Here is a 60,948-nt window from a genome sequence, read left to right as displayed (position 1 = left end):
GCTATAGGAAGGGTGTCATTAAGCTGGAAGGAGTGTAGAAGAGATTCACAAGGATAGTGTCAGGGCTTGAGTTATAAGGAGTTGTAAGGAGAGACTTTCTATGCTGTAAGACTCGATGCCTTTATAATTGGATTGGTTGGGACTGTTTTGCTTGGAGCGTAGCAGGCTGTGGGGTGACCTTGTCGAGGTTTGTAAAATCATGAGGGGCATAGATAAGGTGAATGGTCACAGCCCTTTACCCAGGGTAGGGGAGTCTAAAACTGGAAGGCATACGCAGGTTTCAAGTGAGAGGGGAAAGATTTAAAAGGGACCTGAGAGGAATGGGGATGTGGAACAAGCTGCCGGGGGGAGTTGTGGAGGCAGCTACACTAACAAAAGGTGATAAAACAACAAGATTCTGGAGGAACTCAGCAGTCCAGGCAGCATCTGTGGAGAAAAGCAGGCCGTCAATGTTTCAGGTCAGGGCTGAAGATAGGAAAAGGGGAAACCCAATATATAGGAGGGAAAAGCAGAGCAGTGATGGGTGGACAAAAGAGAGGAGGTGGGGTGGGCACAGGGTGGTGATAGGTAGATGCAGGTAAGAGATAGTGATAGGAAGATGTAAGGGAGGAGGGGAGAGCAGATCCACCAGGGGATGGGTCACAGGTATGGAGGCAGATGCCCCGTGAGGGGAGGAGACGAGGTGTCCCCATCATGACGGCTTCACTGCCGTCCACTTCTTTCTTGACCAGAGACAGAACCAGTCCCCTTCCACTAACACTCTCCACCGCCTGGCTGAGCTTGTCCTCACTCTAAACAACTTCTCTTTCAATTCCTCTCACTTTCGGCAGACCAAAGGTGTAGCCATGGGCATTCACATGGACTATGCCTGCCTCTTCATTGGCTATGCTGAAAAGTCTCTGTTTCAAGCCTACTCCGGCCCCATTCCTCAACTCTTTCTCCGCTATATCGACGACTGCATTGCTGCAACCGCTTGTACCTGTGCAGAACTCGATGGTTTCATAAATGTTGCCACTGGTTTTCACCCAGCTCTCCAATTCACTTGGACTACCTCTGATACCCCCTCTCTTGATCTCTCCTTCTCCATCTCAGGAGATTCTTTATCCACTGACATCTTCTACAAAGCCACTGACGCCCACAGCTGCCTGGCCCGCTGAGTTCCTCCAGCGTCTTGTGTCCTTTGTTTCTCAAGGTTCAAAAGACATTTAGACAGGTACATGGACAGGAAAGGATTAGAGATATATGGGCCAAACTCAGGGACTAGCAGGGATAGACACCTTGGTCAGCATGGATGAGTGAGGCCAATGAGCCTGTTTCTGTGCTCTTGACTCTCTGCTCATTGATCCAGAGGGCAAAGTCTTGACCTTAACCCATATAAACTCTTCCCACTTAGCATGAACTATATTCAGTGCATGCACGTTGTACTTACTGAACAGAGGTTAGAAATATTGTAGTTCAACAATTATGATTAGAGCTTTGGTTATCACATTGACAAAGAGTAAATGTTAAAATTAATCGTACATGACTAATTAACAGTCATATCAGTAAAGAATGAGACAATTATTCCTATTACCAGATTTGACAGATTGCAATAAGCAGTACTGATTGGAATAGAGTACCAACATTCCGACTAAAATAATCATCCAAGAGACCTCTGGATGGCTGCACATTCTGGTATTCCTTTATAAATTTTTAAACAATAAACAATGGGTTCAATGCCTCAGTAAATCTATTCTGCAACAAAAACAGAGCAGAGGTATGACACGGCCCAAGAGTGACACAGACATTGTAGGAAGGTGAGAGTAGGATGGTTTGTGGAGAGGGCAGTTGTAGGGAGGAGATATCCCAAGAGGGCTTTTCTTTGGCTCAAGCTGTTGACTATTCAGTCACTGGGCTGGGTCAAGTGGGACCCAGGGCTGAAGATCCACCTTTTCCTGTCAAATTGGAAACAATTGGAAAGAGCCTGTTTGGGAATCATTAGAAAAAAACATCCATTGCTGTTGGAAGAAGAGGAAGTAATTCCCCAGCACCATTTTCTATTTCACACAGAGAGCCATCACCCACCCCAAATTCTGACAGGCACAATTGGTGCATCTGGTAGAGCTGCTGCCTTACTGCTCTAGCAACAAGGGTTTGATCCTGACCTCCACCGTTGTCTGTGTTTGGTTTGCATTTTCTCCTTGGGTCTGCGTGGGTTTCCCCTGGGTATCCGGTTTCCTCCCACAACTCAAAGATGTGCAGGTTGCTAGGTTATTGGCCCTAGTATGTAAGCCTGTGGTAGAGTCTGAGGGGAGTTGACAAGAATACGGGAAGAATAAAATGGAATTGGTGTAGGATTAGGTGGGTGGGTGCTTGATGGTCAATGTGGTCTTAGTAGACTGAAGGATTTATTTCCATGCTGTATAACTATGACTTTAAAACTTTAGAGTCTGCCTGGGTGATATAGGTACCTTCCGTCATTTTGTAAATGTGGTGACTTCCTAGATCCTAACTCACTGCTGACTTCTCTACTCCTGTTAGATTGGGTCTGTGCACTGTGAGTGACAAGGAATATGAGCCTTACGAAGGGGCTTAAAGTCATTTACATTACATCTACATCATTAGTTGGTCTCCAGTTTTCACATGTAGTCCCTCCACTGCTTAATATGCTGACGTTTTATTAATTTAAGGAGCATGAAATCATCTTGGCTTAGTTATTCACACACAGCATGTGGATCTCATTAGCCATGCCAGCATGTATTGCCCATCCTTAACTTCCTCTAAGAGATTAAGGAGAGGTTGGACAAACTTGGATTGCTTTCTTTGGTGTGTTGGAGGCTGAGGGGAGACCTGATGGAAGTATATAACATTATGAGCGGCATAGATAGGGTAGACAGGCGGGGTCGTTTCTCCAGGGTAGAAATGTCAACAACTAGAGGACATAGCTTTAAGCTGAGAGGGAGAAAAGTTAAAGGAGATGTATGGCGTAAGTGGTGGGTGCCTGGATCACACTGACAGGAGCAGTGGTAGAAGCAGACACAATAGTGGTATTTAAGAGGCACTTCGACAGGCACATGAATAGGCAGGGAACAGAGGGATATGGATCCTGTGCAGGCAGATTGGTTCAGTTTAAATTGGCATCATGGTCAGCACAGACATTGTGGGCTGGAGGGCCTATTCCTGTGCTGTACTGTTTTATCTAGAAGATAGAATCAACCACATTGGTGGATTTGGAGTCACATATAGGCCAGACCACACAACAAGTGTCTAACGTCCCTGAATCACACTCGTAAACTAGGTGGGTTTTTGCAACAACCCAGTACTTTCATGGCTACCATTTCTTTAATTCCAGATTGAGTTACTTTTATTTAAATTACCCTATTGTCACTGAGGGATTTGAGCTGCCTTTTCACAATCAATGGTCCAGATCTCCAGCTATGGTTAGTCCAGTAAGTTAGTCATTATGTTCCAGTGGTGAAAACTATTAAAGCACATCTGGGTCAAGAAACAAAACACTGGAGGAACTCAATGAGTCAGGCAGAATCTGCGGAGGGAAATGGACAGTCAACGTTTCACGTCGAGACCCTTCATCTGGACTGAGAGATAGAGGGGAGATAGCCAGTATAAAGAGGTGGAAGGGAAGGGATGCCGCAAGAACCGGCAGGTGAAGAGGTGCATCCAGGTGAGGAGGGGCAGATGGAGGAGGGAAGAGTGGAATTGACGGCAGAGGCTGGGAGGTGATAGGTGGAGGCTACAAAGGGCTGCAGATAGTGGAATCTGATAGGACAGGAAGGCGGAGCATGGAACCAAATAAGGGAGGTGGGGAGGGCAGATGGGAACAGTGGGGGACGGGACCCAGTGGGAGAAAGGTCTTAGGAGCACAGAACACCCAAGTCTGATGGTTACGTGTGACAATGTCTCTTCCTTAAAGTTTTTTCTGAAGGGGTTGTCCCCAGTAGCTTGTTCTCCCAGTTGTGTCGTTCTTAACTGTTTTTGGAAGGGCCTTTCCCCATCAGACTTTTCTTTGTATTGTTCTCTGGTTTGAACAAGATAATGTAGCACTTGGGAACAAAGATGCAGAAAAGCAAGCCAAAGCTGGATGACAAAATTGCAAAGGTCTCAACAGCGACGGTGTACTTACCAGGTGAGCTGACGTAGGCTGGAATGAATGTCAGCCAAACAGCACAGAAGATAAGCATGCTAAAGGTTATGAGTTTAGCCTCATTGAAGTTACCTGGTAGTTTTCTAGCTAGAAAAGCCAGAACGAAACACAAGCCAGACAAAACACCAATGTACCCTAATGCACAATAGAAAGCTATTGGAGATCCCACATCACACTCCAGGATAACCTTTGCGTTATGATGTCTCATGTTTTTTGCTGGGAATGGTGGAGCCATTGCAAGCCACGTGACACAGATCAGAACTTGGATGAGAGTACACGCACAAACAATGGATCTTTGTTGGGCAGCCCCGAACCATTTCATTGTGCTCTTCTGAGGAACAGTTGCCTTAAATGCCTTCAGCACAACGATCGTTTTCACCAGAATGCAGGACACGCAGAGGACAAACGCAATGCCGAACAGCGTGTGCCGCAGTACACATGACCAGACGGACGGCTTGCCAATGAAGGTGAGAGAGCACAGAAAACAGAGTAGCAAGGAAAACAACAACAGGAAGCTTAGTTCAGAGTTATTGCCTTTAACGATGGGTGTGTCCTTGCAATACAGGAAGACAGACAGCATAACGAGAGTGATGAATGTTCCAAATAATGCCACAATCATCAGTATAATTCCCATAGTATCTTCAAAGGAAAGAAACTCGATTTCTTTGAGTACACACTGTTTTCTGTCCTCACTCGACCAATATTCCAAGGGGCATTTCACACATTCGACTGAATCTAGGGGAATTCAATCATTTGTTAATAATCAACTACATTTGATTTACCTTACAAATCATAGCTTTCAGCATATAAAATTTTGAACAGTAATATTAAATCTGCCTCCACCATCCTTTCAGCCAATGCATTCTAGATCATAAGAACTTTTCATTTACGCTCTGCACTCTGGACATTTCCAGTCCAGATGAAGGGTCTTGAACTGAAATGTCGACTGTCCATTTTCCTCCACAGATGCTGCCTGACCCGCTGAGTTCCTTGAGCACCTTTGCGCATTGCTCCACGTTCCAGCATCCGCAGTCTCTTGGGTCTTCAGTTACACTTTGCTATCTTTACCAGTTAACTTAATTCTATTATGATCCTCCTGTTCGGAGAAGCAATTGTTCCACTTAAATCCTTTCCTATTACCATATCATTTGGATCACATGCACTATTAAGCTATCAGACTTGAATACTTTCCAAAGAACTTTCTATGAAATGCTATTTACTAACCTGTTGCATTGCTGATTTCACCTTCAGCGCATGAGATGCAGTCAAAGCAACAAATGGGTTGTCCATCTTGCACAGCCTTTCTAGTGCCAGGTGGGCAGCTTTCACTGCAGATGGACTGTGGCACCTTCATAGCATGAGGAAGAAAAGATATTAATAAAATCATGGAGACATACAGCACAGAAACAGACCCTTTGGCCCCCAAAGAAACTGTAGAGAGTTGTGGACACAGCTCAGCACATTACAGAAACCAGCCTCCCCTCCATGGACTCTTGTCTACGCTTCTCACTGTGTCAGTAAAGCAGCCAACATAAACAAAGACTCCATCCACCCCGGACATTCTCTCTTCTCCCCCCTCCCATCGGGCAGAAGATACAAGACCCTGAAACCACATACCACCAGACTCAAGGACAGCTTCTATCCTGCTGTTATGAGACTATTGAATGGTCTCCTAGTACGATAAGATGGACTCTTGACTTCACAATCTACCTCATTATGGCCTTGCACCTTATTGTCTGCCTGCATTGCATTTTGTCTGTAACTGTAACACTTTAATCTGCATTCTGTTATTGTTTTCCTTTGCACGTACTAATGTAGTGAAATGATCTGTATGGATGGCAGGCAAAATAAAGTTTTTCACTGTACCTCGGTAGATGTGACAATAATAAACCAATGTAATGATTTAAGTCTGTGTTGAGCATCACCATCCATTTCAATTGATCCTATATTAATTCCCATTTTTTATTCTTCCCACATTCTCATGAAGTCCCCCAGATCCTACCACTCACCTACACACTAGGAGTAATTTACAGCAGCCAATTAACCTTCTGACCTGCACGCCTTTGGGATGTGGGAGGAAAAAGGAGCACCCGGTGGAAACCAAAGCAGTCATGGGAATAACGTGCAAACTCCACGCAGACAGCACCCAAGGTCATGGTTGAACCTGGGATACTCGTCCTGTGCGGCAGCAGCTGCACTGGCTATGCCATTATGCTGCCCTAATGTATTGCAATGGAAACTTTAAGGTGGAAATATGTTTGGGCAACTTTCTTGCGTAAATACGACGCAGGATTCCGTTTGACCTACTGTCTTGCTGGCAACAAACATGGATCCAATCCCACAAGTCCCATTCCCCCTTATGTCCCTGTATCCCTGCAATTTATTCTCTCTCACACATACCCAATGCACTTACCCACATTAAGCAGAATTTTTCAGTAACTAATTAATCTACCAGCTAGTCTTTGGGATGTGGGAGGGAACTGGAGCACCCAGTGGGAATCCACGTGGTCACAGAAAGAATGTGTAAGCTCCACACTTGAGGTCAGGATCAATGATCAATGCTGGAGCCATGAGACAGCAGTGCTAACTGCTGTACTACTGTGTTGCTGGTATTTACCCTAACGCTCATGGGGGCTGATGTCTTTGGAGTTTCTGAGCTCTATTTAAATGTCAGTTTTAAGCGTCCTCTTCATGGGCAACTTGCTGGCTGGAAGGATGGCAAGTACAAAGAATGTTGCAGCTATATAGGACCCTGGTCAGATTCCACTTGGAGTACTGTGCTCAGTTCTGGCTAGCTCACTACAGAAAGGATGTGGAAGCCATAGAAAGGGTGCAGAGGAGATTTACAAGGATGCTGCCTGGTTTGGAGAGCATGCCTTATGAGAACAGGTTGAGTGAACTTGGCCTTTTCTCCTTGGAGTGATGAAGGGTGAGGGGGTGACCTGATAGAGGTGTATAAGATGATGAGAGGTATTGATCGTGTGGATAGTCAGAGGCTTTTCCTCAGGGCTGAAATGGTGGCCACAGAGGACATAAGTTTAAGGTGCTGGGGAGTAGGTACAGAGGAGATGTCAGGGGTAAGTTTTTTACTCAGAGAGTGGTGAGTGTGTGGAATGGGCTGCCGGCAATGGTGGTGGAGTTGGTTACCATAGGTCTTTTAAGAGACTTCTGGATAGGTACATGGAGCTTAGAAAAATAGAGGGCTATGGGTAAGCCTAGTAATTTCTAAGGTAGGGACATGTTCGGCACAGATTTATGGACCAAAGGGCCTGAATTGTGCTGTAGGTTTTCTATGTTTCTATGTTTCTAAGTGGTGGTCATTTTTAAGTAAGATGTGAAATGAGGAAGGCTCTTGTTCTCTGGAGGTGCGGTGAAAGCAGAGTGAAGAGAAACTTTCAAAAGGGAGTTGGAAAAGTGACAGTGAGTACATTAGAGGACTTTGGGTGTGGAACTAAATGGGCCTTCAAAGAGCCAGCACAGGCATATTGGGCTGAATGGTTTCCTTTTGTGCTGTAATATTCTCTGCAGAACCTTACTGTCCTGGGCACACTGCCTCTAATCACCACCAGTATCTCCACACTTGTACATCAGATCTGGATGCAGAAAGCATGCCATATAAGACCAAAACATCCTGGGTTCCAGCAGCATGGCCTGAGCAGATGGAAGGCTCCCATTGGTGGCCTGAGCAGAGGGAAGGCTCCCATTGGTGTCCTGAGTAGAGGGAAGGCTCCCATTGGTGGCTTGAGCAGAGGGAAGGCTCCCGTTGGTGGCCTGAGAAAAGGGGAAGGCTCCCATTGGTGGTCTGAGCAGAGGGAAGGCTCCCATTGGTGCACTGAAGCCCTGCCCCAAAACATCCCTGACAGCTGATAAATTCACACCCTCTCCTTTGCCAGCTGTACCAACTGCAAGGGGTTTCAACAGTTTTGTTTTAAATATCTTTCAGAGACAAGTAAAAATGACTGAACTGAAGTAAAGATATTAAAAACAAAAACTTTTAAAAAGTCAATAAAATAAGCTCAAAGCATAAAAATTAACAACATTTAAAAGGAACTTATCTTTGTCTTTCTTAGTACCAGCAGTCCCACAATTTCTATTGAACTCAGTAGGGTCTCAGATCTAAAAGAGGTTTCCTGAGCATACTTGCTGGCAAATCTCGGCAACGTGGAAGGAATCTCAGTGGATTCCATGTGGAGTGAGCCAACAGATTTGGAAACACAAGAGACTGCTGCTGCTGGAATCTGGAGCAAAAAACGAACTGCTGGAGGAACTCAGTGGGTCAGGAAGCATCTGTGGGGGAATAAAGACAGTTGATGTCTTGGGTCGAGACCCTTCATCTGAACTCTTTTGAAAAAAGGCCGACAAGTGTTCACTTTTCCAAAGATGCTGCCTGACCTGTTGAGTTCCTTCAGCAGGTCATTTTTTTGCACCAGATTTGGAATACCAGATATGTCTGCAGGGATAGGACCCCTGCGTTGAGGCAATTCATGGAAATAAGTCCAGGATCTCCGGGTGCTCCGGTTTCCTCCCACATTCCAAAGACGTACGGGTTAGGAAGTTGTGGGCATGCTATGTTGGCGCCGGAAGCGTGGCGACACTTGTGGGCTGCTCCCAGGACACTCTATGCAAAAGATGCATTTCACTGTGTGTTTCGATATACATGTGACTAATAAAATAATCTTATCTTATCTTATGTTTACGCCAGTTGTTCTGAACCTTCAGCATTTAATAACAAGATCCAGGCTATGATGTCTACTACATGACCAAGTTCAAGGTCAAGTTTATTGTCATGAGCATACATACCCAGGTATAAGTGCCAAGAAAATTAGCTTTTTACAGCAGCAACATAGCACTTTAGGAATAACTCACTTACATTATGCCAAATGGTCCAAAATTTTAAAATTGTATAGCTGACCCCCGCTATTCAAATAGTGACAGTTTTAATAGATTTAAGCAGAGGCTTACTGTGCTTTGGTTCCCATGCCACAGAATAATATCTTCATTTATCATAAACTCTTTTCCTGGTTCTGCAGATGCATCAAAATAACCAACTGTTACATGTTCAACCAAACCCTTGTCATTCAACTGCCAGTTTATAAGGTCATATGATGCAGGGGGGTCCCCATTCTGATCAAAATATACGTTTTCTCCAAGGCGGTTTGTAAATCTTATGTCCTTCAAGTGATGGAAGAGCTGGGGAAGACAATCAGAAAACAAGAGTTGATTTTTTTAAGATATTCTTTTCTGAGATATTTGACAACACAACAGTTAAGATGCTAACTGCCAATCTATATTCACACAGTGCATTAACACAGAACATCTCAATGTGCTTCACAGGAGCAAAATTTGATACTGAGGGAGGATTTTAGGACAGATGGATAAATGTTTGGTCAAACAACTAGGAAAAGAAGGAAGAGAGGAAAGGGGGCTATAGAGGTGAGGAGATATAGGAAGGGAATTCTAGTGCTTGGGAGCCCTTATTCACCATTTTCAGAATCAGAATCAGGTTTATTATCACTGACTTATGTGATGTGAAATGTGTTGTTTTGTGGCAGCAGGATAGAACAAAGACATAAAATTACTATAAATTGCAAAATAAATAAATAGTGCACTAAAAAAGGAATCACGAGGTAGTGTTCATGGGTTCATGGACCGTTCAGAAATCTGATGGTGGAGGGGAAGAAGCCGTTTCTGAATCATTGAGTGTGGCTTTTCAGGCTCCTGTGTTTCCTCCCTGATGGTAGTAACGAGAAGAGGGCATGTCCTGATGGTGAGGGTCTTTAATGATGGATGCCACCATCTTGAGGCACTGCCTCTTTAAGATGTCCTCCTGTTCCTAAAGGGTCAAAACTAGAAGGAAACCCAAGTTTTCTGATGTGTGCTGTGCATTGCAAGTTCAAGCTTTTGACTTTATCATTGTCCTCATCCTCCCAGCCATTTCCAGTTCTCGCTCTGGTTTGCAATGGCTCTCAGTTGTCCAGGTGAATCTTTCTCAAGGTGTCGGTCACCTGCCTAAACAGTAACCAACAAGTCTTCACACGAGTCTGGGCGATGACTGTTGTCTTACTTGATTATGGGTGAACGGTAACTATGTTGAATCCCATTCAATGTCCACGCACATGCAAGATTGTGTCGAGCGATTATTGGCAGGAACCCAGTTGTTTTTCACCCCTCTTGCTTCAAATTAATGTTAGCAATTATTGTAACTTGCAAAGTTAGCTTAACATAGAACTGAGGGCAAGTACCCCAGACAAGGACAGCTTCTACCCCACTGTGATAAGACTAATGAACGGTTCCCTTATACAATGAGATGGACTATAACCTCACGATCTACCTTGTTGTGACCTTGCACCTTATTGCACTGCACTTTCTCTGCAGCTGTGACACTTTACTCTGTACTGTTACTGTTTTTACCTGTACTACATCAATGTACTCTGTACTAACCCAATGTAACTACTCTGAATTGACCTGTACGATCGGTATGCAAGACAAGTTTTTCACTGTACCTCAGTACAAGTGACAATAATAAACCAATACCAATACAGTAATAGGTTCCACAGCCAAATGTATATTTATTCATGCTGGACAACTTATAATGGTTAGAATGTGGGACTTATGGAGAAGCTAAGGCAAAAGGTATTGATGCGTTTAAAGAGGACCTGGATAAAAATATGATAGTGAGGGGAATGGGCGATGTATGTATTGGGTGAATTAACTAAGGTGGTGGAAGGTTCATATGGAGTATAGTAACTCTCAACAACCAAATAAGGTGCTGCCAGTTCTCTCTGCTGCAAGGTCTAAATATCTCTACGTTTTATGTATTTGTGAAGCTGCTTTGGAGTTGAGGACATGAATTTATTTCTTTATTTTTGATGTACTTGTGCATTTCCAGTGGAACTTCTTTACTTAGAGTCAGAGTCAGATTCAGAGCAATACAGCACAGAAACAGGCCCTTTGGCTCAACTCATCCATGCTAACCAAGATGCCCATCTGAGCTAGTCCCATTTTGCCTGCATTTGACCCATATCCCTCTAAACCTTTCCTATCCATGTACCTATCCATTTATGAATGAATTTATAACAGTTGCTAGTGGTCCACAAATTATCTTTTATTTGTAATTCACGTTAAACCTTTAACAATAGAATGCGAGATTCTGGTTTATCGATGTGCAACTTGTGATTAACATCTCCTAATTTCATCATTGAAATATTTACCAGTGCATTCTTACCTGCCATGGCTCGATGTTTGAAACATTGGCACAGAGAGTGGCTCCCAATGATTTATCTTGACAAAATAGCAAGCTGTGGAGTCCATGGGCTATGGCGTAAACTGCTTTGTAAACGTTATAGGATACTCTTAATTCACTGATGTCAAAGAAGGAATTATTCACCTTCTGTAAATTCTCTTTCCCCGAGCATCTATTGAACATAGAGTCATACATATCTGCCTTAAATGTGCAACCAAATATAGTTTCCCAGAAAGCATTCATAAAACTATCAGTTGAATTTGAAGGCCGTAGACTTAAAAGAAATTTTCTGAATTCGGGGATTTTCATTTTATGACTTGCAAATCCTATTGTGCCCCCGAGGGATTTGAAATTGTGCAATGTAGATGGTCTTGCAGCTGTACTCCAGGCTTCACTTGCTATCCATTGAATCCCAGTAATGTTCTGCTGCACAATTTCTCTCAGCAAAGGGTAAAGATCGCCCTCAGAGGCAAAAGCCAGGATAACCTTTGCAGTTGACGTTTTTATGGTGTCTACAATCTTGAGTATCCTTTCTTTGGGATATGTTCTGAGGACCGTTTCTGAAAAAGCAATGCAGACTCCATCTTGCTTTACTTTCTCACTAAATGCTTGAATCCCATATCGCCCGTATTCATTATCTCCTGCAATGGTTGCAATCCAGGTCCAGCCGAAATGCTTTACAAGCTGAGCTAAAGCCTTGGCTTGAAATAAGTCACTTGGCACAGTTCTAAAAAACGTAGGGAATTCTTGTTTGTTGCTAAGGCATGCACAGGTAGAAAAATAACTAACCTGCAAAGAATTAAAGAAAAATTCAATCAATTGATTTATGATGTAGTCGACCAGTAATTGTTTTCTTGCAGGGTGAATGGCAAAAGGAAGATTATTGGAAGTAGCAACTATTTTCATTTCAAGCATGACCTTGGCATTGCTGGATGGGATGGAGGTCACCTTAGAAGTAAGTAAATGTAATGTTAAGGGTCAGTGTACTCTCCTGAATGCTACTAAATTACACAAGGTAGTTAGAATATTTTAAACTCAAAATTTCACCTTAATGGGCAAGGTTTTGATGGAGGGTTATGGTGGTGAAGTGATAATTTAGACTCATTGGCTAATGATCCGTAAACATTTCCAAATCAAATTATGGGTGCTGAGGAATTTAAATTCTTCATTAAATAAAACTGGAACAAAAAGACAGTTTAAGCAATGGATTGCTATTAAATCGACGTGACGATTTGTCTCCCTCAAGTATTAATAGGTCTCTGGGTGAGGGGTATGAGTTTTTTTATTGATTCATGGCATGTGGACATAGTTGGTAATATTAGCAGATATTTTCCATCACCAGCTTGAGTGAGGAGGCAGTTAACAGTCAATCACATTGATGGTGCTTGGAACCACACGAAGGACAGATTGGATTGTATGACTGTATTCTAATGTAAAGGATTCAATGAAACAGTTTGGATGGGCCAGTACATTAATGCCACCATTGCTGTAGATCATTGTGATAGATCCTCGTCTACAAATGCATGTGAAATTAGTTGGGCTTCGTAATGAGCTTGCTGTCCTCCACCCAGTTTTCCTGTGTTCTCTATCTCAGGAGATACAAAGGTTATGTTACTAAGACATCCTAAGACTCTATACTTAATTTATCTGCTAACAAATAAAGTCCCTTTGTAAAGGTAATTCCAAAACCATATGAAATCCAGTTTTGACACCAGACTATCACTTCACTGTTCTCAGTCCTTGAGACTCCATAAATCTCTGTTTGAACCCATCCACTGATTGCTACCTGGCCCCAATACTGAAGTTGCCTACCAAAGTTACAAGCAACATTCCAAGTGACTGTAATACTCTCTTCCTTCTCCAACGGTTCACCGCCATCCAAATGGGTGGAGCTGCGGTTCCCTGAGTCCATTCTTATCTATATTGTTGTCGCTGGAATATTATTCACACAGCTTCTCACTCCATTTCATTTGGAGTTCCTCAAGGTTGGTCATTCCTTCCCATTTCTCATCTACATACTGCTCTTTCCAACATAAACAAAACAAAACAGACATCAGCTTCTCTCTGTAAACTGATAACCTTTCCAACCTCATCATCCCCAGCTCACTGATTTCTTCACCATCTCCAGTTGGCTACTTCCAACTGTTCGTTATCCAGTACGAGATGAGTAGAAAGCTGAAGCTATCTTTATTACAATCTCCATTCTGTAGTATTTGATTCAGTCAGGTGATTAACCAAGGCAGAACCTGACCATTCTCCTCCTGCAGTATGTGCTGCTGATCTGAGCTTCTGCTCACGTATCTGTTGCATCGCTTAATCCATCTCCTGCCACCCTCATGGAATTGATTGCTCACCTCTGCTCCGCCTCAGCTGATCTGATGGTCAACCTTTGCCAGGTCTTGATGTAACCCTCTCCCAGCTTGACTCACATCTACCATGCTGCACATTGTTGACCTTGTCCAGAGCTTGTTTGTCCACATTTTAATGTAGAACAGCTCCTGTCTACCTACGTTCTCACCGTGTCTGCGTGGGTTTCCTCCGGGTGCTCCGGTTTCCACCCACATTCCAAATACGTACGGGTTAGGAAGTTGTGGGCATGTTGCGTTGGCACCGGAAGTGTGGCGATACTTGAGGGCTTCCCCCAGAACATCCTACGCAAAAGATGCATTTCACTGTGTGTTTCGATATATATGTGACTAATAAAGATATCTATCTATCTATTAGCCCCACGTTCTCTCACACATGTTGGGTTCCATCCATCAAGCTCTCAACTTTAGTATCCTCCATAGTCTATATCCTTTATCTTCAGAACCTCAGTTTGGAGTCTGGAGGTTTCCTAGTTTTCTGTCCCCCAATGTTTGTGGTTTGGGCTTCAGCTGCATTCCAGTCCTATCACCACAAGAAACAATGGTGATGTACTAGCTATATAGTCCATTAGCTATAAACTTTCCCTTTCTCACCTTAAAGCTACGCCCTCTAATATCTGACATTTCCACCCTGGAAAAACACTGACCATCTACCCTCTCATAATTTTATAAACCTCTGCCAGGTCTCCCCTCAGCCTCCGACGCTCCAGAGAAAACAATCCAACTTTGTCCAACCTCTCCTTATAGCTAGTACACTATATAGCTTACAGCTAAAAAGAAATATGCTTTTGTTTTTTTTTTTACTGTAGATAAGGGGTGATAAGACAAGGATTCTAGATTTGATTGGGTAGATTAGAGAAAAGCCACTTCATTCAGTGGAGAAATCTACTTTTCAATAACTTTTCAATTTAGAGGAACGGAGTTGATGACATAATATTGCTCTGTTTCTACAGAGAAATCCAGTTTTTTTTTCCTTTTCTGTCTTTTTTTTTGAAATTTTCTTTTTAGTTTGGTTTGATTACTTACAATTTTTCATTGATTTGGGGATTTTGTTTTCTTTTATATACATAATATTTTTCTTTCCTTTCTTTTATATTATATTCATCTACTAAGAAATCGTGAGATCTAAAGTTTTTTTTATATTTTATTGTTCTTTATGATTATCTATGCCATGATTGTTCTCTTGATCTCTTTGTATTACATGTACAAACATTGATGTTATGTATTAATCTGTATTAATTTGGAAACTAATAAAAAGATTGAAAAAAAAGAGAAGTCTAGAACATGAAGTGATTGGAGAATTAGCCTTGGGCCATAGATGGTTATCCCAGAAAACACAGTCATGGAACCATCTCCCCCAATGGTTGTTGAGGCTTTCTGTCAATTGAAAATCAACTTGTTCCATATTGGTCACATCTTGCTCAAGAGGCTCAGTAGCTTACATCTGTTGTATCATTGATGACAATAGATTTTAATACTGTTTAATATATCTACTCACATTCTTTTCATTGTGGTTTTAATAAATTGTCTTACCATTGAAATTCCAAAGGGTGCAACTGCTCTTGAAATAGATATGGACTGGGATGATCCAGATTCTCCAATGATGACCGGAATAGGAGCAACTCCCTTGCATTTAACTTCTGGAATAACTTTCTCCTGCCCATTAGCCAGTGTTAGGGCTGCTCTTAATGACTGCGAGGGCGAGGCGCACGAATCGTGGATCCTGTATCCAAGCGAGACATTCGGGAGGAGGTTTTCATCCTGGTTTATCTCCTTTATGGCAAAGATCATGATCTGTGTCCAGCGAAATGCCCTGAGGTCAAAACTAGGTGGCAGACAGCAGCAGGATGTGCAAAAGATACAGGAAATCAAAACAATTTATAGCGACAGAAATTGAATAAAGTTATTCAACTTTAATATATAACAATAAAAACTAATTATAACAATGCAAAGAAATGTGTATTCAGATCAACCACTCGAATTTGCAAGCTGTGAACAATATTGGAAGAGGGTATAAATGTGGATTAAAATGCTGAATGAACTCGACAAATCAGGCAGCATCTATGGAGAGAGTTACAGAGTTAATACTTCACAGTCCTTTCAGCATCAAAGTTGCTTCTCTCTCCACAGATGCTGCTCAACTTGCTGGTTATATTTGAGACATTTTCTTTGTTTCACATTTCCATCATCCACAGAGCCTTCCTTTTATAGGTCACGGATAACTAGTTTTCACAGTGTGTTTATAAGAAATCCTCCAATAGAAACATCTGGATCTAAAGTTTACAGTTTGAGATCCTACTCTCTTAACACCCAATGTAAATTTAAGATCCGAAGGAACAGAGTCTGGATAATTTATATTCTACATTTCATATCCTGGATAATTCTGTTTTATAAAATAGAAGATATTTTAAATGGGGATAAGAAAAGAGAATATTAGAATTTCCAAATAACCAGACGAGTCAACAACAGCATTAATTTCCCAAATTCCGTTACACCTCACCTGACACAACGCGAAGGTGTCGGTCTGGTTTTAAAAGAGGGCTCTTCCTCCAAAGCCTTGTTGTAGACGGGGAATACACCGCCAATGACGATGTCTCCATCCTCGTACAGCCCAGGTAAGTGAAACTCCCCGAAAAGTTTACAGGTCGAGTCGCCTGCTCCCAGAAACAGGAGAGCAGCGTAAACTACCCACGGAAACAGGTGATACATGACAGAGGGTGAAAAAGCACCGCGCGTAATGTACACAAGAGAAATGCGCCGCTTTATATAAGTGGGTGATATCCGCGTGGCCAACAGCGACAAGTTAATTGAACTGGACCGATTTCTGGAAATCCCAAAGACATGTCATCTTCTGTTAATCCCTGCAATTTGAAGTGGAGCGTACATTAAAATATCCTTCAGGATCTCGTCCCTCAAGCAATCTTCCCACCTGGGATACCAAGTCAGGTAATAAATCAACACATCTCTAAATAGAAACGCTTGCTGATTAAAGTAAGCACATTTCTTGTTGGAAAATAGAACAATAGAACAGGAACGGGCCCCTTTCCAAATGAAACTAATCCCTCCGTTTTTATCCTCTCCCCCATTTTTGCCCCCTTTCTCTCAACTCCCCCATCCCCCAATCTTCGGATCCTAAGCATCCACTACTCGCACAGTTCACCCACAGGTTCCCACCTCCCCTCTCCTGCCTGGTTCTGGTTCCATCTGCCATACACCTCTCCCCTAATGGTCCCCATCCTCACCTCCTCTACTTATCAGAGTCCAACACTGGTGTCCCTTTGTGTTCCTGTTTATCTCCCTCCAGCGGCCGTCTCCAACCTTCACCTTCCTCTTCCCCCACCTTGTTCTATCTGCCTCTCATTTTCTCTCTCTCTCCCCCTCTCTTTGTCTGCCTCCGTCTATCATCCACCTGTCACTGTCTCCCAACTCCACCCCTGCTCACCTCCCCTACCTGGATCCAACTGCCCATCATCTTTCACCCCTCCTCAGTCCACGAATCACCTCGGGCTCCTGTCTCACCACTCCCTTTCTCCTCTTTGTACCGGCTATCTCCCCTCTCCACTCTCAGTCCTGATGCAGGGTTTCAACCTGAAATGTCAACAATTCCTTTCCCCAGACAGATGCTGCTCGACCCGCTTGAGTTCCTGCAGCAGATTGTTTGTGCTCCAGATTCCAGCGTCTGAAGTCTCTTGTGTCTCCATTGAAACTAATCGCATATTTAGTCCATCCTTCAATAAAAATCATTCTGATTTGTGATCAGATTCTATATCACTGCTACCTCCCATGTTCCTTAATACTTGACAAAAAAAAACAAGTAATCTCTTTCTAAAATTCACAATTGAACAGATATCTGATGCCATTTGCGGAAGAAAGTTCCAAATTTTATGTGTTTTTATTATGTTTAGAACATGACAAAGTATTTCTATCAGCTTCAATGCCGCTGTTATAAGACTATTGAACGGTCCCCTAGTATGATAAGATGGTCTCTTGACCTTACAATCTCCTCATTATGGCCTTGCACCTTATTGTCTGCCTGCACTGCACTTTCTCTGTAACTGTATTCTGCATTCTGTTACTGTTTTCACTTGTACTACCTCGATGCACTGTTGTAATGAAATGATCTGTATGGATGGCATGCAAAACAAGTTTTTCACTGTACCTCAGTACACGTGACAATAATAAACCAATTCAATTCAATGCAATGCAATTCAGTGCAATTCATTTCTTAGCTTTATTTGTGAAAGGCCTCGGCCTCAACTCACTGCCAGTGAAGATTACTGGTATCCAATGGTCTAGGTGAGTGACCTGGAGATATTTTTTAATTCCACCTCAGCAACTGAGGGATTTAAATTCAAGCATTTAAAAAGCAGAGTAAAAATATATTCTCAGTAATAGTGACTGTGAAACTGCTGATGTTTGCAAAACCCATCTGGTTCACTCATGGGAGGGAAACCTGTTGTCCTTACTCTGGCCAAATGTGACTCCAGCCCCAGCAACATGGTTACTACTTAAAAGGTCAAGTAATCCATTGGATTTAGGAAAGGTTAGGGTGAGGCAATAAGTGCTGGCCTAGTGAGCAACACACACATCCTGCAATCAAGTATGTAAAACAGATGGACTTCCATGAAGAGCGTTAACAAGCTTGGGTATGTGATTGCTTTGAACCAAGAAAAATAGTTCAAAGTCACAGTGGGTAAAAGTTCTTCCCATTCATTCTCATTGAGCATCCTGACCTTGTTCGGGAAAACCAGTGTCCAAACATGATAAGGTAAGATAAAATAAGATTTCTTTATTAGACACATGTACATTGAAATGCACAGTGAAATGCATCTTTTGCGTAGAGTGTTCTGGGGACAACCCGCAAGTGTTGCCATGTTTCCAGTGGCAACATAGCATGGCCGCAACTTCCTAACCTGTACGTCTTTGGAATGTGGGAGGAAACTGGAGCATCTGAAGGAAACCTGCGCAGACACGGGGAGAACATACAAATTCCTTGCAGACAGCGGCCGGAATTGAATCTGGGTCACTGGTGCTGTAATAACGTTACGCCAACCGCTACACTACCGTGCCTGCCCACTGTCATGCCTGTATGACAAGAAGACTTCAGAAAAGTTGCAAAACAACATGGAGACACAAGCGACTGCGGGTACTGGAATCTGGAGAAACAAACAAGCTGATGATAGAAGAAGGCAACATCTATCATCAAGGATTCCCCACCATCCAGGCCATGCCATCTTCTCACAGCTACCATCAGGAAGGAGCTACAGAAGCCTAGGACATAGTATGGGGCCTTCCCATAGTATGGGACACAGCACAGTATGGGGCCTTCAGCCTATGATGTTATGCCAACTATATAAACATTCAATCTCTCCCCCTCTCTGCTTCACCTCCCATAACCCTCTATTTTTCTTTCATCCATGTGCCTCTCTAAGAGTCTTGTAAATGACCCTATTGTATCAGACCCCACCACCTCCCTCCCTCACTGCCCCCCCAGCAGTGTATTACAGGCACCCACCACACATCTTGAACTTTCCTCCATGCACCTTAAATGAGTGACCTCTAGTATTGGCCATTACTGCTCTGGGGAAAAGATGCTGGCTGTCCACTCTGTCTATGCCTATCATATTCTTAGATACCTCTATCAAGTCTCCTCTCATCCTCCGTCTCTCCAAGGAGAAAAGCTCAAACTTGCTCAGCCTCTCCTCATAAGATGTGTTCTCCAGTCCAGGCAGGATTCTTGCCGATTTCCTCTGCACCCTCTCCAAAGCTTCCACATCCTTCCTATAGTGTGGCAACCGGAACTGAACACAATATTCCAGATCTGGTCTAACCAGGGCCTTATGAAGCTGCAACATTACCTCTCTGCTCTTGAACTCAATCCCCCAGTTAACGAAGGCCAGCACACCATATGCCTTTTTAACCACCCTACCAACTTGCACGGCAACTTTGAGGGATCTATGTACTAGAGCCCCAAGATTTCTCTGTTCCTCCACACTGCTAAGAATCCTGTCACTAACCATGTACTCTGCCTTCAAGTTCGATCTTACAAAGTGTATCACTTCACCCTTCTCCAGATTGAAGTCTATGTCCACTTCTCCACCCAGTCTGCATTCTGTCTCTATCCCGTCGCAACCTACAGCAACCTTCTGCACTATCTACTACACCACCAACCTTCGTGTCATCTGCAAACTTACCAACCCACCCTTCCACTTCATCAAAATCATTTTAAAAAATCACAAAGAAAAGGGGTGCCAGAACAGATCCCTGTAGAAAACCACTCATCACTGACCTGCAGGTCAAATACTCCCCTTCAGTAACCCCCCTCTGCCTTCTGTGGTCAAGCCAATTCTGAATCCACGCTGCCAATTTTCCATGGATCCCATACCTCATGACCTTCTGGATAGGCCTAGAATGGGGAAATTTGTCAAACGCATTGCTAAAATCCATGTATACCACAACCACTGCTCTATCTGATCAACCTGTCTTCTCACTTCGAAAAACACTGTTAGGCTCATGAGGCACGACTTGCCTTTCACAAAGCCATGTTGACTATCCCTTATAAGACTATGTATCTCCAAATTCTCATAAATCTTGTCCCTAAGTATCCTCTCCAAAAGCTTGCCCACCACTGACGTAAGACTCACTGGTCTATAATTCCCAGAATTATCCCTTTTAACTTTCTTGGACAATGGAACAACGTTAGCCATCCTCCGTCCTCCGGTACCACTCCTGTGGCCAGGGAGGACTCAAAGATCACTGTTAACGCTCCAGCAATCTCATCCCTCACTTTCCATAGTAACCTGGGGTATATCCTGTCCATCCCCGGGACTCATCTGTCCTTATGCTTTTTAATCACTCCAACTCTGTGAACTCCAACACTGCGAACTCCAACACTGCTAGCTCCAACACTGCTAACTCCAACACTGCAAACTCCAACACTGTTAACTCCAACACTGCTAACTCCAACACTGCGAACTTCAACACTGCGAACTCCAACACTGTTAACTCCAACACTGCTAACTCCAACACTGCTAACTCCAACACTGCGAACTCCAACACTGCGAACTCCAACACTGCTAACTCCAACACTGCTAACTCCAACACTGTTAACTCCAACACTGCGAACTCCAACACTGTTAACTCCAACACTGATAACTCCAACACTGTTAACTCCAACACTACGAACTTCAACACTGTTAACTCCAACACTGTTAACTCCAACACTGCGAACTCCAACACTGCTAACTGCAACACTGCAAACTCCAACACTGCGAACTCCAACACTGTTAACTCCAACAACTGCGATCTCCAACACTGCTAACTCCAACACTGTTAACTCCAACACTGCGAACTCCAACACTGCTAACTCCAACACTGCGAAATCCAACACTGTTAACTCCAACACGGCTAACTCCAACAGTGGTAACTCCGACACCGCTAACTCCGACACCGCTAACTCCGACACCGTTAACTCCGACACTGCTAACTCCGACACTGCTAACTACGACACTGTTAACTCCGACACTGCTAATTCCAACAGTTAACTCCAACACTGCGAACTCCAACACTGCTAACTCCAACACTGCTAACTCCAACACTGTTAACTCCAACACTGCTAACTCCAACACTGTTAACTCCAACATCTGCGAACTCCAACACTGCTAACTCCAACCTTGTTAACTCCAACACTGCGAACTCCAACACTGCGAACTCCAACACTGTTAAATCCAACACTGCGAACTCCAACACTGTAACTCCAACAATGCTAACTCCAACACTTCGAACTCCAATACTGTTAACTCCAACACTGCGAACTCCAACACTGTTAACTCCAACACGGCTAACTCCAACACGGCTAACTCCAACACCGCTAACTCCAACACTGCTAACTCCAACACTGCGAACTCCAACACTGCGAACTCCAACACTGTTAACTCCAACAATGCTAACTCCAACACTGCTAACTCCAACACTGCTAATTCCAACACTGTTAACTCCAACACTGCGAACTCCAACACTGCTAACTGCAACACTGCAAACTGCAACACTGCGAACTCCAACACTGCGAACTCCAACACTGCGAACTCCAACACTGCGAACTCCAACACTGCTAACTCCAACACTGCGAACTCCAACACTGTTAACTCCAACACTGCTAACTCCAACACTGTTAACTCCAACACTGCTAACTCCAACACTGTTAACTCCAACACTGTTAACTCCAACACTGCAAACTGCAACACTGCGAACTCCAACACTGTTAACTCCAACACTGCGAACTCCAACACTGTTAACTCCAACACTGCTAACTCCAACACTGTTAACTCCAACACTGTTAACTCCAACGCTGTTAACTCCAACACTGCTATCTCCAACAATGCTAACTCCAACACTGCGAACTCCAACACTGTTAACTCCAACACTGCTAACTCCATCACTGCGAACTCCAACACTGTTAACTCCAACACTGCGAACTCCAACACTGTTAACTCCAACACTGCGAACTCCAACACTGTTAACTCCAACACTGTTAACTCCAACGCTTTTAACTCCAACACTGCTAACTCCAACACTGCTAACTCCAACACTGTTAACTTCAACAGCTACTTCCCTTCAACCATTCAATTCTGCAGAACCCTAATCACTACCTCAGTACAGCAACATCATGACCACTTTGCACTACAATGGACTTTGTTCTTTTTGTTCTAATTGTGTTCTTTCTTGTATAATTTTGTACAATTTATGTTTTTCTTGTGAATGTTGTGTCATTCTCTTTCTCTTGGACTTTATCTTATCACGGACCTTACCTTTGTTCTCTCCACCTTTCTCCCTTCTCTGAGAGGTGTTAGAATGTGAGTGACAGGACCTGAAGCTCAGGGTCACCTCCTGTCACCGATGGTCTTCTGCAGGTTGGTCACGCAATTGAATTTGGCTTCTCAGTGTAGGGTGGACCACACTGTGAACACTGAATGCAGTGAATTAGATTGGAAGAAGTGTGAGTGAATCTCTGCTTCTTCTAGAAAGACTGTCTGCATCCCTAGGACAGTGGGAAGGGAAGAGTTATGGAATCCTGTTGAAGGTGGCAGATACTATGGAGAATGATCTATTGAATGTGGAGCCTGTTGGGGCAGAAAGTGAGAGCAAGGGGAACCATAATCCTTGCTCTGTGTTGGAAAGGTGTGACAGCAGATGTGCAGGAAATGGAACAGATGTGGTTGAGAACCTTTTCAACATTGGTGGAAGAGAAAACATACTTAAAGTAGAAGGAAGACATCTTGGAAGTGCCCAGATGTCCAACTTCTTTACTAACTGTGCTTTGCCCCCTACTGTGGTCGAGAGGCTTCGCACCTGCATCTCTGCCATTTCCCACACCTCTGGCCTCACCCCCACCCCTCCCAGACCCAACAAGCATAGGGTCCCACTTGTCCTCACATTTCATCCCACCAGCCTACGTATCCAACACATCATTCTCCGCCACTTCCGCCATCTCCAACGGGACCCCACCACCAAGCATACCTTCCCCTCCCCGCCCCTTTCTGCCTTTCTCAGGGACCGCGCTCTCTGTGACTCCCTCATTCACTCCTCCCCCTCCACCCATCCTGCTCCCACCCTGGGGACCTCCCGCTGCGCCTGCCACAGGTGCAACACCTGGCCCTACACCACGTCCATCACCTCCATCCAGGGGCCCAAACAGTCCTTTCAAGTGAGACAGAGATCCACCTGCACCTCCCTTGATATCACCTACTGCGTTTGGTGCTCCAAGTGTGACCCCCCTCTACATTGGTGAGACCAAATGCAGACTAGGTGACCCTTTCACAGAACACCTGCTCTCCGTCCGCAGCTGCAATCTGCATCTCCCCGTTGCCGGTCACTTCAATTCCCCCTCCCACACTATCACTGATATGTCAGTCCTCGGCCTCCTCCACTCCTAGGAGAATTCCAAGCACAAGCTGGAGGAACAGCCCCTCATTTCCTGTCTTGGAACCTTGCAGCCTAACGGCATGGACATTGAATTCTCCCACTTCAAATAATCCCCACACCGTCTCCCCCCATCCCCCACACCCACCCCTATCCATGTCACTTCTTTTCTTCCCCTTCCCAGCCTATCTCTCTTTTCTCTATGGCACTTTTTGCCTCCTCACCTTTGCCCCATGCCCCAATGGATCTGCTCTCCCCTCCTCCCCCGTACCTGTCTATCGCTATCTCTTACCTGCATCTACCTATCACCTCCCTGTGCCCACCCCATCTCCCCTCTTTTGTCCACCTATCACTGCTATGCTTTTCCCTCCTATATATTGGGCTTCCCCTTTTCCTATCTTCAGTCCTGAAGAAGGATCTTGACCGGAAACGTTGACCGCCTGCTTTTCTCCACTGATGCTGCCTGACCTGCTGAGTTCAACATAGTGTTTTTTGTCAGGTGCCCAGGTATGCCTGGAGTTTGTGGATCCTTTGGTTGTCTAATTCCAGAAAGGTCCCCACAGACTGGAAAGTAGCAAATGTGACCCCACTATTTAAGAGAGAAGGGGGAGATAAAATGGGGGGGCTATCGATCAGTTAGCCTGACATCAGTCATAGGGAAATCCCTCTGAACTGGAATAGAAATCATCTTGAGGAACTTCTTCCTTCAGACTGAAGTATTTAATGAAGTATTGCCTATGAAGTATTTAAATATTTGAATATTCAAATACCCTGTTTATGCTTTCCAAATATATTACATCACATTTCCCTTGACTTAATTTTATGCTCACCAGACTTTTCCATTCATAATTTATCATGAATTCCAACACTGTTTCTCATTGACAGTCATGGTGCTAGTATTGGTATCATCTAAAAACATCTTTACCATGGCAGCAAATTCAATTCTCTCTTGAAAAGAGAATATCTATTGAAAGGGAACAAATAGACATTATGGTGCCCAGGTATGTCTGGAGATTGTGGGTTCTTTGGTTGTCTAATTCCAGAAAGAAGTTCCTCAAGATGACTTCTATTCCAGTTCAGAGGGATTTCCCTACAACTGATGTCAGGCTAACTGATGGATATGGAGAAATAAAATAAAGCAATAGGGCTCTGAGGTAAGAACTAAGGAATAGGATGGCTAAATTGTTCTTGTAGATAACTGTGTGGGCTGATTGGGCAAATTATCTCCTTCCATGTTGCAACAATTTGATGAATGTTTTCTGCACTTCTATGAATATACTGTGTTCCTTTAAGTGATAATTTATACCAGCCCACTTCCAATAGTTAGCCAACTTGCTATTTGCTTACTGTCATATATTAGCTTGGTCCTTTACAACATTTCTACAGAAAGTTATCATATTAACAGCTGCTTCCTTCCTCTGTTTTATTCCCCGAGGTACAGTTTATCTTATAAAATGCTGGACACCAAATATGCTTCCTCTATATTTATCGTATTCAAGATTTTATACTCCTATTCCTTAACTTCAATCATAGAACAGTACAGCACAATACAGGCCCTTCGGCCCACAATATTGTGGCCCACAATCTCTGCATTTTCCTCCTTGATAGAATAAGTAACGGCAACTGGGCCAAAACATTTGGAGTATTAAATAGAAGGTTTTAGGGTTTCTACTATTTTTAGAATCATATTGATCTAAAATCATCATTTGAAAAAAAAGTAGCTAACTTTGCACATCATAGGAATCTCAGATGTTGTGAACTCTGACCAGAAAGACAAAATAATGTAATAAGGTCCTCAGAATACTTTTGCCATCAGTTGGTTTTCACGTGCTGGGAGATAAACTAATGAGGTTCATTGAGTAAAACAAAGCTCCATCATGGCCTATTCCATCATGAACTGAAAGTAATAATATAATTCCATCCTAAATAGGAGCATAGATAGGGTGAGTGCATGCAGTCTTTTTCCCAGGGAAAGGGAACTAAAAACTAAAAGGCAGAGGTTTAAGGTGAGAGGGGAAAGGTTTAAAAGGGACCTGAGGGGCAACTTCTTCATGCAGAGGGTGGTCCGTGTATGGAACAAGCTGCCAAAGAAAGTAACAAACAATCTGCCGGAGGAACTCAGCAGGTCGAGCAGCATGTGTGGGAGGAAAGGAATTGTCGATATTTCGGGTCGAAACCCTGCGTCAGGACAGAAGCTCGACCCACCAAGTTCCTCCAGCAGATTGTTTGTTGCCCCAGATTGCAGCATCAGCAGTATCTTGTGTCTTCCAGAGAAAGTGGTTGAGGCAGGTACAATAACAACATTTAAAAGACAGTTGGATAAGTGCATGTATAGGAAAGGTTTAGAGAGATACAGGACAAACATGGGCAGATAGGACGAGCTTATGTGGGCACTTTGATTGGCATGGATGAGTTGGACTAAAGAGCCTGTTTCCGTGCTGTGTGACTCTGTGACTCCAAGCCTTATCTTGAAATGTTCCAGGAGAGCATGTCTTGTTCAATCAAAGAGCATACAATTGATTTAGATTCCTTCACAAGGACCAGAAGAATCAACTACTAAATGAATTTATCTGTATTTCTGAGATTTTATTTGTTATCCTAATTAAAAACCTGGTGGTGTGGGACTTCAGGCTTCTGTACCTCCTGCCCGATGGTAGCTGCGAGAAGATGGCATGGCCTGGATGGTGGGGATCTTTGATAATGGATGTTGCCTTCCTGAGGCAGCACCTCCTGTAGATATTATTGATGGTGGGGAGGGATGTGCCCGTGATGTATTGGGCAGAGGCCACTGCTTTCTGCAGCTTCTTACATGTGCATTCGAATTGCCATACCAGACTGTGATGCAACTAGTCAGGACACTTTCAACAGTACATCTGTAGAGGTTTGTTAGAGAGTTTGGCGACAAGCCAAACCTCCTTAACCTCCCAAGAAAATAAAGACGATGGCATGCCTACCTTTTGATTGCATCTATGTACTGTGCCAAGGACATGTTAATGCGCAGGAATTTAAAGCTGCTGACTCTCTCCACCGCCGACCCCCCAATGTAGACTGGTGCGTGTTCACTGTCATCCTTCCTGAAGTCAACAATCAACTCTTCAGTTTTACTGATGTTGAGCGAGAGATTGTCGTTAGCGGCACCACTCAACCGAGTGTCCTATCTCGCTCCTGTAGCAGTTAGATACAATAGTTAGTAAAGATTTAGTAAAGCAATCAAAGGGAATGGAGAGAAAGCTGGAACTCTGATGTCTCGTGTATCCCAGTAACCTTACACCCCCTTTCTTATCAATCATCTATCCAGCTTATTCTTATACCCAAATCTGTGTACAAAGACTCACAACAAAAGAGAACGTCTCATCTGTCTTAAATGCTTATTCCCTTTTTTTTAGACAATCCTTTAGTTGTACATTACCTCACAAGAGGAGATATCTGATCTTGAATCCTGTCATGACACGGGAGATACAAATCTACTTTAGTTTACTAAAGAAGCTTCCATAAAGAAGCTACATGAATGATAGAGAAATTGAGTGCATCGTGGGAGGGAAGCGATAGATCTTAGAGCAGGATAAAATGTCCGCACAACATCGTGGGCTGAAGGGCCTGTACTGTGCTGTAGTGTTATATATGTAGTTATATCAGTATATGGAAACACATGTATTCACTGTGATGTTACAGTTCTCATTCAGAGGTGGTAGATTCATGTTGCATTCTGTACAGATGAGTCCAAAATCTAGGTTGGCCTTTAACCTCGTCCCAAGGAGGTGCATTCGTTCAGATGTAATGATGAAATGAGGTCCTACCTGCCCTTTCAGGTGGGCATAAAATATTGGATAACAGCACTTTGAAAAATATTGTGCATTGTATGAAATTTATTCTCCCCTGAACACGAATACAAATTATCAGGTCATGACAAGATAGATCAAGTCATAGAGTCAAAGTGTTGAGGTGTTTGCTCTCATGGGAGAATCTCAAATGAGGAGATATACTACAGTTACAAGACTAGGATGCAGTGGTTTGAAACTGAGATGTGCAGGAATTTCTTCTGACAGAGGGTGGTTGATCTCCAGAAATCTTTACCTCAGAGAGTTGTGGAGGTTAAATAACTGGAGGTATTTAAAGAGGGGGCTAGATACATTTTTGAAAGATTGGGCATTATTGCACCCCTTGCAGGAGCTTCCGGTACACAGTCTGGTGTTGCATTTCCTAGATCACCATGGTGACTACACTTCACAGTAACAGCATGCCAATATGTTTTTTTAAAAAAATAAGGTATTATTTAAAATAAAGAGAAACCACATCAGCTTGGCTATTTTCCAACTTAGTCAACATGTTAGTAGAAGCTTTCAAGGTAATGGTTACCACTGGCCTTCACTTCGCAAGTTCTGGTTAAGAGAGCTCTGGTTGCTCTGTGTGGTAACGCATTCGTACAACCTCAGCATTGTGGCTCCAAACTTGGTCAATGCAAGGAAGTCACAGAGTGGCTCACTCCTCAAAGTGCGGGAATGAAGAGCAGAAAGCAACAGAAAGAGGAGTGGTCAGCACATTGTTGTGACAGTGACTCCTCAGTCCCTTTGGGAATTTTATATGTGGCAGGCATGTCAATGAAGATTCATGCGGCAAATCAATTTCTCCTCCCCTGAGCATCAACAAGCAACTTGACAAGTCGCCCAGGGACATGTCACCGCACGCTCAAATGAGAATTAAAAATCTGTGAAGCAAATAATCTTTGTGGTCACCATCAAATGAATGAGAGGAGATGCTGGAAATACAGTTGAATGGTCTCAACCCAAAATGTTAAATGTCCATTTCCCTCCACAGATGCTGCCTGACCCACCGAGTTCCTCCAGCAGTTTATTTTTTGTTCCAGAGTCCAGCACCTCTTGTGTCTCTGCTGGAAGTACGTGGAAGCTCAGACACCATCTACTGAAGAGGGAAACAGTATTAATGGTTGCACAAGAGACAGCGGACGCTGGAATCTGGAGCAACACACGATCTGCTGGAGGAACTCAGCGGGTCGAGCAGCGTCTGTGGGAGGAAAGGAATTGTTGACATTTCGGGTCCAAGTCTCCACCTCTCTGTCACTCCCTCCATAGCCTCCTTCCTCCACCCTGACCATGAACTCAAGTATTTTCCTAATTTCTCTGTCTTCCCTCATAACTCACCTATTTATTCCTCCTCAGCAGATAATCACTTTACTTCCTGCCCCCACGCTGGCTGGAAGTAATATTTAAACCTTTTCCCCTTCCTTTTCGAATCTGCTTCCATTATCGCCTCCAAATGCAAAACTTTTCACACCTTGATCCTTGCAAACCTTATCTCCAATCTCCCTATCCTAACCTTGAACACACCTTACCTCTAAAATTCATGCTCGTCTTTCCCTGAGCTAAATAGCAGTCCCACCACTTAAGTTCCCGACTCCATACATGGATGTAAAATACTGTCAGAAATCAAAAAAAATATATATAAAAAAAACCGAATACTTTCAGCAGGTCAAGGGGAATCTATAGAGGGAGAAACAGAATTAAGAATCAGGCCAATGACCTTTCAACAAATCTAGGGAAAATTAAAAATAAAACAAAATGCAGGGAAGGGAAGAAGAGGAAAGAATAAAATAGAAAGCTTGTAATAGAATGGCAGGCAGGCATGATTAGATGGTAGATACAAAAAGGACACAACACTAAGGTGTAAAGTTGGTCCAGAGAAGTATCTGACCCTGACCTGAACCTCTGCACTGTGTCGATTGGAAGGATGGGGCACTGTTCCTCAAACTCACAGTAGACTTCATTGGATCAGTGTCAAACACAGAACATACAGGAACAGGCTGGAGGAACAATTCTACCTCTACCTGTTTCAGTAACCGGGAAGGTACCCAGTATATTCCCAAGCCTGTATAGAGTGAGACTAGGAAGAGAACTTGGGGATGATGGTTCTGATGAAAGGTGAAACATTCTCTCTCCATTGATGCATTTCACTGTGTGTTTTGATGTTAATAAATAAATATCTAATATCTAATATCTAACTGTTTTACACAGAGAGTGGTGGGTGCCTGGAGCATGCTTCCAGGAGAGGTGGTGGAAGCAGACGCTATAGAGATATTTAAGAGACATTTAGACAGGCACATGAACATGCAGGGAATAGAGGGATATGGACCATGTGCAAGTTAATTTGACATCATGGTCAGCACAGACATTGTGGGCTGAAAGGCCTGTTCCTGTTCAATGTTCTAATAGAAACAACGTCAATATTATCCTTTTAAGGAGGTAAATTCAAGGTTGTAGAATCAGAGCAAGAAAGTGGAGATGATCCTACACCTCATTCAAAGAACCACAACTAATCCATACTCCTCTGTGCTGTATGATCCCATGAACTTTACTGGCTGTGATGTACTTGAGAGAGCTGTAGGAAAAGCAACAGTTCTGTATGTTGCCTTGTCAATGTTTCAACTCATTAACAACAAATTGAGACACATGAATCTTCTTCTGATATTTTGAAAGCTATCATTTAAAAAAAATCCAAATATGCAGAGTAAATCTGGAAACCAACTTTGCAAATATTTTCAGAAAAACAAAATATTTTCCCGCAGCGTATGAAAGTTGTAAAATTATTAAATAGGCATGTTAAAGTTATATGCCTGGTTTTAATGGTAGCCAGATAGAAATACCAGCATGTAAGCCACACAGTATTCAAATATTCTGTAACCAAATATTCTGTAAATATCTATTATTAATCCCACTTTTCTTCAAGCATCTATATAGCCTTGAATAAACAAGTATTGTGCACAGTTCTGGCCACCCTGTTATAAGAAAGGTGTTATTAAACTAGAAAGAGTGCAGAAAAGATTTACCAGGATGTTGCCCGGACTTGGGGGCCTGAGTTACAGGGAGAGGTTGTGTAGACTAGGACTTTCTTCCCTGGAATGTAGGAGACTGAGGGGTGACTTGATAGAGGCATAGACAGGGTGAATGTACACAGTCTTTTTCCCAGCGAGGGAGTGCTAAAAACAAGAGGGCATAGGTTTAAGATCAGAGGCGAGAGATTTAAAAGGGACATCAGGGGCAGCTTCTTGACACAAAGGATGGTGGGTATTTGGAATGAGCTGCCAGAAATAGTGGTTGAGGTGGGCACATTAGCAACGTTTAAAAGCCATCTAGATAAGTACTTGGACAGGAGAGGTTTAGAGGGCTATGGGCCAAACGTGGGCAGATGGGACTAGCTCACTGGGCAACACAGTCAGCATGGACGAGTTGGGCTGAAGGGTCTGTTTCCATGCTGCTTCCATGTTCATAGACATCTTTGTCAACAATGAATCAGCAATGCAATTATAATAGAAACAATGTTGTCTCATTGATAGCACCAAGATGCTATTATTTCCTCAATATATCATGAGTGTCAGTATGAATATTATGTTTAAAACTCTGAGCAGGGACTTGAACCAATAACCTGTAACTCTAAGCAGAGAGCACTGACCCAAAGGAAGATGATTGCATGCCAACAATAAATCTGAAGTCAATGGGAGTTCGAGAAAACTTCTCCACAGGGTTGAAATGTATAATACGAGAAGGCATGCATTTAAGGTGAGAGGGAAACATTCAACGGAAATGTGTAAGGTAAGTTTTTTACACGCAGAGTGGTGGGTGCCTGGAATGTGCTGCCAAGGGTGGTTGTGGAGGCAGATAATATAGAGGCATTTAAGAGGGTCTTAGATAGGCACATGAATGTGTAGAGAATGGAGGGATATGGATATTGTGTAGGCAGAAGGGATTAGTCTAGTTCAGCATTTAATTGGTTCAACACAACATCCTGGGCTGAAGGACCTGTTCCTGTGCTGTACCTATGTTTTATGTTCTGTGGGTTGAATTATATCTCACCCAAAGGAAGATGATTGTAGGAGGTCAATCACTTCTGATCACCTGTAAGAGTTTCTTGGAGCAATGCCCTGGGATCAATCAGTTTCAGCAGTTCCCCAATAAAACTCCCACATCATAAGATCAGAAGTGGGAATGTTCACTGATAGGAGCACTGCGTTCAGTTTTATTTCAGCTCCTCAGATTAAGACGCAGTCCATACTGAGGAAGACCTGAACCACATTCAGACTTGGGTTGATAAGAAACACATAATATTTGTGGCACTCCAACATCAGCCACAGGCAATCTCCAGCAAAAGAGACTCTGCTCACTTCCCTTGACAATCAGCAACAAATCCCACCATCTCTAGGGAGTTGGAGTAGGTGGAGTTTGAGGGGTTCACCCCTGTCCAGAAACTTAACGACAAGAGCAGGTCAGAAGTTAGGTACCTCTCCACTTTTCTAGGCAAGTGCATCTCCAATAATATCTCAAAGTACTCAATATTCTCTGGAAAAAATGTAGCCTACTTGATTTGCACCCTGTCCAATATCTTGAATATTCACTCCCTCTGCTTCACTTTGCCATGGCAGTGTGTGCCAGCTACCAAATGCATTTCATAAAATCATTCACACATTCTGCAGGTCCACATAAACCTGAAACCTCCGTCACCTGGAAAAAATAAAGGGCTGCAGGTGTATGGGAGCACCATGAGAATTATGTCACACATTACCCTGGTGTGGACATATATTGCAACTTTTTCTATGGTACTGCACAATGGTGCAGCAAGGTCATGCTCCTGCCTCACAGCTCAACCCAAATGGTCTGATTTGATTTGCATTGCTTGTATTCCTGGAAGCATCCTTGTAAACCCTCTCTGCAACCTCTCTATGCCTTCAAATGCTTTCAATAATACATTGATACATACATTTCTAGCTGGGCTGAAGAGCCTGTATCTGTGCTATATTGCTCTATGTCTTAATGAGAACTGCATGCAGCACTCTAAGTGTAACCTAACCAAGGTTCTACACAGCTTTAGCATGACTTGAAATTGCCCTACAGAGTCGTAGAGCTATACAGTACAGAAACAGGCCCTTCAGCCCAGCTCATCCTTGCTGACCAAGTTGCCTACCTGAGCTAGTGCTATTTGCCTGTATTTGGTCCATATCATTTTAAACATTTTCTATCCATGTACTTGTACAACTGACTTTTAATTGTATCCACCTCTGCCACTTCCTCTGGAAGCTCGTTCCAATATACCCACCACTCTCTGTGTGGAAAAAGTTGCCCCTCAGGTCCCCTTTAAATTTTCTCATCTCACCTTAAACTATGCCCTCTAGTTTTAGACTCTCCTACTCCAGGAGAAGGACTGTAACCATTCAATACCAGTGAACAGAGAGCCAAACAGCACCGAAACATGCCCTTTAGCTCAACATCTCCATCTCCTCCTCCTCTCCCCCAACCACCATGAACCCATTGCTTCTCCCTAATCACATTATTTGGACCATTAAAATCTGGGTCTTTACTGAAGGGATATCGACTTATTCCTGATTCAAAAATAGAGTCATAAAGTCATAGAGTACTACAGCACAGAAACAGGCCCTTTTGCCCATTTAGTCCATGCTGATCTGATCTTCTGCCTTGTCCCATCAACCTGCACCCAGACCATATCCCTCCAAGCCCCTCCCATGCATGTACCTATCAAAACCTCTCTTATATGTTACAATTGAACCCGCATCCACCACTTCCAATGGCAGCTCGTTCCACACTCGCACCACCCTCTGACTGACTAAGTTCCCTCTCAGATTCCCCTCATATATTTCACCTTTCACCCTAAACCTATAGTTCCAGTCTCACTCAACCTGAGGGGAAAAAGCCTACATGCATTCACCCTGTCTATACCCCTTATAATTGTGTATACCTCTATAAGATCTCCCCTCATTCTCCTGCACTCCAGGGAATAAAGTCCTAACCTATTCAACCTTTCCCTATAATTCAGGTGGTCAAGTCCCGGCAACATCCATGTAAAATTTCTCTGCACTCTTTCAAGCTTATTGACATCTTTCCTGTGATAGGTGACCAGATCGGCACACAAATCGAAGTAGCAAATTCCATACTCCCATCCGAATTAATGTTAAATATTGCTTTGCTTGTAGGATCATTTAGGCCGTTGAGACTCATCGTGAGGTGTGCTCACCTCTTGGCATTTCAGATTACACAGGAGAAAACGGATTGATGAGGTCTAGGGTGCTGGTCTTTGTTACTGAACCTAGTGAAGCGGGAAGCATTGGGGATTCTTTTCATTTGTGACTGTGCCATTAATTTCTTTTAAAATTATGCCACATTCCCTCAAGGATGAGGCCAAGTGCCGCCTTATTTCCTTTAGGGACTTTGCTAGTTTACTAATGTTTTCTCTGCAAGGAAACATTCCATTTCCAACAGTATATAAAGACGTGTAAGGGGGCAGGGCGGTAGATTGAGGTCAGTTGATGGGCTGATGATGGGCTGTCTATTTTGCTGTCTGCTGTTACTGTCTAGCCTTATGCCCGCCCGGTTGACGAACGAACCAAGTTGTAAACGCTGGAGCGATTTTGGTTTACTCGGGTTGTCCAAAGACGCTGATATTGTCCTCGGCGGAGTTTTCAGCGTCCACGTCGACGTGGAAGATCAAGATATATCTTTTAGAACGCAGCCAAAAGTGGTAAAATGTACACTGTTAGTAAAGCTTTGTAATTATCTTGTTAAGGATCTTCTAATGTTATGTGTTGATGTTAAGTATTGGTGATCTTGGAAGAAGCTTCTTCTGAGATTATGACATTCTAACAATAACACAATGCATTATATAAAATGTATTTTCGTTTTGATTCGTGTCAGATACTCCGTTATTTTTGGATCATGCCCAGCTTCAAAAAGTCAAAGTCGAGTTTATTGTCATATGCACAAGTACATGTGTGCACAGGTACAATAAAAAGTACATGTGTGCTCAAATGCAACGAACGAGTACATGTATGCCTAGGTGAAATGAACTTACTTGGATCCAGGGAATTTTCGCTCAAAGGGAAAGGCCCGGGAAGATCGCGATCCTTTCAGTAAAGCACAACTACCAGATGAAGGCGACAGTGTAACTAAAATTGCCCGATGAGCTGATTGTTTGGTTGGACCCGCTGTCCAATTGCCCCATTCAGAGAGATGGCGTTTCCCCGTTCGGATATTTAGACTCTGCTGCTGAACGGAACACATTAAATGAGATGAGTGTGATTAATGAATTTAAGAAGGTTTCCTGGTGAATACACGTGAAAATCAACACACTTGATGGGTTACCACACAGTAGCACTGGAGGTACTCGGCGGGTCATGCAGCATCTATGGAGGGAAACTGCTGACTGGACCAGATGAAGGGTCTCGACCCGAAACGTCGACTGTCCATTTCCCTCGCTGACCCGCTGAGTTCCCCCAGCGCTTTTGTGTGCGGCCCCAGATTCCAGCATCTTGTGATTGGTTATCTGAAACAGAATGGGAAAAGGCAAAACAATCGAGATTCACTGGGATGTTGCCCGGAATGGAATGTTTCAGCTATGAGGGGAGACTGGATAGGCTGGGTTTGTTTTCTTTGAAGCAGAGCAGAGTGAGGGTGTGCGTGATGGATGTTTGCAGATTTATGAGAAGCACATGTCAGAAAGAGTGTAAGAAACTTTACCCCATGCAGAGGTGCCTATGACAAGAGAGCAGAGGTGAAGGTGAGGAGTAAGATGTTTCGAGGGGTCTGAGGAAGATTGTTTTTCACCCAGAAGGAGATTGCAATCTGGAACGCACTGCCCGAGAAGGTGGTAGAGGCAGGTCCTCCCAGAACATTGAAGAAACATCTGGAGGAGCACTTGAATCGCCAGGGGATTGTAGGCTAACGATCAAGTGCTGGTAAATGGGATTAGTTTAGATAGGCACTAGATTGTCGGGGCAACAAACGTCGACAATTCCTCCCCTTCCCATCCCCCCCCCCCACCCCTTTCTGGTCGAGCTGCTGAGTTCCTCCAGCAGATTGCTTGTTGCTCCAGATTCCAGCATCTGCAGTCTCTTGTTTCTCTATTAAATGGTCGGCGTGGACATGATGGGCCGAAGGGACCGTTTCTGTACCCTGTTCTCGATCACCCTATGATTCTGTAATGGCGTTCACCTATTAGGTCGACTTGCCAGTACCTGTGTAACAACCTACGTGACAGTAGGTGGAATAATGTAATTGACATTGTATAAAACCGCCAGGTGAAAAGCCGTCAATCAAGAATTACAAACAAAGAATTTAGTTAATTCACTCCTAATTATCGAAGTAACTAGGTTCTAATTTTGTCATTGTTTGGCACCTTTCAGTTATTTTTTCTAAATTAAATGTGGAAATATAGAATGCAATTCAAATAGACAGCAACAAGTTTGGTTCAGTTGATATTTAGTAGCACAGAAGAAAACTAATACTCTAATTTGATTCTTGGAGTGGGTGAAGTTGACTGGTATCTGTCTATGTTGTGCTCTACATTTATTAGTGGTGACAATTGTTCCTATTATCTTCTGCATGAATTTCCATGAGAACAGGGTCGCAGTCAATATTCGGTCGACGCTTACCGAAGAGATGGGGAAAGTAAACTACGAGTTTTGTTAACAGAACTATCGCCTGGTTCATCAAAATCAAAACAGAAACTGTTAATGCTGGAAATCTGAAATAAAAACAGAAAATGCTGGAAACACTCAGCAGGTATAGTAAAAATGTCCTTAGCCACGGAGGCGGTGCCAGAGGACTGGAGGATAGCTCATGTTGTTCCATTGTTTAAGAAAGGCTCGAAGAGTGAACCAGGTAATTACAGGCCAGTGAGCCTGACATCGGTGGTGGGTAAATTACTGGAGAGTGTTCTGAGAGACAGGACATATAAGTATTTGGACAGCCAAGGGTTGATTAAGGATAGTCAGCATGGATTTGTGCATGGTAGATCGTGTTTGACGAATCTTGTGGAGTTTTTTGAGGAGGTCACTAGGAAAGAAGATGAAGGTAAGGCTGTGGATGTTGTCTACATGGACTTTAGTAAGGCCTTTGACAAGGTCCCACATGGGAGATTAGTTCAGAAGGTTCAGTCAATGGGTATCCATGGTAAGGTTGTAAACTGGATTCGAAATTGGCTGAGTGGGAGAAGACGGAGAGTGGTTGTGGATGGTTGTTTCTCAGATTGGAGGCCTGTGACTAGTGGTGTGCCTCAGGGATCTGTGTTGGGGCCGTTGTTGTTTGTTGTTTCTATCAATGATCTAGAAGACAATGTGGTAAATTGGATTAGTAAATTTGCAGATGACACTAAGATTGGAGGCGTTGTGGACAGTGAGGAAGGCTTTCAAAGCTTGCAGGGGGATCTGGACCAAATGGAAAAATGGTCCAGAAAATGGCAGATGGGATTTAATGCAGACAAGTGTGAGGTGTTGCAGTTTGGAAGGACAAATCAAGGGAGGACATACACAGTAAATGGTAGGGCACTGAGGAGTGCGGAGGAACAAAGGGATCTGGGAGTTCAGATACATAATTCCCTGAAAGTAGAGTCACAGGTAGACAGGGTTGTAAAAAAGGCTTTTGGCATCCTGGCATTTATAAATCAAAGTATTGTGTATAGGAGTTGGAATGTTTTGGTGAGGTTGTATAAGTCATTGGTGCTACCAAATTTAGAATATTGTGTGCAGTTCTGGTCACCGAACTACAGGAAGGATGTCAGTAAGATTGAAAGAGTGCAGAGGAGATTTACAAGAATGTTGCTGGGTCTTCAAGGGTTGAGTTACAGGGAAAGACTGAGCATGTTAGGACTTTATTCCTTGGAGCGGAGAAGAATGAGAGGAGATATGATAATATTTACAAAATGATGAGGGGCATAGACAGAGTTAATGCAAGTAGGCTCTTTCCACCTAGATTGGGAGAGATAAGTACAAGAGGACATGGCTTTAGTGTGAAAGGGGAAAGGTTCAGGGGGAACATTAGAAGGAACTTCTTCACTCAAAGAGTGGTGGGAGTGTGGAATCGGCTGCCATCTGATGTGGTAAATGATAAATAACTTTTAAGAGTAAGTTGGATAGATACATGGACGAGAGAGGTCTGGAGGGGTATGGGCTGGGGGCAGGTAAATGGGACTAGCAGAATAATGTTTCGGCACAGACTAGAAGGGCCGAATGGCCTGTTTTCTGTGCTGTAGTTTTCTATGGTTCTATGGTTCTAGGTCAGGCAGCATAGAAACATTTTCTGTTTCAGGTCGAAGACCTTCCTCAGAGAGTGGTGGGTGCCTTGAACGCGCTGCCAGGGGTGGTAGTAGAGGCAAATGCGATAGAGGTCTTTAAGAGGCTCTTGAATAGACATATGAATGTGCAGAGAATGGAGGGATATGGACATTGTTTAGGCAGGATTAGTTTAGTTAGGCGTTTAATTACTAGTTTACTTAATTACCAGTTGCTGGAATCCTGCGCCCAAGTCACAATTTTTGCCCATTTTATGGTTATCTTTTAAATGTTTTGAAAACCATTGTTAATGTAGGAGCGGGAAGGCCGACGTTAATCTCGATCATAAATATTGTATTCTTTATGTAGGGTCATGGGATGGAGATTCGATTTATGTCTGTAGTTGAATGGAAAATACTTTACTATATTATTTCTAAATATCAAGGTATATTAACAGTAAGCAGCAAACAATCTGCTGGAGGAACTCAGCAGGTCGAGCAGCATCTGTGCGAGGAAAGGAATTGTCGACGTTTTGGGTTGAAACCCTGCATTAGGACTGGTGCAAGGGTTCGATCCGAAACGTCGACAATTCCTTTCCTCCCACAGATGCTGCTCGACCCACTGAATTCCTCCAGCAGATTGTTTGTTGCTCTAGATTCCAGCATCTGCAGTGTCTTCTGTCTATTGACAGTAATACTGCTTGGTTCTACTTCACGTGTGTGTTCTTGTAATTATTTTCTACTTAAAGATAAATTATATCGTAAATGTCATGTGAAACGAACAATAGTGAAATCTTCTTCATAAACACACAAATGCATTTTCTGCAGCTTTCGGTTCCGACTTTTCCGTTTCGCAATAACGATGATTTTTGCAATAGAGGAGATTAACAAGAACCCGAATCTGCTTCCAAACGTTACGTTAGGTTACTGGATTTATGATTCTTGTGGCATGCCTGATGTGTCCTTAAAAGCAGCCTTTGAGTTTTTGAACAGGCTGGACGCAACAAATTCCAGCTGCAAAAGAGCTCCCGTGGTTCCCGCTATCGTTGGGGATTCTGGATCGTCACAGACCTTAGCGATCGCGTCATTAATTGGTCCCTTTAGGATCCCTGTGGTAAGATACTAAATATCATTAGCGGGTTGAATCATAACTTTGGGAACGTGTATCGTGAACATGGATAGAACTGATCAGAGTTTGAGAAATAATCAGTTAAACAACTGCAACATTGCTGTCACTGCGCAGGTCTTGCAGTATGCATAAATAAAATCATTTTTACTTCAGGTGGGCTGCGCCCCCGTGTTATTTGAACATTTCTTATTTAAACGATTAGTCGGATCATGAATGCAAAATACAGCAACTGCGTGGAGCCTGCTGTTTGTTGGTCATGACAACCGTTTCCCTTCGGCGTAACAAAGCTTTTAGAACAACCTACTTTTATTCTAATAGCAATGTTTTGTATTTTAATAATTCAGATAAAAATGAGAAGCCAAATCCTAATACACCCACGCAAGTGGTTTCAAATTCATCGACCCCTTTCTGTCCATATGGGCGTGTTCCATCTATAGAGGACAATCAACATCAAATTAATCCATGTCTAAATGTGTTTGAAGGAATATGTCTCTGTGCTGGAGTTGTTCCAACAATGTGTTTTTTGCTCCAGATTCCAGCATCTGTAGTCCCTTGTATCTCCATTTCCCTGTGATATTTGTTTCATCTCTTCTATCCTTGGGCACCCGTCTTCATTACTGTCTTTGTATAAATTCAGTTTCGGGAGGGGTGTGACCAGTTCGCCCGACAGGGTGGGGATTGGAGATGCGCCGGGGAGAGGCAGCCAAGATTAACCGGTGTGTGCGAGTCCTTGACAATATTGATGTGATTTAGTTAGAAAGTTCACAATAAAGTAAAGCAAGTAAAAGTATATGCCAACTGTCCCGGTCACAGGGATATTGATAGTTCCAGCGAATTCCCAACTCCCTAAAACCAGCAGCTGGTGAGGATATTGGGTGTCACTTGTGAGCGGTGTGTTTAAGTAGGGATTTCACTCAATAATTTGGGACTAAACACATTTCCTTTGAAAGTCCATGCGCATGAAGCCAAAATCATTTTCAAGACATTATTGAAATGAGTGACTATATTTCTAGTTGTGTCATAGAACATAGGATGGACACAGTACAGCACAGAACAGGACCTTCGGCCCACAATGTCGTGCCAACATAGCTAATCCCTCCTACCTACAGAATGCCCATATCCCTCTATTTTCTTTTCGTTCATGTGCCCATCCAAGCCCCTCTTAAAAGCCCCCAGTGAATTTGCCTCCACCACGCTATCAGGCAATGCGTTCCAGGCATCCACTACTCTCTGAGTAAAAAACGTACCCCTGACGTCAGGTCTGAACCTACCCACTCTCACCTTAATTGCATGCCCTCTGGTATTGGACCTCTCTGTAATGGGAAAAAGATATTGCTTGTCCAACCTATCTTTGCCCCTCATAATTTTATGCACTTCAAACAGATCACCCCTCAGCCTCCACCGCTCCAGAGAAAAGAGCCCAAGTTTGTCCAGCCTCTTGTCTTTTACTAAAAATTACCAAGGGGGATCAGGAAAACTGAAACAGACATTTGGTGGGGCTAGATGTTACATGCGTGAACTTGTCAATGGGTATGATGGCCCTAATCTCGCTATTTGCAAATAGTGTCATACTGTATGGAAACAGGCCCTTCTGCCCAACTCGTCCATGCCAACTGTGTTGCCCAGTGAGCTAGTCCCATCTGTCCGCGTTTGGCCCATAGCCCTCTAAACCTCTCCTATCCATGGACTTATCTAGATGGCTTTTAAATGTTGCTAATGTGCCCGCCTTGACCACTATTTCTGGCAGCTCATTCCAAATACCCACCACCCTTTGTGTGAAGAAGCTGCCCCGGATGTCCCTTTTAAATCTCTCGCCTCTGATCTCAAACATCTACCCTCCTGTTTTTAGCACCCCCTCCCTGGGAAAAAGACTATGCGCTTTCACCCTGTCTGTGCCCCTCATCATCTTATACACCTCTATCCGGTATAATGCAGAACAAAACTATCCGCCCCAGTTGTCTGTGTTTCGATGCCACACGCAATACTCTATCTGGCTCAAATTAAGATTCCTACAAATGCAGATCAAAGCTGATTTTTTTCTTTTTTTTTAAATTACATTTATATGAAAATCAAAACCAAAACTGTAGATGCTGCAAATCTGAAAAACAAAACAGAAATTTCCGGAAAAACTCAGCAGGTCAGGCAGCATCTGTGGGAAGAGAAACAACGTCTCCGGTCTTTTCCGGCGTGATTTGCGCCTCTTTCTTTCGCCTTGTCCATCTCGAGAGGCCTTTCTTTACCTTCTAGCCTTTCATAAGCTGTTGACGAAGGGCAAAATACCCCAAACGTTGACTTTTCCTGATTACATTTATATATCGCCTTTCACTTCCCAAAGTCCTTCAATTTAATTTTTTGTCACAATTGCAATGCCGGAATTAAAGTAACACTTGTAATATAAAGATTATTTTCTCCCTCTAGGTTAGTTATGTGGCCACGTGTGCCTGCCTGAGCAACAGACACGAATACCCCTCGTTCTTCAGAACGATCCCGAGTGATTACTTTCAGGTGAGGGCTTTGGCTCAACTTATTAAACATTTCGGGTGGACCTGGATCGGGACAATCAGAAGCGACGATGACTACGGTAATTTTGGGATGCAGGCGTTCACGGAAGCTGTGGGGGAATTTGGTATTTGCATAGCTTTCTCTGAGGCTTTTCACATAACGTACCCAAGGGAGAAATTGCTTCGGACTATAGACATCATAAAGACGTCTTCCACAAAGGTGATATTAGCTTTTCTTGCACAAGCGGACATGAGCATCTTACTGCAGGAGGTTGTCCGGCAGAATGTCACCGGTATACAATGGATAGGTAGCGAGGCTTGGATCACCACGCCGGTTCTGTCCCCAGAGGATAGCAGACTATTTGTAGTCGGTGCAATTGGAATCGCGATCCGAAAAGTACAAGTGCCGGGGTTGAAAGAATTTCTAATGCAAACGCACCCATCGCTTTATCCTGGAAACCCTTTAATGCAAGAGTTTTGGGAAAGAGCGTTTAGCTGTACGTTAAGGGACACAGAAAGTAAAACAGTCGACTCTACACCTGATTCTGAGCTTGAAGAATGCACGGGGAAGGAAAATCTGCTTACAGCGCATAACGAGTTTACAGATGTGTCTGAATACAGAGTCACATACAACGTGTATAAATCGACCTACGCTATCGCCCACGCTCTCCATGACATGCTCGCTTGTCAAGATGGTAACGGACCATTTCCCAACAAGACTTGTGCCAATATTTCAAACTTCCAACCGTGGCAGGTAAGCACTTTCCCCTAATATTCGCTGTGGGGAAAAGTTATATGAATGTTGGAGGAACTCAGCAAGTCGGGCAGCATCTATGGAGGGAAATAAACAGTCGACGTTTAGGGTCGAGACCCTTCATCACGATTGGAAAGAAAGAGGGGAAATAGCCAGAAAAAAAAGGTGTGGGGGAAGGGATGGAGCAAGAAGCGGAGGGAGGGGCATCTGGGTGATGGACAGATGGAGAGGTTGGGAGTGGAAAGAGACCAGCATGAACATCATGGGCATCAACATCGATTTCTCCAAGTTCTGGTAACCATCCACCTCTGTTCCCCCCCGCCCCCCACTACCACCTTTTTTCCCTTATCCCACCGGCCCCATCGCCCCTTCTCTTTCCCTTCCCCCATCCTCTTCATCTGCCCATCACCCACACACTCCTCCCACTGGTCCCCCTCCCCACCACCTTCCCTTTATTCCAGGCTCCACCGTCCTCTCCCATCAGGTTCCATCTTCTTCAGCCCTTTGTCACTTCCACCTATCACCTCCCAGCTTCTCCAATCATTCCCAGTCTCCCCCCTCCCCTCACCTGGATCCACCTGTCACCCGTCAGCTCTTGCTCCACCCCTTCCCCAACATTCTTATTCTGGTTTCTGCCCTCTTTCTTTCCAGTCCTGATGAAGGGTCTCGACCCGAAACGTCGACTGTCCATTTCCCTCCACAGATGCTGCCCGACCCGCTGAGTTCCCCCAGCTCCAGATTTCAAGCACCTGCAGTCTCCATCATGTCTCCATTATGTGCATGTTAATGGCATGTAGAAAGATGGGCATTTAATGGATGTTTAAAGTATGTGAAATAAATCTCTGCATTTATATGGTGCTCTCGCAATGTCAGGACATTCCCAAAGCATTACAATGTCCAACGTTTCAGGCGGACAGGCCATCCTCGGGTAAAGAATGGGTCCCGTTTTGACAGACAATTTTGTCCGTAAGTTGGAAAATACAGTAACCACACCTCCGCAGTGCAGTAATGAATGGCGTCAAAAGCACATAAGACCGATAAGATAGAACTACTGCTAAAAGCGGAGAGAGAGAGGAAACTAGTTCCGTTCGTATGAACGAACATTTACACGTACGCCGGATCTGTGAATTTAATACTATTATGGGAGCTCGTTCGTATGTAGGGGTGTCCATGTGTCGAGCGTTTGTGACTCGGGGACGGCCTGTCATCAGTGTTGTAAAGTAGGAAGCATTGACTAACTTGCCACGGCGTGGTCTAAAAAACAGCCATGATAGTTATGAATATCTATGACCCACCCCTTGCCAGCGCTTTCCCCTACAACCATAGAAGGTGTAACACCCGCCTCTACACCTCCTCCATCGCCACCATCCAAGGCTCCAAGCAGCCCTTCCAGGTGAGATAGAGATTGACATGCACCTCCTCCAGCTTTGTTTATTGCATTCGGTGCTCTCGATGTGACCTCCTCTACATCAGTGAGACCAAGGGCAGACTGGGCGACCGCTTTGGTGAGCCCTTGTCCTCTGTCCGCCATGGCCATCTGGAGCTCCCCAGTTGCGGGCCATTTTAATTCCCCTCCCCATTCCCACACCGATCTGTCTGTCCTGAGCATCCTCCACTGCCGGGGCGAGGCTAACCACAAACTAGAGGAACAACACCTCATATTCTACCTGGGCAGTCTACATCCTGACGGCATGAACATTGCATTTTCCAATTTCAGGTAACCTGCTCCCCCCTGTCCCTTTTCTCTCTCCTCCTGATCTACCCAGTTTCCCCTACACCCACCCCAGCCCCCCATTACCCCATATCTTTCACCTCCTCCACCTATTCCATCACGCACACACTCCTTCCACTGGGTCCCCCTCCCCTACTGTTCCCACCTGCCCTGCCCACCTCCCTTATTCGGTTCCATGCCCCACTTTCCAATCCTATCAGATTCCAACATCTTTATTGCCTCCACCGATCACTTATCAGCCTCTGTCTTTATTTTCACTCTTCGTTCCTCCATCTGCCTATCACCCCTCCTCACCTGGATCCACCTATCACCTGCCTGTTCTGGCCCAACCCATCCCCCTCACCTCTCTACTGACTATCTCCCCTCTACCTTTCAGTCCAGGTGAAGGTTCTTGACCTGAAACGTCGACTGTCCATTTCCCGCTGAGTTCCTCCAGTAGTTTTTTTCTACTTTTAGTGATCTCAGAACATAGACCATACAGCACAGTACAGGCCCTTCGGCCCACAATGTTGTGCCGACATTATATCCTGATCTATGATCTATCTAACCCTTCCCTCGTACATCGCCCCGCCCCCCATTTCTCTATCATTCATACATCGATCTTAAATGTCCCTAGTGTATCTGCCCCCACAACCTCTGCAGGCAGTGCGTTCCAGGCACCCACCACTCTGTGTAAAAAACTTAGCCCTGATATCCCCCTGATACGTTCCTCCAATCACCTTAAAAATTATGCCCCCTCGTGTGAGCCATTGTCGCCCTGGGAAAAAGCCTCTGACTGTCTACTCGATCTCTGCCTCTTATCATCTTGTACACCTCTATCAAGTCACCTCTCATCCTCCTCCTCTCCAAAGAGAAAAGCCCTAGTTTTTGCTTGAGATATATTGTTCTTCTTGAACATGCAGACTAGGCGTTATTTCTCACTACACTATGAATTTCTGATATAGCTTCTGCATTACATGGAAAGAGTAAACTTCAGGACAAAGATTGGAGAAAGGATATATTTCGATAGCAACGGTGATCCGGTCCCAACATATGACATCGTAAATTGGCAGCCGACTGACTCCGGTGCTGTTACTGTAACAGTGGGACAGTATGATGGAGCGGCACCCGAAGGACAAAATTTTATATTAGCCGAAGAGTCAATCATTTGGACCGGAAGGCAACCCACGGTAAGGGGTGTGTGACAAGACCTCAGATGTAACGGTGACTCTTCGGTTGAGTATATCATGAGTTTAGATTTAAATCAGTGTGTATGCACGAGAGTACCAGTTTCAAAATAATAAAGTGAATAGATTTAGATTTCTTCCTTCATGCAATGACAAGGGACGAAGTTAGAGCTGGAAGTGTGGTGGCTAATTTCCGGGGCGAGAGGGTTGTCCTGTCACCAACTGCTGAAACGTTGGATATGTATTTTTGAAACATGAGGGCTGATCTTATTAAATAATATGAGTTCCTCAGAGGACATTACAGGGTTGAGACGTTTCCACTGGTGCTAGAGTTTCAAACAATGGGAAATAGGTTCATGGGGTAGTCATTTAAAACTGAGTTGAGTAGGAATTCCTTCCCACAGAGGGTAGTGAATCTCTGCAATTCTCTAGCCCGGAGGTTGGATCATTGGAGGTATTTAAAGAGGAGGTAGATATACTTTTTGAAAGGTCAAATTGAGGGCTATGGGAACTGCGACGGAAGAGGTGACGAGGTCGGTGGTAGATCAGCCATGATCATATTGAGTGGCGGGTTAGGCTTGAAGGGCCGAGTGGCCTACTTTGCTATTTGATTGTGTTCTTGATGTTTGAGCATTCAACTTCATTCATCACCTCACCTTGCTCCACCACTGTGACCTTCTCCTCCTCTGCCTTTGCTCTCCAGTTACAAACTCTGGAATTCGATCTCGCCACCTCCCTTTTAAAGCAGTCTCCCCGCCGAGGCTCGTAGTCACCAATTTCACCTTTTTAAAAAGAATCTCCTCGTCAAATTTTGGTTTTGAGACATATTGTCATCTTCAAATCAAAATAGAAGTTAAATTTGAAAATGACATGAAATGCGGATGCAGAGAATCTGAAATTAAAAAAAGAGTACTGAGCACTCTCAGCAAGCTAGCCAGCATCTGTGGAAAGAATATTAATGTTTCACGTCAAAGACTCTAGTCAGAACTGGGGAAGAGAGGACAAGTTATTTTTAATTTGCAGAGGAGGTCTAGGAGGGATGAAGTGGAGAAAGGTAATATCTCTGTGAGGGTGAGGTCAGGATTGCCGTGGGGATAAGTTGAAGGGATCGAACGAATGACCTCTCCAAGAAATTTAAGATTGTTTTATCTTTTCGTCTTCGCCAGCCAGAACATTCAAGTCGTTGATGTTGTTGCTGCCATACACTGGTTAAAAATACACAGAATCACCAACTCTGACCACCTTCCCTCCAATATATCCAAATGGTCGCAGTTTCAGAGCTGGCTATCTGACAGAGACAAATTGGGAATGATAGTACATTCTGTGTCTAGTCGCTGAGGTTCACCGGGGCGGCACAGTAGCACAGTTCGTAGCACTGCTGCCTCACAGCCCCAGCGACCCGGGTTTGATCCTGACCTCCGGTGCTATCTGTGTGGAGTTTTCACGTTCTCCCTGTGACCGAGCCGGGTGCTCCGGGTTCTTTTCACATGTCAACGACGTGCGGGTTGATAGGTTAACTATCCATCGTAAATAGCCCCCGGTGTGTAGACGAGTGGTAAAATCTAGGGGGATGTGGGGAGAGAATAAAAAATGGGAATATTCTGGCATCAGTGTAAATGGGTGGTTGCTGGTCCGTGCAGAGTTCCGTGGGCCGAAGGGCATGTTTCAGGGCTACTTCCCTCTATGACTACCACACCTCCCGTACGTTTTCTCGTTCTCACTGGAATCAAATCGGCCTCATGGGTAACCGTATATGGCAAAATACCGTGTACCTATGGGCACCGTTTGGAAGTATTCCATTGACAGTGAAATTATTCAAGACGCATTGTCAGGACCACTCCAAATGTTAATTCACTATGGGATGGCCACCAAGCCTGGCGATATCACAACTACATTCAAGAATACATTTTAGTTCGACATTGTCCAGGGACATCAAAAAGCCCTTTGCAGTCAGTGAGTAACTTTTAAGGTGCTATGCACTGTTGTAATGATGTGGCAGCCACTTTGTGTACACGTCCTTGCCAACAGCAACGTCGCAACCAATCTTCCTGGCTGTAGCCGATCTTTCCGAAGAGAACTGCCAGCATTCAATCACTCGGTGAGCTCCACAGCAGGGGTATACTGAGACACAGAAGACAGCAGATGCTGGACTCTGGAGCAACACACAAAGCGCCGGAGGAACTCGGCGGGTCAGGCAGCATCAATGGAGGGAGATGGACCATCAATGAAACGTCGACTGTCCATTTCCGTCCATAGGTGCTGCCTGACCCGCTGAGTTCCTCCAGCGCTTTATGTGTTGCTAAGATGTACACTAAGCCTGTGTCCCTCATGTAGAGTTCAGTGACCGAGCCTGGTCATGCCTGGATTCCCTGGTACACCTCCAATCAAAAAACGCCGGACTCTTCCTGACCTTCATTTTGTCTGTGAGACCATGATAAACGAACACTACTTTTTCCAAATTAAACTACACTTTTTCCCACCCCTATATTCAACTGCTCATCAACTCCATCATTCCCCTGATGTCCTTTACTCCAATGGTCATATGTAACCCCGTCTTTCTGTCCATCGTCACCCTCAATGATTTACCCATTTTGATCTATTTATCGTTTTAATCTCTATGACGTCTTTGACCACTTTGTGCTAAAATGGACGTTGTGCTTTTTTTGTTCTAATTGTGTTCTTTCTTGTAAAAATGTGTATAATATATGCTTAATTTGTTTTTTTTTCTTGTGAATGCTGCTTTAAGTTTTTCATTGCACCTGTGCATACATGTACTTGCGCAAATGACAATAAACTCGACTTTGACTTTGACTTTTCCTTCTCCAAAGAGCCGCACCCAATCCCTTAAATCTCCGATATCTAGAACTCTGTCCGGTTTGCCTTTGCGATTCCATTTTCCACGGCAAATTTGCGTTAAGTCACTCAACCATTTCCCCAGTTCTACCCATAATGGCCAGATCTCATGTTTACTTTCCCTTTAGGTTCCAAAAGCAGTTTGTTCTGAAAGTTGCAATCCTGGAACACGAAAGGCTCCCAGAAAAGGCCAACCCAAATGTTGCTTTGATTGCGTCCGATGTCCCCAAGGAGAAATTAGCAACATTACCGGTGAGATATCGCCCTGAGTTTTCATTAATCGAATGCCAGTACAGAACTCTTTTGAAATCTAAACGTGTTTTCCTCCAATACTGACTTGTTTCGTTTTAGATTCAACCGATTGCCTGAAGTGCCCGGCAGAGTACAAGTCCAATGAACAACGAGTTGAGTGCATACCAAAGGAGATTGAATTTCTATCCTTTAATGAAATGATGGGGATTATTCTGGTGACGCTAGCGTTGTTTGGATTCTGCATCACAATGCTCGTATTTGCAACATTCTACACTCACAGAGAGACTCCGATTGTTAAAGCTAATAACTCAGAATTAAGCTTCCTTCTTCTTCTTGCTTTAATGCTTTGTTTTCTCTGTTCAGTTACATTTATTGGAGAACCGTCAACCTGGTCTTGCGTGCTTCGCCACACGTCTTTCGGTATTACATTTGTTCTCTGTGTGTCTTGCGTTTTGGATAAAACAATCGTTGTTGTCTTGGCGTTTAAAGCAACCCTGCCCAACAATAACATAATGAAGTGGTTTGGCCCAACCCAGCAGCGACTGGCTGTTTTAAGCCTGACTTTGCTGCAGTGTTTAATATGCACAGTCTGGCTCGCCACATCGCCACCCTACCCTCGGAGGAACACTGAATATTTTACCGAGATAATAGTTTTTGAATGCAATGTTGGGTCTGAACTTGCCTTTTATTGCGTACTGGGTTACATTGGATTCCTGTCCTGTGTGTGTTTTGTGGTCGCCTTTCTAGTCCGGCAACTTCCTGACAACTTCAACGAAGCTAAGCACATAACTTTTAGCATGCTAATCTTTTGTGCAGTTTGGATAACCTTCATCCCAGTTTATGTGAGTTCTCCGGGAAAGTACACTGTGGCGGTGGAAGTGTTTGCCATTTTAGCATCTAGTTTTGCCTTGCTGTTCTGTATTTTTGCTCCCAAATGTTATGTTATACTCTTGAAACGAGAACAGAACACAAAGAGACACGTAATGGGGAAAATGCCATCCAAAAAGCTCTAAGAATGAATGAGCAATTAACTATTTTGTGTGATAGCGTCGTTACTTTTTTGAAATAAATTAATATGTCAGTGTTTTAATTTTGTAAGTCTCCTGTTATATTGAAACAACGTGCGTTAGATAAAGTTAATGGCGTATTTTGCAGTTTTGTTACAATTTTGATATTGTACGGTTAGCTTTCACATTAGAGTTGATTTATGGCCCGGTACGCACAGAAACGGGCCCTATGTCTGTGCCAAACATGATGTCAAATTAAACTAATTAAGCTCACCTATCTTCCTGCACATGATCCATGTCCCTCCTTTCACTGCATGTTCATGTGCCTGTCTAGATGTCTCTTAAACGTCACTGCCATGCCTGCTCCCACCACCTCAAGGACAGCTTGATCCGACTGTGATAAGACTATTGAACGGTTCCCTTATAAAATGAGGTGGACTCTTGACCTCACAATCTACCTTGTTGTGACCTTGCACCTTATTGTCTACCTGCACTGCACTTTCTCGGTAGCTGTGACACTTCACTCTACTGTTATCGTTTTTACCCTGTACTACCTCAATGCACTGTGTAATGAATTGACCTGTACGATCGGTATGCAAGACAAGTTTTTCACTGTACCTCGGTACAAATGACAATAATAAACCAATGCCAATACCAATATACCAATACCACCCCTGGCAGCGCTTTGCAGGCACCTATCACTCTGTGGAAAACAAAACTTGTCCCGCCCATCTCGTTTAAACTTTCCCCCTCTGACCTTAAAGCTACGCCCTCTCTCTCCTATTTGACATTTCTACCATGGGAAAAAGACTCTATCTGCCCCATCTATGCCTCTCATATTTTATGAACTTCTATCAGGTCTCCCCTCAGCCTCTGCTGCTCCAGAGAAAACAACCCAAGTTCGTCCAACTTTACAGTCATTGCACCTAGTTTCAAATGTCTACTGTTTGATGAGCACAGCGAGTAGACTTTCTGCTTTAGGTGTGAATGGCAATTTTGGCGCAACATGTGTTCAAAATCGTGTTAATTTTGAAAAAGGATTTCTGGCAAACAGATTTGAATATAGCCAAATGCCCGTGAGAAAGTGACAGTAAATCACCTTCTTAAACAAGGCTGCAGTAACTGGAATTACTGTACCAAACAATGGATTATTCCCATTTATTGCTGGACCAGACTGTTTAGCTTCATCTCATAGAATCGCTTTGTACAAATCGATTTAAACACTAATTTTATCAAAGGTTTGCATTGACCAACAGCGCTGTTAACATAGAACGGTGCAGCTCAGGACAGGCCATTCGGCCCACGATGTTGTGCCGATCTGAAGCCAATTTATACTAAATGTCTTCTTCCTGTGTATCATCCATATCCTTCATATTCATGTGCCTGTCTAAGAGCCTCTTAAACTCCACCAAGCTGCCTGCTTCCACTACTGCTTCTACTCCAGGCACCTACCACTCACTGCCTAAAAAAAGTGACCTCCACGTCGCCTTTAAACTTTCCTGCTCTAACCTTAAAAACATGTCCTCTGGTGTTTGACATTTCTAACGTGGGGAACAGATTCTGACTATCTACCCTATCTATGCCTCTCATAATTAAAAAAAAACTCTCTCCGGTCTCCCCTCTGCTTCGGACGGTCTTGGGAGAACAACCCAAGAATGCCCAACCTCTCCTTATCGTTCATACCCTCTAATCCAGACAGCATCCTGGTGAACCTCTTCTGCACCTTTTCCACAGTCTCCACATCCTTCCTATAATGGGGCGACCAGAACCTTTATTGTTAACAGAAAACAAAAGTTTCTTCAAGTTGGATTGTAACATTTTCCACTTTCTGTCTGAATTGTGACAGAGTGTAAGGGAATATAGTCCAGGACATCTGAAGTGTCAGCAGTGGCGACAGAATCCCGCGACCGTTTGGTAAATCAGAAAAGATATTAGACAGGGACACTTTCCTCTCCGAAAGCGGAAACCAAACGATGGAATGATCTAACGAAGGGATTTGTAAGGTAGACGTGGAGAAACGGTTTTCACTTGAGGAAGAGGGAGAAAATATTGACAATAAAAGGAACATAGTTACTAATAAGCCCAATAATGAATTCAGGAGAGACTTCTTGCTTCAGGTTAGTGCAGGTAATGAGGAACTTGTGGAGCATTTAGGGAGGAGAACGCCAGATGTTCAGGAGACAGGGGCACGTCGATGGGGCAAGATTACGCAAGGTAGGGGGTGGCTCGTTTGGGACATAAAAACTTCCCATGGACCTGTTGGACTATTTTGCTCTGGCATTACATGTAATTCTTCGCAACAATTGTTGCATTCAAAGATTTTAAATGCACCATTCTAGAGATTTAATTCCGACATGTTTAAATGAATTTAGATACTGAAAAAAGGGGTATAAAAGTTCTAACCACATTCAACTATGGACAATCTGCTCAAATGTTGTTTCCTCGTCTGGCTGCCCGGTCTTGATTGAGCATTATCAGTTGGCCTGGTGTTGGAATTTTCACAGACAGGAATAACCATTGCTTTTCACAACATTTCCGAGCCACATTTTGCAGGCAAGAGCATCAGCGCAACACGTGAAACTCTTTGGTTGGAAGTGCGGAGGGACCATTATGGATGACGATGGTTCTGGTTTCCCTGCCATGCAAGTGAAGCTGTCCAGCAATTTAGGCGTTTGCATCGCTTTATCTGAGACTGTTCACACAGCATGCAGCAGCGACAAAGTAGTTACAATGCTCAGAAAGACTCAGAGACTTTGACAGGCGGTGAGACTCCTCAAAGGCTGTCAGAGAGTTGCGGGACGGGACTTCAAGGTTACTTTCGCTGGTTCCCCACTAACCACGCCTCGGGGATGGGGGCGAGGACAAGTGTTTGTGATGGGCGGGCAAAGAAGAATGGGATGCATTTGGTGGGCCTTAAATATGTGTCTCTGCATTATTAGTACAGGTGTCTGGAGCACTGTCTACTCAAGGAAGCTACCATACCACATGAGGAGAAGTCCTGGAACCTGTGGGTGCAGTTTGTTTGGATTTGCTCAAAGCGTTTGATAAAGTAGCATACAAGCGATTATCCCACAACATTAGAACCCACGAGGTTGCCAGTGATAAATTGACAGGTTGTTACAGGCATGGATTAGTATTTGCTCTCAGCAATTTGCAGTCTAAATTAATGACCTAGGTGAGGTGACCGAGATTATTATAAGCAGGTGTGTGTTAAAATAAGATGTGTGGAGATACAAAATGTTTATGAAGCAGAGGGGTGTGCAAGGTGAGCGGTGCACGCAGTTGCATGATTTCCAATAATCTTCCAAAATGCTTAACTTGACGTGATGGATGTGTATGTACACACTCACCTCCTTCGCATTAGAAAACCAGGTGCAAATATGATGAATGTCTTCAAAGGAATATACAAGAGACTGCCGATGCTGGAATCTGGAGCAAAATAAAAGCAAATTGCTGGAGGAACTCAGCGGGTCAGGCAGCATCTGTGGAGGGAAATGGACAGCCGACGTTTCGGGTTGAGATCCTTCATCTGGACTGCTAGCTGAGTAAAGGGAATAGTCATATCATCAGGATTATACTATATTTTGACCTAGCAACATTCTAATGGATGTTGTCTAAGCCCTCTGGATTGCTATCACGTCCTTTCTGAAATGTGGTAGCCAGAACTGTGTTGTTCTCCAGCTCTGACATAAATAGTGTGTGATACAGTTCTGCTGAGTTCTCCCTGTTCTTATCTTCTGTACATCAACTGACAGAAGAGAGTATCCCATATGCCTAATTTACTGTTCATTACCCCTGTATCTTCAAGGATTTGCAGCCTCTTCAATGCACCCACTCCTGTACACTTCACAATATCCTGTCATATACCAAAACTGGTAGATAGAGCAACACCAGAAGTGCTGCCTTTCACATAGCTATTAAACTGGGTTTCCTCTTCAACCGTCATTGTCCTAAAAGATCCCCATCGCAATATTTGGGAAAGAGCTGGGTCATCTGATAGGTGACCTGGCCAAAACTTAACCCACATCCAACAAACAGTGCATAGAAAATTCTGGAAATATTGGAGAGAAATTTAAGTTTCTCTCTCTACATCTCGTTGTGATCAAATTGCTATTTATGAGACCTTTAGGCAAGTGAGCTCTGTGTTTTCTACATTCAAACACTGAATGTGTTTCAAGTGCAGTTGTAAAGAGTTTGGAACATTCAGAGTTCATGAAATGCACTCTACACATGCAAGTCTTTTCTAAGTGAGCAGCATGAAATACAAAAATAGGAAAGGAGTAGATCATGTTGTACCTTCAGGATATTTCATTGCTCTTGAACTTTATTGTGCAGCTACTGCTGGCATATTAGAGTCATAGAATCATAATGTTATAGAGCATGGAAACCAGCCCTTTGGCCCAATTTGTCTATGTGAACTAAGTTGTCAACCTGAGCTAATCCCAGTTGCCTGCATTTGGCCCAAATCTCTCTAAACCTTTCCTGTCTATGGATCTGTTTAGATGCCTGTTAAATGTTGCAGTTTACAGGCATGTCTCTACCACTTCCTCTGGCAGCTCGTTGCATATACCCACCACCCTCTGTGAAAAAGTTACCTCTCCGGTCCCCTTTAAATTTTTCCTCTCTCACTTTAAACCCATGCCTTCCAGGTTTAGACTCCATTAACCTGGGGAAAAGACTGTGACCTTTCACCCTATATATGACCATCATGGTTTTATAAACCTCCATAAGGTCACCCCTATGCTGTAAGAAGAAAAATTCCGGTCTATCCAGTCTCTCCTTATAACTGAAGCTGTCCATTCCCAGCAACATCCTCATGAGTCTCTCTGCACTCTTTCCAGCTTAATAACAGCCTTCCTATAGCTCGACAACCAGAACTGCACACAACACTCCAAGTGTGGTCTCACCAACGTCTTGTATTCCTTGCATTTTATTTGTATGTAGGTGCCAGATATAGGCAGTTGCTCAGTCACTAATTATCTCCCTTTTGCTGGAAAAATTTTAAGAAGGTTGAGGTTGTCAGATGGAATATCAGTGGAAGCTGTTTGCTGCTCTTCAAAGACTGGCATAGCAATTTACAATCCAGCTGAGCTCATAACTCGGTGAGGTAGGTCGCTGTGGGCGGCATTGGGGCAGCAGAGTGGCGTAGCTGGTAGAATCACTGCCTCATGGTGCCAAAGGCCTGGGTTCAATCCTGACCTTGGGTGCTATCTGTGTGGAGTTTGCATATTTCTCCCTGAGACCACATGGGTTTCCTTCAAGTGTTCCAGTTTCCTCCCATATTGCCACAGACGTATGGGCTGGTAGGTCAATTGGCTGCTGTAAGTTGCCAGTAGTGTGTAGGTAAGGGGTAGAATCTGGAGCTAGTTAATGGGAAAGTGGGGAGAATAAAAAATTGGGATTAATGTACGATTAGTCGAAATGGGTGGTTGATGGTTGGTGCAGGTCAAAGGGCCTGTTTGTGCTGTCTCTCTCCATGACTCTCTAGAAGCAGCTGTACAGTAGCACACCCAACTGTCCAGTTTTCGTTTAGTATCGGGATGAATGAATCAGGCTGGATTATATTCGCAAACCCTGGAGTGCTACTTTTTAAACTCTTCAAATGTATTTTGAAGATGCAATAAAAAGACAAATTTGGAGACTGTGGAAGTGAGCTAACTACTAATGCAAGTATAAAGAAAACCCAAAATGTACCGTACATATTACATTTCTATATGTCATTTAGCACTTGGGGTGTAACAGTTCCACAGATACACAAGAATATGTTTTGTTACAATAATGAGTTGAACCAGAAGTATAGAAGGAAAATATTACATTTAAAGTGTAAAAGTCAAGCTCATCTGTAGCTTGTTAATAGATCTTTATTATCAATTTTAATAACTAGTCTTAATAAACCATACATTTTGGAATCTTTGTATTTCCCATTTAAAGTGCGTCAAAACATAATATTACTTAATTGTAGCATAAAGTTTTTAACCGCAGCTCCAGTCTCTTTGGGAGGATAACTTAAAATGTCTTGGACCCCTTATTGCCTTTAATGTGCCTCTTCGTGTTTTCTTCTTGCTTGAGCAGGATGACATAACATTTGGGGATAAAAATGCAGAGAAGTAAGCCAAAGCTGGATGCCAATATCGCAAACACTTCCACTGCAACAGCATATTTCCCAGGAGAACTTATGTAAGCTGGAATGAAGGACAGCCACACTGCACAAAAGATAAGCATGCTGAAAGTGATGTGCTTAGCTTCATTGAAATTGCTGGGAAGTTGTCGAGCTAGAAATGCAACCACAAAACACACACAAGACAGGAGTCCGATATAACCCAGAGTACAGTAAAAATTCACTGCAGAACCTACACTGCATTCAAAAACAATAATATCATTGGCATATTCGACATTTTTCCGTGGATAGGGTGGCAACGTGATCAGCCAGACAGTGCATATGAAGCACTGTACCATTGTAAGCAAGACAACAGTCAGGCGTTGATACGTGGGGCTGAACCACTTCATTATGTTGCCATTGGGACGTGTTGCATTAAACGCCATCACCACTACAATAGTTTTACTCAAAACACAAGAGACACAAAGAACAAAAATGACAGCAAATGCTGTATGGCGCAAAATGCAAGACCAGACTGATGGTTCCCCAATAAAAGTAACTGAACACATGAAACACAAAATTAATGCTAAAAGAAGAAGAAAGCTTAACTCAGAGTTATTGGCTTTAACAATTGGAGTATCTCTGTAAAAATAGAATGTAGTAAATACACCCATGGTGATGGAAGCTCCCAGCAATGCCACCACCAGCAGAGTAATTCCCATGGTTTCTCCAAAGGAAAGAAATTCAATTTCTTTAGGTATGCATTCATCATTTCCTTGATTAGGTTGGTATTCCAAAGGACACTTAATGCAATGCGCTGCATCTAAAGAGAAACAGATTGAATTTTAAAGATATTGAAATCCAAATATTAAAAGGAGCTTGACAAAATAACAAGCAATGAGAAGTCTTATTCATAATATCAAACAATTGGATACCAGTGTAACAACACACAACATTCTGGAGGAACTCAGCTGGTCAGGCAGCATCTGTGGAGGGAAACCAACAGTCATCATTTCGGGTCGAGACCCTACATCATGACTGGAAAGAAAGAAGGGAGATAGCCAGAGTGAAAAGGTGGAGCGAAGGGGTGGAGCAAGAGCAGGCAGGTGATGGGTGGATCCAGGTGAGGGGGGGGGTGGTGGGGGTGATAGGCAGGTGAGGGAGGCGGGAGAGTGGGAATGATGTGAGAAGCTGGGAGGTGATAGATGGAAGTGACAAAAGGGCTGAAGAAGATGGAATCTGATGGGAGAGGACAGTGGACCATGGAATAAAGGGAAGGAGGTGAGGAGGGGAACGGGAGGGAGGAATGTGTGGGTGATGGCCAGATGGAGGGTGAGTGAAGGGAAAGAAGACTATCCATTTCCCTTCATTGATGCTGCCTATGCTGCTGAGTTCCTCCGTCATGTGTTGCTCCAGATTTCCAGCATCTGCAGTCGCTCTTGTGGATACCAATGTAATATTGTTCATGCACTCTCTGAAATTCCTCTATTCACCATTCAGTTTTGCGGCAACCTTCCATATCCATGACGCCTTTCACAATCTCAATACTTCCTAAAGTGTTTTACAGCCAATAGGCTACTTTGAAATGTAGCCATTTCCACCTTATTGGAAAGAAAATATCCAATACCAAAGGTTCTTTCAGTCTGATACTGAAGTGCCAGCTTAGACTTTGTATTCAAGACCCTAACACATTTATAGTGAGTTCATGTTTCTGTTAAACAGCTCATACAGAATTTTCAGAGATGCATCTGTCCACAAATGTCCTATGGAGTAATTTCAAGTCACTGCTTTCTCATTACCAGTGGTGTTGCTAATTTCCCCGTCTGGGCACGGTAAACAATCGAAACAACAAATAGGTTGTCCTTTTCTCATTCTCTTCCATTTACCAGGGGCACACCTCTCAGAACAAATTGCTTTTGGAACCTTGAAAGAACAGATAGAGTCATAGTGTAATATAGCACAGAAACAGGCCCTTTGGCTCAACTTGTCCATGCCAACCACATTTCCCACCAAACTAATTCCATTTACCTGCATTTGGCCCTCATATCCAAGTACTTATCCAAATGTCTTTTGAATGTTGTTATTATACCTGCCTCAACCACTTTCTCTGGCAGTTTATTCCATATATGCACCACCCTCTGTGTGAAGAAGTTGCCCCCTCAAGTCCATTTTAAATCTGATACGGCTATCAAAGATTCAAAATTCTGCCTTGTCAAAGAAAAGCTAAAATGCTGTGGTTATTTTATTGGTTATTTTTTTGCTCTTAAAACAAAAAAAAGTGCCATTATAAAATTCTAAAATTAAATGTGTGTTTTTCTTTTATTTGACTGACATTCATTTCATTTATTAATTCTTAATTGGTTAAATTCACCTCAATCCTGGGAGTAGTAATATTTTGGAGCATTTGAATTATCTTTCCCGGTTGTTTTCTGATCATAGGCAACTATTCATCAATCACATGTTTTAATTTAGACAGTCTGATTTCATACAATAATTCATGATTTACACTTCTCAACTTCCCTGCCAAGAACTCCAGAAAGTAGTACAATGGCAGGAAAGCAGAATTATGATTGGACGGTCGAGCTCAGACTTCTGGGTTAAAACTCAGTTTCAGCAGTTTATTCCACTTCTGTAATCCCTTCCACTTCCTTTGAGCCTTCACTGACAAATAGTCGGTCTACAAGAGCGGCCTGGAGGCTGGCTATCCTGTGGGTGTGACTGACATGGCAAGGCCTTTCTGTCTTCTACATGGTATAGGTCGGGAGTGAGATGAAAACTCTCCACATGCATGGATGAATGCAGCGCTAACAACTCATAAGAAGTTCAACACCATTCAGGCCAAAGCAGCCCACTTGATAGTTCTTCCATTAATCACTCTAACCATTTATTTCCCCCCACTACTGGTGCACGTTCGCTGCAGTATGTACCATCTTCAAAACGCAATGCAGTTACTTGCTTAGGCTACTCTGACAGCAGGTCCCAAATCTATGACCTCTACTACCAAGATGGGCAAGATGGGGACACCATGACCTGCAAATTCTCAAGTCACACACCAATCTGACTTGGAAATATAGAGTGAGTTCCTCATATTCGCCGAGTTTAAATCCTGGAAGTACTTCCCCAAACCATAATGGGAGTACCTTCACCAGAAGAGACTTCAGGGATAAGAAGGCAGCTCACCACTATCTCCTCAAGGGCAATTAAGGATGGGCAATGAATATTGGACTTGCTAGATTATTACATTAGAGAAGCAGGCAAGATGGTAGTGCAGTTCTGTACAGCAAACAGAACCCATTAGCTATCTCTCGCTTGTCATTATTAAGCATGAGAATGTCCCTGATGACTTTTACCAATGTTTACAGATGCACCATAGAAAGCATCCGATCTGGATGCATCACAACTTGGTACGGCAACTGCTCTGCCCAAGACGGCAAAAAATTGCAGCGAGTTGTCAATACAGCCCAATCCATTACGTAAACCAGCCTCTGCTCCATTGACTCCGTCTGCACTTCCTGCTGCCTGAGGAAAGCAGCCAACATGATCAAGGACCCCTCCCACCTTGGTCATTCTCTCTTCTCCCCTCTCCTGTCAGACAGAAGATATAAGAACTTGGGAGCACGAACCACCAGATTCAAGGACATCTTCTATCCTTCTGTAGTCAGACTCATGGACATTTTGTACACTAAAAGATGAACTCTTGAACTCTGATCTCGCAACCTACCTTGTCATGGCCCTTGCATTTTACATTTCTCTCTGCACTGCACTTTCTCTGTAACTATAACATTATAATCTGCATTCTGCTTTTTCTTTTTACTACCTCAATGTAATTATATATGACATGGTCTGTCTGGATGGCATCCACACAAAAATGTTTGACCGTATCTCGGTACATGTGACATTAACGAACCAATACCAATGTCAGGTGAATGTGCACAATGCCTGGCTGCAATTATTTAAACCTCTTATCCCCAGTGATGCACCCTTTATCATGTACACCTTCATGGCAGCTAACAACATAAATAACGTGCTCTAATGGTTGTCAATCTTCATCCTCACTTGGGTAACACTATTTAACAAGGAAGATCTTACCTCAGTTTCCCCCCCAGTCCATACCACTGCCGTTTCATTGATCATGAATTCTTGTCCTGGGGGAGCAGATCCATCGTAATATCCAACATCTACGACCTCTATGCCACCAAGGGCAGTTGTCTGCCAGTTTACAATATCGTACATGGGGATTGGGTCTCCATTTGCATCAAAGTGCACCCTTTCTCCCATCTTGGTGATGAAGTTCAGCGTTCTCATGTAATGCAGAAGCTGGAGGACACACACAAAACCAAACGTAAGACTTGCATTTATATAGCGCCTTTCACTTTCCTCTGTAGGTAACTAATTTTGAAGTATACTCACTTTTACAACATAGCGAATTCAGCGCTCAATTTGTGCACAGCAACGTGCCACCAGCAAGAGTTTGATAATGACTACATAATGTTCTATTAGTGATGTTGGTTAACTGAAAATTCCTTTGAAATAATACAGTGGGAGTTTTTACATTTACCTGAAAGGAGAAATGGTGCCTGAGATTGTTGTTCTGAAAAGAGATCCACGACAGTGCAGCACTCCCTCAAACCTGCACTGGGCTACTAGTATTAACATGGTGCTCTAATCTGTGAAGCAAGATTGAAAGCAGCAATCTTTTGATTCAGGTTGAATAGAACTTCATCTGAGCTACCGCACATACCAAACATTCTGCAAGAACTCAGTAATAGGCAAATGACAAAATCTATTGTTGTTTTACTTTGTAGATGACGGCAGCTGATGTTAAAAATTTTAACATATAGAACATAGAACAGTACATCACAGGAACAAGCCCTTCAGCCCACGACGTGCTTTGAAGGTGAAGCCAGATTAAAGTAATTTTTTTCTGCCTGAACATGATCATACCCTGCATATTCATGTTAATCTAACTGCCTTTTAAACACCACTGTCGTACCTGTTTCTACCACTATTGCTGGCAGCCCGTTTCAAACACGTACCATTCTCTGTGTAATTTGCCCCACATATTTCCTTTAAACTTCCCCCCTCTCACCTTAAGTTCATGCCCTCTAGTATTCCATATTCCTTCCCTGGGAAAAAATTCTTACTGTCTACCATATCTATGCCTCCCATAGTTTTATAAACTTCTATCAGGTCTCCCCTCAGCCTCCAGCGTTCCAGAGAAAACAACCCAAGTTTGTCCAACCTCTCCTTGTAACTCATACACTCTAATCCAGGCAACATCCTGGTGAACCTCTTCTGTATCCTCTCCAAAGCCTCCACATCCTTCCTGTAATGGGGCGACCAGAACAGCACACAATTCTCTAAGTGCAGCCTAACTAAAGTTTCACACAGCTGCAACATGACTAATGAAGGCAATGAAGTGGAGGCAAAGTCATTGGGTATATGTAAGGCAGAGATTGATAGGTATCTGAGTAGCCAGGGCATCAAAGCTATGGTGAGAAGGCGGGGGAGTGGGGCTGAATGGGAGAATGGATCAGCTCATGATAGAATGGCGGAGCAGACTAGCTGGGCCGAATGGCCGACTTCTGCTCCTTTGTTTTATGGCCTAAGCCTTCTTTACCACCATGTCTACTTGCGTGGCCACTTTCAGGGAGGTACGGACTTGGACCCCAAGTTCCCTCTGTACATTAATTTTACAAATCCCTTACCTGCCATGGTTTAAAAT

The 60,948-nt window shown here is 43.6% G+C and overlaps 3 protein-coding genes across 3 annotated transcripts in view; 1 reads left to right on the top strand and 2 right to left on the bottom strand.

The window, feature by feature from the left end:
* Nucleotides 1-3,962: 3,962 nt before the first annotated feature.
* On the bottom strand, nt 3,963-16,399 carry LOC127571171 (extracellular calcium-sensing receptor-like). The gene is made up of 7 exons (XM_052017284.1): nt 16,251-16,399; nt 15,284-15,575; nt 11,367-12,173; nt 9,104-9,331; nt 8,282-8,284; nt 5,366-5,489; nt 3,963-4,876 (listed from the first exon to the last, which is right to left on the bottom strand). Exons 2-7 carry the CDS (start codon nt 15,539-15,541, stop codon nt 3,963-3,965), a joined length of 2,334 nt encoding a protein of 777 aa, XP_051873244.1. The 5' UTR covers nt 15,542-15,575; nt 16,251-16,399.
* A 17,703-nt stretch (nt 16,400-34,102) lies between these two features.
* Nucleotides 34,103-49,132, top strand: LOC127571194 (extracellular calcium-sensing receptor-like). Its single transcript, XM_052017337.1, has 6 exons — nt 34,103-34,221; nt 38,561-38,846; nt 41,280-42,116; nt 44,793-45,017; nt 47,996-48,119; nt 48,219-49,132. Exons 2-6 carry the CDS (start codon nt 38,595-38,597, stop codon nt 49,130-49,132), a joined length of 2,352 nt encoding a protein of 783 aa, XP_051873297.1. The 5' UTR covers nt 34,103-34,221; nt 38,561-38,594.
* Nucleotides 49,133-55,132: 6,000 nt separating this feature from the next.
* The window catches only part of LOC127571130 (extracellular calcium-sensing receptor-like), an 11,793-nt gene continuing 5,977 nt past the window's right edge, over nt 55,133-60,948 (bottom strand). Inside the window, exons 3-6 of the mRNA XM_052017216.1 lie at nt 60,932-60,948; nt 59,313-59,540; nt 57,023-57,146; nt 55,133-56,046 (exon numbers count right to left, since the gene is read on the bottom strand). The exon at nt 60,932-60,948 is cut by the window's right edge and continues 820 nt beyond it. Coding sequence (XP_051873176.1) covers nt 55,133-56,046; nt 57,023-57,146; nt 59,313-59,540; nt 60,932-60,948 — 1,283 coding nt within the window. The remainder of the gene's footprint in view (nt 56,047-57,022; nt 57,147-59,312; nt 59,541-60,931) is intronic.

This window comes from Pristis pectinata, chromosome 6 (genome assembly GCF_009764475.1).
Source record: "Pristis pectinata isolate sPriPec2 chromosome 6, sPriPec2.1.pri, whole genome shotgun sequence".
Lineage (NCBI taxonomy): Eukaryota > Metazoa > Chordata > Chondrichthyes > Rhinopristiformes > Pristidae > Pristis > Pristis pectinata.
Note: the sequence above shows the minus strand (reverse complement) of the source record. Positions and strands in the feature narration are given on the sequence as shown.

Bases quoted from the DNA above. Each gene is read 5' to 3' on its own strand.
- LOC127571171 (XM_052017284.1), bottom strand. From the start codon at position 15,541: ATGATCTTTGCCATAAAGGAGATAAACCAGGATGAAAACCTCCTCCCG. The intron at 9,332-11,366 runs GTAAGAATGCAC...TGTCTTCCCCAG, and splicing joins CAAACATCGAGCCATGGCAG to CTCTTCCATCACTTGAAGGA. The intron at 4,877-5,365 runs GTTAGTAAATAG...GAATTCCCCTAG, and splicing joins TGAAATCAGCAATGCAACAG to ATTCAGTCGAATGTGTGAAA.
- LOC127571194 (XM_052017337.1), top strand. From the start codon at position 38,595: ATGATTTTTGCAATAGAGGAGATTAACAAGAACCCGAATCTGCTTCCA. The intron at 38,847-41,279 runs GTAAGATACTAA...TTCTCCCTCTAG, and splicing joins GTCCCTTTAGGATCCCTGTG to GTTAGTTATGTGGCCACGTG. The intron at 42,117-44,792 runs GTAAGCACTTTC...TTTCTGATATAG, and splicing joins CAAACTTCCAACCGTGGCAG to CTTCTGCATTACATGGAAAG.